General features: G+C 44.4%; 3 protein-coding genes across 4 annotated transcripts in view; 2 read left to right on the top strand and 1 right to left on the bottom strand.

The window, feature by feature from the left end:
• Positions 1-21,391: 21,391 nt before the first annotated feature.
• Positions 21,392-56,333, bottom strand: nnt (nicotinamide nucleotide transhydrogenase). Its single transcript, XM_086152645.1, has 22 exons — positions 56,204-56,333; positions 54,605-54,820; positions 52,337-52,566; positions 51,314-51,531; positions 50,789-50,876; positions 50,621-50,709; positions 50,023-50,210; positions 49,602-49,735; positions 49,308-49,499; positions 48,665-48,818; positions 47,959-48,120; positions 38,803-38,913; positions 36,337-36,482; positions 34,349-34,544; positions 32,882-33,115; positions 31,254-31,414; positions 29,577-29,756; positions 29,224-29,383; positions 26,441-26,522; positions 25,346-25,464; positions 24,349-24,464; positions 21,392-23,617 (listed from the first exon to the last, which is right to left on the bottom strand). Exons 2-22 carry the CDS (start codon positions 54,756-54,758, stop codon positions 23,468-23,470), a joined length of 3,264 nt encoding a protein of 1,087 aa, XP_086008771.1. The 5' UTR covers positions 54,759-54,820; positions 56,204-56,333; the 3' UTR covers positions 21,392-23,467.
• A 2,882-nt stretch (positions 56,334-59,215) lies between these two features.
• ccdc80l2 (coiled-coil domain containing 80 like 2) lies at positions 59,216-64,940 on the top strand. Its single transcript, XM_086152647.1, has 12 exons — positions 59,216-59,699; positions 59,776-59,864; positions 59,945-60,118; positions 60,231-60,382; positions 60,467-60,745; positions 60,848-61,064; positions 61,367-61,523; positions 61,687-61,814; positions 62,012-62,163; positions 62,247-62,350; positions 62,456-62,536; positions 64,181-64,940. The coding sequence occupies exons 1-12, from the start codon at positions 59,414-59,416 to the stop codon at positions 64,507-64,509; spliced, it is 2,148 nt and encodes a 715-aa protein (XP_086008773.1). The 5' UTR covers positions 59,216-59,413; the 3' UTR covers positions 64,510-64,940.
• Positions 64,941-70,649: 5,709 nt separating this feature from the next.
• Positions 70,650-71,756, top strand: part of fyb1b (FYN binding protein 1 b) — an 11,257-nt gene continuing 10,150 nt past the window's right edge. The window contains exon 1 of one of the 2 annotated variants that reach the window (XR_015106648.1): positions 70,650-70,862. Coding sequence is in view for 1 of the 2 variants with exons in the window: in XM_086153115.1 (XP_086009241.1) it covers positions 70,860-70,862 (3 nt within the window). In the remaining variant the exon portion in view is untranslated. The remainder of the gene's footprint in view (positions 70,863-71,756) is intronic. The other variant, XM_086153115.1, reaches the window with a different exon arrangement.

Here is a 71,756-nt window from a genome sequence, read left to right as displayed (position 1 = left end):
CTAGTTCTGAGATAATTACATTGAAGGTGAATTTTTACCTGATTTTGTTGGGTTCCCCGCAGGCGCATTTGACTACATTGTCTCATGGGCCAGTTGGCTCAGCAGGAAGCCCCCCGTATTGAAAGCAGAAACATTCTTAGGGGAAACGCTAACAATACTCTGCCACCGTGCTGCACATCTTTGCTTTGCTTTTGAGACATCAACATAGCAGGGACATCGACATAGCAGGTTTGAATGATGTTAAGGGGCAGACTGTTCCAGTATGCTGATGCAGGAAAAGATAAGGCTCTCTCGTAAACAGTTCTTTCCAGGACCTTGGGGATGCACAGAAGGCTAGAGCATGGGGATTGCAACATATAACCAGACACATATGGCTTCATCAAATCATATTAGATAAGATGGTGTGCTTCCACTGGGGGCAGCGTGGCGCAATAGGTAGAGGTGTCTTTGGAACTGAACATTCCTTGCTCCCTTCTAGTGTGTCGAAGTGTTGTTGAGCAAGGTGCTGAACCCTTAACTGCTCCCCTGGCGCAAATGTCATCCACAGTTACATAGCTCAGAGCAGCTAGCTATGTTTGAATTTCCAAAACAGATCAATCTTCAAGACAAAACAAGCAGTAGACTCTACAAAACAAGTAGAGTCTGTTAAATTAAATTTTCAACTTTTGAGAGATCCAGCCCTGGGATAACAAATCATGCAAAATTAAATGGCCCATTTTATGAGGGTCCTGACTCTGAAAGAAAACAAAAATCCAATCGTGTAAGTGAACAGTGGGTAGGGGTAGGAGTGAGAGGGTGTCTTTGGGGCTCAATGTCCAACAGCATGAAATTTGGCAACCATGACAATTTGCATCCAGCTCTCTAATACATTCATGCATGATCTGCTTTGTGGAGCTTGATATAGCTTCCATCAGAGACAGTCCTCGTCCACTATTCTATCTTTTATATATATATATATTTTATATATATATATATATATATATATATATATATATATTATTTTTTTGTGGATCAAACCAAAGAGCTGCTCCTGAGGAAAAAAAAGCTGCATCGCTTCTGGTCAGACCGCAATATCTGTCCCGAGAGAGCAATGAACGCTTGGCCGAAACGTGGCCCACATCTGTTCCCACTTCGGTCCCCCCACCACCCAAATTTGGCCTTGGATGACACAGGATGAGTGGCTGGGCTGATCTTATAGTCATGTGATGTGAAGGTCAGGGGCCAGCCGGCTTCAGTCAGCCCCTGGCTCGGTATGTTCTGGCCCTGATGGCTTAAAACTGTAAATGCTGCAGCTTGTCAGTCAAGCCCTGGGCCGTTACACTGACGCCAGAGGGTTCACACTGATGGCAGGGTATCAGAGTAGGCTGTCGGGTCACGATTGTGCATGAGTCAGATTCTCTTAGAGCAGTGTGATAGCTGGTGGTAAAAATGAGTATGAGACTCTAAATCCAGTTCCAACTGTTGCTTTAAAATAAGGAATAAATCCCTGAGGAATCATGACGTCTCGGGATTCTCGTCATTTCAAACGAGCCTGCTGAGTGAAGGCGACAGTCCAAGCTGGAGACCCCCTACAAGGGGGCTTGAAGTCTTGCATCCACTGCAGTCTCGATGCTCTCTCAGCCCAGAGAAGCCGATGAATGACCAATTTGTTGGAGAGCACGGGTGTGACATGAGGCTCTTCCCGCTGTGCTCAACAGATGAAACCAAGGCAGGAGTTTGGATGGGATTTGCCCTAGTATGACACTTCAATCAAGATGATGAGTCTTTTTTTTTTTTTGTGATTGTCACAGAGACGCGAGCTACTCTGTGCACCAGAGAGCAGCTGTTGAGTCCCTTTTTCCCCAACCAGTGAAGTAAACCTGCCCAAAAAAGAGCGTTACTGTCAGTGTTATCAATATTGATATAATCTTAAACTAAACAGAGTGAGGAGAGTTTCTTTCAGGCCCTGTCTCCCTTTGTCCCTTTTGAAATGGGCAGGGATTGGGCTGGGGTTGGGCAGTGGGGTGGATGGATTTGAGTTGGGGGGGGGGGCTAGAAGCAGCTTCTTCTTTGAATTCAAGGTGGAGAATGACAGGGCTGAATGTCAGAGCTCCTGTTCTCAAAGAACCCAAACCACCGGGATCCTTTACAGCATCCTCCAACAAGACCCAGATTTCACGTTTCCCCTTACCAGGTTCACGTCTTGGTTTATCCCACCTGCCCCTTCACCCTCTCACCTCTTCATTCATCCCCGTCATCATATCATTCACCTTCCACCCACTCTTCTCTGCATTTCACCACACTCTGTCGGCAACCACATTTTCATCCCTCCTTAAAATTTTATCTCTCTCTCCCTCATTCCCTTCCCTTCATCCTTTTCTCCATCACTCCCACAGACCCATCCCCCCCACCCTCCCGCCTCCTCAGAGTCCTAGCTTGTACATCCATTAGTCAGTGTTATCTTCATGTCAACAGTCCCTCTCAAATATTTACAAAAGTCCACGGCGGGAAGAGATTCAGACAAAGATGTGATGATTCACCCTTTTGTTAGCACAGTCACGCAGAGGCAGTTCTACAGCGTACGGGAACACACAAGTAATGCCCTTCCTCTCTGACACCAGTTACTGAAGCCTGAATTGTAAAGCAGGGGAGACAGCGGAGGAAGTGGACGGCAGCTAAACAGCCAACCAGCAGCCATGAAAGAGTAGCATCTTCCCCCCGGTTCCGTGACATGAGGCTGCTCATCAGCAGGTTGTCTGTTTGACCCCAAGACAACAACGTTCTCCTGAGCAAGTCACTAAGCACCCCAAAAAGGATTTTGTTATCTGAGAGGTACCTCGACCAGTTTGTAGTGCAGCTGCCAAGCAAGAAAAATTAATACAGAGTTTTTGTACATTTTAGCCCTTTGAAGTACTATATAGTACACCATGACGGTATCCAGGCCCACCCCTGTCCAACAGTTCTAGATAAATGTCTCCATAACCTCAAAGTAGCCTAGCATTGTAAAAACCCATTTCAGTTTCCCTGTGTGAGAGAGTTGCTAGTGTGCTACTTTAGCTCACAGGGCAGTGCTATTATTGGCTGCACCTAGCCTTCAAACTTCACAGAAAGATATTGTTTAATGGGCTAATGCTATCAATACTTTTTCACTTGCACATTGCAATGTGGACTTTCTAAGTTACGTTGCTTTTGCCTAGTCCCTGTAGGCAAAAAGACACAAGCCTGCACCTCATCCACCACACATAACCGACCTTAAGAGTTATAGTCGTCTGTGCCGATTAGCGCCCAGCAGCTGTCAGCTGGGGGTCTAAACATGAAGCGATATAGCAGAGGACTGGGATTCAGGTTCAAGCTCTGAGCTAAAACCAGAACCGTGTTTCATCCAGAACTAGAGCCAGAGCAGCTGTTAACGACTTTCACAAAAACAAAGTCAACAGGGCAGATTTTTAGAAAGAAGTTCTGCATCTCAAAGTTTGAGCCCCAAGATTTGTAATAACAAATAGATGCACACAAACGCATGCACACACATACACACACATACACACACATTCCCAGTTGAATATCTTGATTATCTACATTTCTGACCCGTAACATCCCCTGTGCTTCTCCGTCCAATTTGTACTCTATTTACTTTGACTCCTTGGTTATGATTCTGTGATGGAATCTGATTTTGTTTTAATTTTAATTGTGGTGAAAGAATGTCCGGTTTATATGAGCTGTTTGTATGAGGAGTAAATAAAAACATGAACCTCATCAACCAGCAAACATGTTTTGATTTTTCATTTTTGCTTATACTTAAGTTGTGGGAAAATTGTACTCAATTAATTTTGGGAAATGTCAATTAATTACATTATATAAAGCACAAGCTGGCTGTCTAAGGCTCACGGTGGTAAGGCTACAGGTTTCTACGGGTTTACGGGTTGTCTCTGTGCATTTTCTCCCCCTGGTTTTCCTGCTTTTGTTTTCCCCAGGTTCTCCATCTTCCTCCCACAATCCAAAAACAGCTGCCAGGTTCATTAAAGACTCTAAGTTGTCCACTGACAGGATAAATGATTGGATATCTCTATGGATGGATGTGTGAATGACAGGTGACCCGCCCTGATTTAAACCCCCTTTGCACAAGTGGCACTTGTGATTGGCTCCAGTCAGTTTAAATAATGGAGGAATGAATTAATACAAGTTGATTGATTGAAGTGATGTTTGTGGTATAAGAGGGGATAAAATGTCTAAAAACAGAGTGACAAAATAAAACGTTCAAAAATAATAGCCGACAAACTTCAGCAGTCAAAGGTGCATGTTCCCACAATGCATCGCTGACATGTCCATGTGCCACCATAAGCAGAACGGCAGCGGTAGCAAAAACAAAACAAGACAAAAACTAAACATACACTTTGGAGTACATACCAGTGCTAGATAGGCCACCCTGGCTCCTCCACTGCCACGCTGCACATGTCCACGCCATAACACCTCCATACTGGGGAGGGGAGGCACAATACACCCAAGAGTAAAACAAATTACTGCAGATGTACATACAAACGTGCACGTGTCACATCAGGCCAATGTGATGCTGCGCATACACAATAGCACAGGCCAGTGCTAATGTACTCTCATTTCAGCAACACAAACATATTTAGTGTGAGTCACTGGTAAACTGGATGAGATAAACAAGATGTTGGAGGCCACCAGTTTATTTGACAATCTCCTGCTCCCTCTCTCTCTCTCCCTCCCTCCCTCTCTCTTTTCCTCTGCGGTGTCTCTCTTGGCCTTTCAATAAGCGTACCTCCAACTGTATTTGTTTTAAAGTCAGGATGCTGTGGGGCATTTCAGCAGGGAGAAATAATACACACACGTACAGGAAATGAAACACATATACATTGAAACAAAACACACAAACACACACGGGTCTTGCTCAATAGGAGACGGCTTAGTTTGACATTAACTAAACATTTTCCGGTTACTGTTTCATTGTCACACTCTGGGTCATCCTTTATTTACAGAACCAGGGGCTCAGCAGGTCCTAAAATTCTCTTTCTATTTTTTTTAAATGTTGCTTCAGTTCAATTGAAAGACGAACAACAAAAGAAATGAAAAGTCCTGCCACAGGGTAAACCAAAACCTTTTTCAAATCCTCAGGAAACGCAGGCAGACGGCAAGCAGTCACAGCTTACTGGCTCAGGTTGCTGATTCGACTCCCAACTGCTCTTCGTGCTGGGGTTGGAGGCTGGGTTCCTGATAGAGACCACTTTTAGTTTCAGGTCTGGCTTAATCGTTTGCTCCCATCTGTCACTTGTGTTTTCCCTGAGCTGCAATCGACCGTTATAAATCACTCCATCAAGAGAACTTCCAGGAAGGAGGTGGGGTTGTTAAAGTGTTATAGTTTAAACATATATATTTATATACATATACAGATAAAATGTAAAACAAAGTTATATTTCTGGTTCAAGTTGCATGGATAAACTCTGAGAAGATGTCAAGTCAAGCCAGATTTTATTTAGATGCCGCCAAATCACAACACAATTGTCTCAGGATACTTCTACATGTAGAGCAGGTGTGGACCACAATCTTTAAAATGAATGACAGTCCCCAATTAGCAAGCATTTGAATACAGCAGCTGAGAAGAAACCTGGGACAGATCCGGGCTCAATGTGGACAGCCTTCTGTCTAAAACTGGAGTAGAAAGAGAGAGAACAAGAGATGGGTACAGAAAGATAGAAAGCAAGACTGTGATAGAGAAAGGGGCAGTATGAGGGTTGGGAGGGTCAGGCAGCAACAATCTCATATAGCATTGCTAACAGCTACAAAGTTCTGGTGACATTATATTAGAATTGCTTCAATGTCCATGAGAGAAATAATGATGAGGGCGCCTGGCAAGTCATGCCCTATAGGAACCTGCCAAATGAAAGAGGCCAGGGAATTGGAAGAAGACATGAGGTTGCTGTCATGCTTTGATGAGGGAATGTGAGTGCAGACAAAATTTAAAGACTTGCAGTAATGAATAGAGTGCCGCATGGGATATCACTCAGCAGAGGGATATGACAGACAGTCAAACAGATAGATAGACAGATAGATTGATAAATCCTCAACATAATTTGTTGTTGTTCATTGTTCTCTGTTCATTGTTCTCTGTGACCCAAGAATTATAATTTTTTTGTACTTTTGCACCGTGGGTCTTAGAGTAACGCTATTTCAGTACTCATATGTGTGCACATTCAGCAGTATTGACAACAAAGTTGACTTTGACTTTGACTTTGGATTGCTCCACTCCATCCAATGAGAATAGCTTTATGTTGCAGCTCATCCAGTCAACCTTGAGACAGGAAACACCGAAACAGATGAACATGCACGGAGGCTCAAAGCTGGTTTTTTATGTAACCTTCATCATGAAGTCATTGTTTCAGCAATTATAATGAGAAAGGAGGATAATGATGATGCTGCTCCTGATGATGATGCACCACCTTGGGTAGTCTGTCAGTCAGTACAGCACAGGTTGTTAACCTTATACCTCCATAGGCTGAGGGGTAATCAAGGAATATCCATCCATCTCCCTACACACCCACACACACATACAAACACACAAACAAAGTCCTTCTCACAGTCTTGTGATGAGCTGCCATGTGGAGCAGTCGATTTGCAGTGCCGGGGTGTGAGGGATACCGTTTCAAAACAGTTCTGCTTGGGAAACAAAGATGAAGTTCCCTTGCATGGATGCAAGCACACACACACACACACACACACACACACAAACACACACACACACACATCTGTTCTACAAAAAACACGTCAAATTGCAGGTGTGCTGGAACAAACACACGAAACGATGCGAGTGTCATGGAAAAACACAGATAATTGTCCAGTTTTAGCTGCTACACATTGAGCTGTGAGTTTCAAAGGACTGGATTCAGAACAGTCACCAACAGTCTGTGTGGTGTTACTGCTCCATCCGACTCACACACACACACACACTCACTCACACACACACACACACACTCACTTACACACCCTCCCGCTGTGCACCCACATTGGCACGTCAACACCTACGTTAAGATAAAAGCGGATGTCAGAACCCTGATGGTTGACAAAGTGGTTTGCATGCATGAGGGCTGTAAGTCTCCAACATCTGGTTTTATAGATTCAGCAGCTATGATGCGTGTAAATGATTTTCACGCCTGTTTAAATAAAAAAAAGAAAAGCCACAATCAGAGAACAAGTGTAAGCAAAGCTTTGGCCTCCAGGAACATCTCCAAACCAAGAGAACGCGTTGTGGTCTCGCAGTTCAGGCGATCACTGGGACACCAAAGATGGTTCCAGCATTGGGCAAATGTTTGGTCAGGCATGGAAAGGAACCGCAGTCCAAATCAAACTGGGAGGTGCACGCATACACACACACACACACACACACACACACACACACACACACACACACAAACACAAACACAAACACAAACACAAACACAAACACACACACACACACACACACACACACACAGACAAACATGCTTACAGAAACTGGCTGAAGAGACTCCAGGATGATGTGTCTCCTTGTCGAACTGCAATAGAAACCAATTCTTGGGGAAAAAAAAATTATTCATTCATTTTCCATACCACTTGAACTGACCCTTGGGGTTATTGGGGGTGTTGGGGCCAATATCAGCTAGCACTAAAGTAAGATTAGATAAGATAAACTTAATTGATCTCAATAGGGGGAATTCTTTTGTCACAGCAGCGTAAGAGGTAAGTAAGTAAGTATGCAAGTAAGATGCAGGGCTTAACATGGACCAGTTACTTGTCAATCAAAGAGTCACATATAGAAACATCCAGCCCCCGTCTTCATAATAGGAACACCCATAGTTGAACATGCCAGTATTCAATTAACCTGATGACTATTTTTATATTGCAAAAAAAGAGAGACAGGACCCAAGTGAGAGAACATTGAAAGAGAACCGAAGATCAGGAACAAGGAACCTACTTCATGTGAGTGAGAACCACAGCCTTGCCAAACTGCATTTTGGGAAAAATATTTTGCTCTTCTTTTCCTGACATGAAGTGGGGGGATTATGACTAGACTGGGGTGGGAGGGGACAAATTTCCTTCTAGAATTTGTTCATTCCAACATGGACCACCTTCCCATAGCTCCTTCATTACCATGGGTCACCATCACCAGGTGACCCATGAACATTTCTTGAAACCAAACTATCTCTTTGGTACATTTGTGTAGCCATTAATTTATCAATTAATTTCTCTATTTAATTTAAAGTTGATGCTACCCTTGGGGGGAGAGAGGGATGTGAGAAGACTCCCACAACTCTCCAACCAGGAATGTCTGCATCAGATTTCAGATATCCAGGTGGTGATTATTTAGACGTTTGCATTTGGATGTGAGCGAATGCAGTTTATCCATCCTTCAAGCCACGGTCAAATTTTTACACTGTCTAATCAAGGGCAGAACCAGGAAGAGCTGATTTCTGTTTCTACAGAATCCATTTGATTATTTATTTCCCCAAAACTGTGTTTTAACTTGGACTTTTGTGATGAGTCTGTTTGATGACATTTTGTCACTACCTGGAAGCCAATCACAGGGAAGAGAGATGATCTGTCCACATTTTGTGAAGTCTAAATAAAGTTATCATCTTGGTTTTCCTTTTTTTTTAAATTAAAGAATGTGCAATCAGTACATTTTGCAGTCCAGCTTTGTAAAAGAATTACATCAAATTTTTGAACCTCGTTTCGGACATGTATACATTTGTATACATTTTGTCAAATTCCACAATTTAACCACATCTTATATTTGACTTTGCTTTTTATTGAAAAGCTCTGACACCAAGTTCAGTTTGTTTTTTGTTATTTTTCTCCAACTGCTATCTCAAGGCCCTGGTGGGAAGTGCAGCCCAAACCACCTTTTTTTACACATTTCTCTCCCGACACATTTGGTACATTTTGCCCCCTGCATTTGAGCATCCTTGTGGTCTTTGACAGTGACCGAACAAATAGCATGTTTAGCATTTTGGCGGAGGAACGCATGGAATGAACATTTGCCCTGCTAAAGGAAAGTACTAACAGGAGGACAGGATAAGTGTAATTAAATGTAATAAAGGCAGCGAGTACTGTCCTCTCCATGTTTTCCTCATCTTGATTTTGACCTGCACGCTCCATCTCCAGCAGCTGAGGAACATCTCTCAGTGACGCCGTGATGCTTGCAATCACGAGGTGCACACACAAACACACACACACGCAACGGCGGCCGTGGCCTCATGTTATTATTTCCTATTCTGGCGTGTTCTGCTGGCAGCCAGAGCCTCAGCGCTGCAGTGTGTGGCCTCTCTGCGCAAACACAGTTCCCAAAACACTCTTAAATCGAGTTTTATTACTGTTCCAACGGGTGACTCATCGGATGAGGGGTTCCCCTCCTTTAGCTTTTTTCCTCAGTTTACTCACGCATGCTGGTACGCCACTCAGAGCCTTCCTCTCTCAGACTCATCTTCTTCGCCAGCCTGTCAGGCATCTGAGAAGGCATAGCATTTGAATGTCGCCGCAGCAGAGAAATATCCATCAGTCCAGTTTCCACAAAGAGAGCTGGAGCCAATCCCAGTGGGCACCAGGCAGCAGTGGGATGCCCTGGGGATCTGTTCTGGGTCCTCTGTTGTTTACATGCACATTCTGCTTCACTTTATACCTATTATGAATAGGTTCAAGATGTGTTTACTATATGTACTGTGCATAGGCTACAACATGAAAAACCAAGTGTGTTTCTATAATAAAAATGAACAACCATATGATGTAAAAATCTTGAACCTGTTTGTATGATAACTCATTTGTAATATGAAAATCAATCACAATCACCTGAGATGAATAATCATTGAACAATATTTATAGATGTTTTCTGCTTCTTCATCTTTTTCTTCAGGTTACTCCCATGCCTCTGATGAACTTTTTTCCACATCATTTGAATTTTTGCGCAAGTTCTTGGGAAATCACTCCTTTTGACAAACAGTCGGCTGAGTTATACTTAAACAAAAGTAATTGCGTGAATGTTTACAGAGTAGAAAAAACTTAACAAATGCAGCTTGGCTCAGTATGTGTGTGTGTGTGTGTGTGTGTGTGTGTGTGTGTGTGTGTGTGTGTGTGTGTGTGTGTGTGTGTTCGTGTTTGTGTTCACAGCACGGATCTCCTGAGGACAGAATAGAGTTTGCTTCTCATTGCGTGTTTCACAGCGGCTCCTCGCTCCATCCACCGTTCGGTCTTTCTCCTCTTTCTCTGCTGGCACGGCATTTCTATTGTCCATCATACCGAGCACACAAACACCCACACAGTGACTTGTCTGTGCAACAACTCCACCTGACAAATAATGCTTTGGCAATGATGGGGGCATCCCCGGACCTTCAAGGTTCCACCTGTGCCACCATCAACACCCTTACCCCCATCATCATCATCACCACCACAAAGCCACATGACAACAACGCTGTGATGCTTGCCCGGATCAGGATTTTTATTTATTTTAATTGATTGTGCCACAAACTCATCCTGTTGTTTGCCTTTCGACGATGGCCCACTGACCAGGTTCTTCCTTTTTATATTTTTTCCCAACCAAGATCCAGAGGTGTCTTTGTCAGGCAATTTAAAGCCTCTCCTGGCTATTTTGTTAAATAGTTTCCCTTCAAACCGTGTAATGTACCCTATGCACCAGTGTAATAGTTCCTTTTTGAACATGTGCAATAAGAAATGTTCCCCAGTCCAAATTAAAGCTCAATTGAAATGCGTTAATTTTCTGTAATTTATTACACTACAGTCCCAGCCCTAAATTATTCACATCACACTCAGAGCGAATTCTTGAAATTAAACTCTAATTAAACCCTTTTCATTGGCCAATTTCTTTTTATGCACAATAGTTTGATTCTTTTCATGTTCAGTTTTTAGCAATGAGCTTTCGATATTACAGAGAAGCTGCAGTATTGTCTGCAAGGAGACACAAACTGTCTCTCCCTCACGTCCAAATAAATGAGAAGCACATTTGAGAAAAAATATTGCCCTCCCCCAGCATGGGTTTCTCCCTGGCGAGCATGCAGCTTTCATCAGATACCAGTCCCGGCTCCAAGCGGGCGTCTGTATGTGCCACCATACAGCTGCGGTACTTTCAAAGACACGCCAGGCAGGTGTTCTATGCAGGCACTGCTTTTCCTCTCCTGTCTGACAACACAAACAGACCTGCACTCACACCTGTGCCGTGCGCGCACAAACACGCGTGCACCCCCCCCCACACACACACACACACACACACTGACACAAGTGGCACATTCCTTCAGTGACATAAAAAGTGCTCAGGTGTTTCTCCCTTTGTGGTCCCAACCAAACACAGAAAGTGAGTGAGACAGGAGGAGAGGGAGGGATATGTTTTCTTTTTCCCCGCGTCGGCTGTGAAACCCCATCTCGCTTTCATTCCTCCTTTCATTGTGTCACTCACACCATTGTGTGCGGCTGACGGGGCCCTCTCCGTTCTGAGGAGGTCATTCAGCTGATACTCGACTCCTATTGAAGTCGCTCTCAAACACAGTTACATCCTCCGGCCTCTCTCTTTCCTTTTCTTACACACGGGCCTCTGTTTCACTGTTTTTTTCTTCTTTTTTTTCTCTGTCTGTTTCTTCTATGTTCCCAGAGCCTTAGTCATTCCCGGGCCACCCTGACACACACACACAGACACACTGGTCGCTGCTAATAGAAATATCATCCTTCTACATCCTATTTCAGGTGGGCTGCAAAAAGGACTTTGCCATTGCAAAAGCATCCAATGCCAACCTGGTCACAACAGTCACTCTTGACATTTTCTAGTCTCTCTTTAATAAGTATACTTTTATGAGTTTATATAATAAGTATAAACTTTTATGAGTTAAATAAGTAGTAAATCAGCAATTGTAAATGCTTAATGAACCATTAAAAACAAAAAGTTGTCTCTTAACCTTGACATTTTATATTTCATATTATATTATATTTCATTGTATTTCTTATTCTCCCTCCTTCCTACTATTATCTATTACTGTTATGTTTTTGCTTGAAACTCTGGCACAACAATTTCCTTCGGGATAAATAAAGTTGTTCTCATCTCATCTCAACTTAACAGTTGTGTGGTTGCTAACCAAGTTAAGAACTCAGACTTTGGTGACTACCGTGTCCTTGTATAAGGACATGGAGAGTTGACTGTTCTGGACACGGTGCTTCATTCCACTTAACCTTGACTTGAATCATAGGGAAATACAAAGAGTCGGCAGATTTGATGGTTTTAAATGCTTTATAATGGTTTAGAAATATGTATTGGCACAGGTTTGTGTGTTTTGACATTAGGGTGAATCCCTAAACAGACTAATCAATATCTGAGTGACAAGGACAAATAGTGTTTGCACTCCAAGGACAGTGGAGTGAAACCCAAAGGCCTCCATCCCCAATCTGCCCCCTTTGAAGAGCTGAGCTGGGTCATGTGACGGTTCTTCAAAGGCCTCAGGTTTCAGGGTTTGCAGAGACGAGGCACCTTTTTATTCATTTGCATGAGTCACAGGAGCTGCTGGAGGTTTTCACTGAGGGTCCTCTGTCATCCAGGGTGTTACTCACACTGTTTAATGTTGGCATACCAGTTGGATTTGTTCACATTTGATTTTTTGTTTCTTTGAGAGGACAATGATCTAGGTTGAGTGGTGCTAATGTGAGAGTCTTTATGAGCAAGTCATTCATTCATTTTCTATACCATCTGCTCTGCACTCAGGTTCATGTGGGTGCTAAAGCCTATCCCAGCTGTCACTGAGCCAAGGGCAAGGCTCATCCCTTCATTCATTACCTTTATCCTGACCCTATTATTCATGGCGGTTAAGTGAGGAGTAGCTTTAAACCTGTTCATCCCAGGACTACAAACAAACAATTCAACCTCTCATTCAAATCTACAGACAATGTAGTCTCCACTGACCCTGCTAACTGTTTATGGATTGCAGGAGCAAGATGGAGAACCTGTAGAAAACCCAAACAGAGAGAAAACAGGTTTGATTCTGGCATTACTGCAAACCACCGCTTAACAGTCAATTGGCTGCTTTACGGCTACACTGATACTGCTGTTGTTGCCATCCGCTAGCAAGAGTTGTCTTTTGTAAAAAACATAAATACTCATTTCACACTCCACATTAAGTTTGTGCCCATTTACAGTGCCACTTCAGATGACCAGGTTGATTTCACACACAACCATCCAACCCTGCCTTTGAAACTTCCATCCGTTGATCCACTTGTCCACCATCGCACGCATCAACGGAATAGACAAAGAAGTTCCCAAACAGAGAAGGCGTTAAAGGTCTGCATTATCTCTGCATTATCTGTGTTTACAGATGCTTCATGGGGGTGACTGCTGAACAAACATCTGTCCTTCTGCAAAGGTTTCTCCAAGGTTTGCTCCAAGGTGTGTAATTAGGGTCATTATACACGCACGTGCACACACACACACACACACACACACGCACACGCACATGCACACGCACATACACACACACACACTTTCACATATGCACTTTTCAAAACAACACTTCTGTCATTCACCAGATGTGCGCATCAGAGCCAAAGGAGCCTTCACATATATTTATAAAACTATATAACTATACATATAACTCCAGATAATAACAGGTGAAGAGATCAACTCCCAGGTCTTTATCATGTCTTATTCTTGGAGTTTGTAAAAAAATATTTAGTTTTTTATCCAGCCCCTCACAGAGCCTCTGAGCATGGCTGTCCCGGGCTGCCCTGCCTCCTGTTGCCAAGTCCATATTACTAAACCTGTAGGATTAGCATTAATCCTTGGCCCACAACAAGGGCCATAAAAGGCTTGAAAGAAAACACTGCTTGAACCCCGTCTGAGAGCGAGGTCAGCCCAGCACCAGGCGGTGACGCTGTGCTGACAACAAGAACTAGCTTGCTGTGTAACATACGGCTGTATGTTGATGTAACCCACGCCATATTTCCTCGCTGGGTAAATATATGGGGCTGTGTAAGCAGATGTAATTCTGGCTGGCCTCGATGTGGCCCTATACGACCATTTGTTCGCATTACATCACCGTGGGTCATCAAACATGCAAACAATGAGACGACTTGTATAAAAAATATAAATGGCTGATTTTCCATGTTATCTGGGCTCAGAAAGAAGACCGGCTACCCCAAAAACCTGTAAGCTAATGCTAAACTTGGACAATGGTTGAGGGCGCTGGTTGTGATTCTTGCTTGCACAGAGAGTTAGCAAATCATCTCTGGGGCTTAGGTGAGAACACCTGAGAAGAAACATAAGGAAATCACAAAAATAGGATTAGTATCCCAAAACATTGTTTAGAAAATCATCAGCCGCTGAATGGCCTCCATATCTGTTCTGTGACTGGAACCAACACCTAAGACAAAACACCAAATGGACTAAAAAAATTTGTGCCCTTAAACACAGAAGTACTGTTTATGTAACCACGCAAAAGATGAAAAATACAACCTGACATTTTCCTTTAAATCCACATACAATATCCAAATAAAGACAGAGCTTAATTATCTGTGACTACTGAATGATCAGTTGGCAGAACGAAGGACTGGTTTGATTCCGACAAGGGGACCTTTCTGTTTGGGTTTCCCCTCACACTCCAGTAAATAAACATATTGTTTTTAGTGGAGAGCTGTGGGGAGACAGAGTCGTATAGAGAAGCCAGAGTCGTATAGAGAAGCCTCTATATACGATTCCTTCCTCACTTCAGAGAAAAGTCCTGGGAGAAAAAAAAACCCATCGCTTCACTTCTTATCGCTACATTAAACAGCCCCTCACCTCTTTTCATCCCTGCTTCATTTCCCTCCTTCTTCTTATCCCGCCATCCATCCCCCCCAACCCCTCCCCTCCCCCAACAATTTACATCCAGGGGTTGAGAAGCAGCTGGACAATAAAAGCAACTTAAAAGGACACACTCCCGCCATGTTTACGTTAGCCATGTTAGCCCACGTAGCCATGAAATTGCACCCTAAAGGATCTGGTCTTGTTACCATTGCGCTGAGTTAGCCTGCTGGGATTCATCTTCAGCTGTTGCCGACCCAATGATTTCAGGACAGCCCAGAGTCGCCCAGATATTGGGGTTTCTTTGAGTTAAATGAAGAATCCAGTCAAGTCTGAAGTCAAAGAGAGTGAAAACATATTTCATATCTGCAACAATGTGGGATTCTCGTGAGGAGCTGCTATTTTGACCACCGAGGCTGCATAGTGCTGACCATTTGTCCAGAGGAATTCACGGAACCATGGTGGTATGGAAAAAAAAAAAAAAAGGTCGATTCACGGAACTTGACCAATTCACCAAAAATGTGGATTTATTTTAGAAAAATCAAGGGCAGATTTTCTTCCTAAAGTCTATCCAGCATGGTCTTGGCTTGAAGCTCCACTTCCCTGTCAAGGACAGAGTGCTAATCTAATCAAAGCTATAGGAGACCGACCCCTTCTAGCCAAAAAAGCCAACATAATCTAGGATACTGAATCTTGACAACCAGTGACAAAAGCAGATTCAGAGAACAACAGAAAACATATCACCTTTGGAGTTTTTTTAGTCATTCACTCGAAATATACTTGCACGCAATGCAGACAGTGATTAACGCTGCCAGCACAGCACCCAGTGAGGCGAGAAAGACTGCTAATTGGAGCAGCAGCAGCTGAGCCCGTCCATAGAGCCACATCCGTTAGCCCCAATGAGCGTTGCCCTTCCCCATGCACTGAGATCAGCCTGGTACTTGTACCTTGACTATTCACTAACAACAGCAAACCAAGTAGCTAATTATTTTGAGATGGATAACTCTGTGTCTTAAACAAGCCAACAATCCTAGCCTTCTTTCAGTCAGCTGAGACTGCAGGGCTCAGTAAGTGTTTGCCGCTTGTTAGTATGCCATTCTGTTTGGCTATGATACTTTTCTTAGGTGACTAGCTGTGCCTTATCACAGCTATCACAACAGAGTGGTTAGCACTGTTAGCATGACGCCATTGTTACTGATGATACTTAGCTTCATTAGATGTAAGGTGTCCAAAAAACTGTTGTTGATGTAGACACTGTGATATTTTCTGCAGGTTTCCATGACATGGTTAGCAAAGTTACTTAGCTTCATTTTATGAAAGCTGTCTGTTAGCATGAAACTTCTGTTAGGGAAAGCACTCAAATTTACTTTAAGTTAGCTTTGTGTCTGCATCTCATCTCGCACAAATTTTCTCCACAAACTAAATCCTGCCAAAATATCCGGTTTTGACTTGTAGAAATATTAACTCCTAAAACGGAAACACACACACACACACACACACACACACACACACACACACACACACCTCCCTGTTGTTAAAACTATGATGCAGATATTAGACTGCTTTTGTTTGTTTTCACTATTTGGCAAATGTAAATAATCCCTGCGTTCACTTCACAAGTTTAAGGGGTTACTACTAAATGTTTCGGAAACACAAATAGTTGGATACACACTCAGAGCTCAACTGAGTGAGGAATCATGTGGAATGAATGAAGTTAGCAGTGTAATTTATGACCTAACTTGACAGATCCTGCCATGGCTGATTAGGTTGACGTGTCCCATCACACTTTCGGCAGGCAAGAACAGTCATGGAGCAAATTGTTCATGGAGTCCACAGCAAATTTTAAACATTTTTAACTGGTCTGTTCAGCTAAATCCATTAAATCTGTTAGTTTTTTACTAACTTACCCTATTTTTTACTTATTTAAATCACTACAGTATTTCCTTCAGCTGAATTTTGACTTTAATTTGAGAAACACTAAATAAAATAAAGCCAGCTATTATCAGAAACCAGAACAAGTATCTTCTATAAAATGCAACCTAAAATGCAAAATAAGCCTTTCAAGGTTAGATTTAGAAGGGGGAAAAATAAACGGAAGTCAGAAGATCATAAGAATTACTTCATTTTGAGGAAATTACCACATGATTCCTTTTCTAATGAAAATCCCTTGAAATACCAGGCTTCCAAGGAACAGACGCATGCACAAACCATTAATCCCCTGCACACAATCATTTGAGTTTTTTCTTCAAGTGAACCAGGTTTATGTACAGATTTGCTGGATACCCTTTAAGTTTTGTCAGAGTAGATATCTGAACAAGCAATAATTTGTTTTAATGAGGCCACACTGGCAGAGGTAGATACTTATTACTCTACCAGTAGTGGTAGAGTAATGAGTATCTAATAATGGTGGTGGCAGCAAGATTGGGCCCCATCAGAGCTCCTGCAGATACAATATGTTATATAGTTGGTGTTTAGACTCTGCTGAGTCTTTGTCAGGAGACATGTTTAGCAGATGTTGATCTTTGTCTAAAAGCCCGCTGGAGAGGATTCATCTCACCAAGCGGCCACATCCTCTGGCCTGGTTTTGACATACTGAAAACACACCACAGATCTGCCCCGTCTGCGAAGGGAGACCCCCGTCTACAAATCTCTCCAATCACACATAGTTCCGTCTGCACGCCTTTCAACAAGGATTACTTCATGTACACAAGGCAATGCGATCTCTCTCCTGCTCTTGCTCTCAATCACACCCAGACACACATACATAGCTAGGGTCCCTGGGTTTGGAGCCGCCAGGGGCAGCTGAGGTTGGGCTCCTCATACAATCAAAGACAATGCAGAGACTCTAGCCTTTTGCCCCAGAAGCACTGATTCAAAGGGTGCATCTTGAAAAAAAAAGAAGGGGGAGAGCCAGAGGCTAGTAGGTTTCAACGGCACAGCGAAGAAAGCAGACCTTTTCATTTAATACATTTGCTCCGGATATGGAGGGAAGACTGGGTTTAGTGATCCAGCTGAGTTGGAGCAGTGAATTCAATGCAACCTCCCTCAAGGCACCATCAATTCCAATACAAAGCCCCCCTCCCCCCGATCCTCGCCATCATTGAATATACTATCAAGTTACTACTTCTACTAATTATTGTAAGTGTCGTAGGCCTGGTCTTGCTATATAGAGTCATCTCTGTGAATGGAGGCAATCAGCTTTACCAGACTTCACCAGCGACAGTGGCCCTGGGCCAGGTCTTCTGTGTTCTCAAAGTTGATCCCCAGATGTTGTACGTCTTCCTCGATCATGTGTAGCCATCCAAAGCAGGGTTTGCCATACGGCCTGACCTTAGGAGCTGTCCTTGGGTCAAATGAGAGAATGGCAGGTGTGGGGTATTCTAAAGGGGGTCAGAGGATATGGCTGAGCAGAGATGCTGAAGGTTGGTGGGTGTATTCTTTCAAGTCAATGTTGTTGCAGTGGTGTTGGCCATCTGATGTTCTTGAATGAGGGTCCTGAGAGTTCTGTTGTCAAAGCCATCTATTCTTTTTGGGGAGACAGGGTGGTGGCGCTGGTGGGGTATCCAGAGAGACCGCAAGGCTGCAGCTGTAAGGCTATATCTGCGGTCAATCTCTGGCTAGTGGTCGCCATTGCTGGTGATGGTGGAGTCCAGGTAGGTGGAGGAAAAAAATTCCACAGCATCAGATTCAACATGCAGAGGGGAAGGGTCCAGTCCATCACCATGATGAATAGGTTCACTCTTATACATGGGCTGTATCATCAACATACTGTAGGTTGGCTAGATGGCAATAGCAGAATGAAAGGCTTGGAACCATATCGCAAACTTGGATCATGAGATGACCAATGACTCAGTTGAATAGGTCAGGGGCAGCCATGAAACCCATAATGACCTCGCTGAAGTGGGCATAGAGGATGTCGAGGTTGTCCGGCAGGGCGTCTGTAGAGATGTTGATTCTGGTGGAAGACTTGTAGTCCGTGATGTGCTACAAGCCTTGCCAACCACATCAACCAAGGGTCAACAGTCATAGCCATCCAGTTCATCTCTGTACTGCCTCTTGGCTGTTCAGATGGCTTTCTTCAGTCTGTACTTAGCAGATTTTTGCTCTCATTCCTGGACCTAAATGCATGAGAGTGGACACACAGCATGTGGCGTACCTGGCTGTTCAGCCAAGGCTTCTGGTTGCAGAATTTCCTGACTTGTAAGATGATGTCAGCACAAGAACTGACGTACAGTGCCTGGTCACATACTCGGCATACTCCTGTATGCTGACAGAAGAGTCCTCCTGTGTGGCTGCGGTCTTGAACACATCCCAGTCCGTTGTCTGGGGTTCAGAGTTTGATTTCTCTGATTTCTTTACGATGTGGGTCTGTTTAAGTCTCTGTATGCAGGGTACAGAAACAGATAGATGTGGTCTGACAGTCCAAGGTGGGGGCGGGGTGCGGCCCTGTTCGTGACCACAGATGTTGCTGCACATGTGGTCCAGGGTGTTCTTGTTCTAGGTGAGAATATCCACACGTTGGTGGTATGTGGAGAGTGCGGTCCGTGATCTGCATTGATTGAAGTTGCCAGCTGCGATCACAACGGCATCAGGGTGTGCCACCTGTAACACACTGATGATGTCATGGAGCTTGCCCTGCAAGGATAGGCAGGGCTGATGGGGCTGCTATCCTAGCAGTGAGCCAACTTGCCTGTGGGTCTCAAGCAAGAGTAACAGATACACCACACACAGAGACCTAAGGCCTAAAGTTTGAGGATAAAACAAGTTAAAATGCAAAGTTCGACAGCCTCCTGTACTGTATGGTCATATTTGACTTTTATAAGGTGGAGATTGAACGTCTCCAAGAGGCAACCACTATCTGTCAAAAATACATCAATCAAATACCTTATTCCGTCAACTTGCATGCAAGTGAAAAGCAAAACAAGCCGCTTATTTGCTTCCAAGAGGACAAGCTCTTCCCATCGTGAAAGGAAGATGGAGGTGTATTGTGGCGGGAACATGCAGATTGCCCTCCAGTGCTGAGGATAAATACTGGCAGTGTGACAATGGACCTGCTGAAGAGCCTGTCACCTCTGCACTTATCCTGCCCTTCATCTTCTTGGCTTAATCCTCCTTCGCTACACACCATTTAGACACACCTTAAAGACCCTCCGGCTGAGAAAAGGAAAATAAAAATATCTGCAAGAGCCCTGATCCAGGTAGATAAATAAATAGCTTTAATCAAGATGACAATTCAGAAAAATCTGATTGGTCAAACGTGCCTAGCCCCTGACGGTAATGTCACCGTATTATTTTTCTTTTTTTAATCTCTATCTCTGGATCAGAAGTGACAGCTCTCCTTAGATCTCTTCCATCCTCTCGGTAGATAACAGCCTGTCTGAGTGCTACTTGTTACAGGATGAAGACGCCCCCATGGCCCACACATGCAATCTCTCTCCAACACCACCTCTTGATGGAAAAATACACCCTCTATTCAACTCTATCTCCTCCACCACCACCCCACCTGGCCTTGTGAGCACCTCCAGCCTGCTCACCACAGTTGAATGGTAATCAAGTGCTGCTTGAAAGGTGAAAATGTCACAGAAGAGAGATATTTACATTTCATGGCGTTATCAGGAACCTTCATGTGAGACTTCTTGACGCATCTCACACACACATTTTGAGGTTAGGGATTACCTAACCTGGGTGTAACTAGCCAACATCGTCTTCCTCACCAATGCAGAAACTTTGGAATAATTGGTCAGATAACCCAAGCACAGGTTGGCAAATATTACTCACCCTACCGTTTGTTTAATCTGAAACTCTGCATCTAGATGTGTTTAGAAATTATGATGGAACTGAAATTCTTTAATAAGAGATTACAAATTAACAACAAACACAGCAAATCGACAGCAAATCCTGAAAAACAACAAGATAGATAGGTATGTTACACTGGATATTGATCCTGAGTTGGTTCAGCTGTGTTTGTGGTGGAATATATATATGGTGGGCAATTTGCATTTAATCCAAAGGTTTACATCTTAAGACATCTTCACCATCTTCTCAGATGGGATTGTATTTAAAAAAGTCAGTATAAAGACACAAGCTGGAAGACTTATTCTGTTCTTTGTCCGTTTCTGTTATTTTTTTAATGTTTGGCTAGAAACTGTGCAAGTCATGTCGATGAATAAAAATCTAAATGATCCTTGTGTCATTTTCTTTGGTAATTTAAAGAAAAAAAAGCTTGTATTTGTCTTCAATTTTGTTTTTGTTTTTTTCCCTCGACAAGTGGATCTGCAGCTCTCTGTGAAGCCCTGCGACAGACTGAGTGCAGCTTAAAAAAAAAAAAAAAAACCTAGGCAGCGGCGTGTTTACATGATTTTGTCTGCCCGCTTGTAAAACAGCCTTGGATGCAAGTGTGGAAAATCCACCCCCTTCCATTCCTTCATTTAGGTAATTACTGCAAATATTTGAGTTTTTCGAGCCGCTGCTCAAAACTCACCATCAAAGCGGCGGGTCGACCTCGAGGGGGAAACCTTGCAGATCAGTTTGTTTACTATCAGGGAATTCGATTGCACCTTTAGGAGTTTGTCAAGGAAGAAACAACACTTCCATGCGTAGGCTCATGTAAATACAGCTTTATTCGGGATGAAAATGTTCCATGACAAACAAGGAAGAGAGAGAGGGGGTAGGGTGGGGGGAACATTCACAGTACATTTCATCATTTCATATCCCTATGGTGGTGCATTTCAACACTGGGCAACTTCAAGCTCCGCTGTTTTAGCTGCTGCACGAATACGATGCCTTTTTACAAAAAATATTTTCCTTTAGAGGGACGAGGCATTTATTTTTCTATCTTACATCTCCCTTAGTTTGACCAGCATGTGAGGGAAAACCACTGCATACAAACGAAGCCTCACTTTAATTGTGAAGCGACTGACTTTTCTACTTTTCTTTTTGGGTTAGAAACAGAAACAAAACCAAAAAAAAAAAAAACGACCAAGGGGCTTGTAAGGCCACCACGTTGAGCGCCGCCAATGAAGTGGAGGAAGGGCCGAATCAAAACAAAGCAAGCAGTGATTGGTCGGGCTTCTAAACAAGACTGCTTATAAGCTTTCGAATTTAACTCTCCAGAGAAGGAGCGTTGGGTTGAGGCGAGGGGGTGCGGTGGTGAGCCACTGGTCACATTTCATGCAGAGGTAGGATGGTTGTCATGGTCAATGTATCTGGGTCCCGACGGGTGAAGCGGACTACAGATCAGCAGGCCTACAACTCGAATCTGCATCCCGACTTTTTCTTTTTTACAGTACTTGTCCTTCACATAAAGAATGAAATGAGAGCAATGCTTTGTTCCTTGAACCTAGGAAATGTTATGTTGCCTCCACATTATTGTGTAAAATAATGAGTGAGAATGAGTGTTTTTTTTTTTTTTTTTTTTGTAGTTTTTTTTTTTTATGTTGGTCGTTGTATTGAAGCCCGGAGCCTATAAGAAAGTTGGAATCTACCCTGATTTAGCTTAGCAGAAAAGAGGAGGAATAACTGCAACATCTGACAAAACACCAAAACAAAAAACGAAAAAAAAAGGAAAACACCCCCGCAAATGTTGTGGCTTTCCTTCGATGAATCTTCATTGCCCAGGAGAGCAAGGAGGAGGAGAAGAAGATGGGACGAGGGCCCGCATTGGAGGAGGGCAAAACCTCAGTCACGATCGCATCGAATAAAAGCCTCCAGCTGAAAGGCAACGTGAACTGTATATCTGAGACAACCAGGATGATAGCGTAAGTACCAACATGGACGCAAGCAGCCACGTATGGCAGCTTAATATCAGTTTACTTCCCCCCACCCAATTCAGGTACAACGGTAATGGTCAGCATGACAGCACGGCTCATGTCCATGTGGATAAATTAATGAAACTGACTGATAGACGAAATCTGAATGAAGGTTTCAATTGGTGGCGTGCGTGTGTAATGGCTGGATGGGGTGGGACATCAGGAGGCAACATGTGAAAAGAAATAAAAGCAAAAAAGTAAATAAAGAAGGTGGATTTCATGGGTGGCTTCTTTCGTTTCTCGGTTCTCAATCAGACCGCGTACAAAAATCGTTCACTATAAAAACCAGGAACCGAAAGCTTCAACGAAAAAAGTTGAGCCTTTTCTCTATTTACACAAAATTGTTTTTTTTTTGCTTCTTTTTCTTTTCCACTGGCAGGAACAAGGCAGATTTTGGAAAAGTAGAGATGCATTCTCCAACTGTGCCCCTTAAAGAACAATAACAACAATAAAAATATGCTTTTCCTACTTTGTTCCAAATCCTCTAGAACAATCCAGCAGACTGTGGAACCATCTTGAAAAGTATAGTTTAGTATAGAAAATCCTATCACAGCTACGTTGGTTAATTTAATTTTTTTGTGTTTGGCTTGTTTTAAATCTTCATTCAGGCAACAAAGCCCTCCTTTATCACCTAGGAATAAAAGGGGAGGAGGAGTCGGAAGAAGAGGGAGGCAGGAATTGGACCGAACTGTCACCTGTTGTAAATGCTGCTGTTCCTTTTTATCGCAGGAAAAGTTTGACAAGACTACACTACATACATCTAAAACTCCACCTGATTTGTCCTCTACGTTCCTTGCTCTGTTGTGTGCTTGTGGCGTGGAGGGGCCACCCCATCTGCAGAGTGGGAGGGGCCAGAGGCCCACCCTCACTGGCTCTGGACCTCGCGAACCTTTGCATGCAGGGCGTCACATGTCTTCTTTGCGTCGCCGAGCAGCATGGCAGTATTGGTCTTGTAGAAGATCGGGTTGTCAACAGCGGCGTATCCCACACCCAGCGAACGTTTCATCACCACCACCTAGAAACAGAGGGGGAGGGGGCATGCCGTCATTCTTGCGTCGGCAAACACTCATTAGCCCCTGAGCAGACTGTTGGTGCTGACAGTACTTTTAAGAAAAGTTAGAACTGCTAACTTTAATAACCATCCAAATGTTAAGTGAAAGCAGAAACACCCCCCACCCACCCCTACCTCAACAACCTCTGACCACCAGTTAAAGGAGAGTCTCGGGTTTCCTGTCTCCAGGGTTTGATTTACACCTGCAAGGCTCACTTTTGGGACTTGGAGCCTCTGAGCCTTAGGAGGGGACAAGGGGCTGGACGTGGATTTATTCTTTTAATCTAAATGTGATTGAGTGTCACATGACCTTTGCATGCCGATGCCGAGTTGCTTTTATGAAATTTCAAAAAGCATGTCCCAAAGGAGTGTGGCTGACGCGTGGTTATCTGTGCACCTGTACAAGTGCATTTGATTTCCCCTGGGGAGGTTGAAGTTTATGGAACTGTTTTCACCCCCATATGAATCCCAGGTTGGTGAGTAGCGCTGGTGGGATGAGCCGAATGTCATCATTCCAAAGTGACACAGTCACCACAAATGGGATCAGGATGGGACTGCACCTGGAGCGCCTGTGTGTGGGCACCCCTCCATTGTATGCACAAGCGTGAGAGTGCAACAGCACCCATTTACCCTACTCTGGCTTTAGGGCAGATCCCACCGTGACATTCCTCCACATGCACGTCTGGTGTCCTCACCTGCTTGGACTTCCAGACCTCCAGCACAGGCATCCCGGCAATGATGGAGTTGGGATCCTCCTGTGCCGCAGAGTTCACTGTGTCATTGGCCCCTATCACTAGAACCAGGTCTGTCTCTGTTGGGGGGGACAAATATCACTATAAAATACATATAACACAATACTGACATCTTTATCATTATTTTTTTTAAAGAACTAACAAATACATTTCAATGGCGGCCCTGATAAAGACACTATACGATAAAGATCCTTAAGATGCTGAGCTGCAAAGGCTGTATGATTGACTTTTGAGTATAAATGAAATAAAATGCTGTGATAGTAATAAACTTCCCAAAACTAATTCTGTAATAAAGTTCTTTTGTATTTTTTTTATTATTTTGCTTTTTTTCACGCCAATTTTAATCATTTTACTCCTGATCCTATTGAAAATTTGAATACTGTTATAATTGTAATATTTTTTGCAGATTTTCTTTGGAATTTTTTTTTTTTGTTAGTTTTAGCTATCTTAATCCTTTGCACATTTTCATTCCTCTTCTGGAAACATTTAAGGCGACTCAATTCCAGTTCATTCACTGCGTTACTCGGGATGACAAAAAAAAATATCTGGATGGATGCAGTAAAACATGAACAAATAGAACAAATAATAAAATTCCAAGATGGGAAATCACTGTTCGGTGATATTCGATATATACTGATATGTTGCCGAAACACATGCAACTTATTTAGCTTTTTCCATAAAAACAATAGATCTTCTGCACTCCTGGGGTTGAGTGTGTCCACGTCTGGAAAGGCGTACTAGCTGCGATTGGCCGGTGATTTGTTGTGACTCAAACAGATCTGAGACTTTGACTGCTTGTGATCTCACAAGTCTCATGAGTTCATCGGCAAAAGAAAATCAGTCATCTATTTCTTTCTCATTTTTCTCTTTTCTTTTATGGACTAGACTGGCCTGTGTTTATAGGAGACCTGTCGGTGGGCTTGTCAGTGGGTCCACTCACCAGGGAAGTCCTCATTAATCTCTTCCATCTCCAGCACAATGTCGTAGGGGACACCGGCCTCGGCCAGGAGCACGTTGAGCTGCCCTGGCATGCGTCCGGCGACAGGGTGAATACCGAACCTAAAAGGGATGTGGGGGAAAAAAAAATTCTATTTCCTGTTTTACACACACATCATTTCCCAGGTGTTTGCGTACACACACGGTTAGCTGTCACAATATCCATGTTGTGTAACCAGGCAACGAAATTAGCCCCAGCCACCCAATCCTGTATTGCTCTTCACTGCGGGCCACCAGTTTCTTCTTTTTTTCATCTTTAAGTGTTTGGTGACTTTTGGTGGATGCAGAGGGGAATCACACAGGCAGGTATGAACACGAAAAAGAGGAGGGAAAGGAGGGTTCCTGTTTCTTTTTTCTTCTGACCACCCACTTTTCCTCTAATCAAGTACAAATGCTTTAAGTAGCAGCAGCTGTGACAGCGCCTAGGATCAAACAGTGAGGTGGGACGATCGCACGAGCTCCTGCTCCACCTTGTCCCTCTCCTCCTTTCAAGCTGCAGGAGCATCTTGTCATCTTGGCCAGAGAGGTCCTTTTCTTTGCCCCTCATTTAGACTCTGCGATTTCTCCCCTACATGTACTAGAAGGGACTGGCAGTAAGTGCAGGGCTCATACACACAGACACATGCACGCATACACTTTGTTTAGCATTTCTTCTTGAGAAGGGAAATAAGGGACTCTTCTTGTTGGAAAGCTGACTGCCCTCTAGATTTATCTGGATGTACCCTCTTGTCAATGGCGGATTTTAGAAACTGCAGATTCATAACCTGTGCAGGTGCCTTAAAAGTGCACTTGCTGACAGCATGTGTTATTCAGATTCAAGGGTTACTTTTAATTTTTCTTAACTTCCTCCATGACGTCCATGAGGTGATTTCTGTGCCAAAAATTTAGGTGCCTCAGTAATGTGACGCCAGTTTCGGTAGCCACAGCAGCGCCTGAGGCTCAGGGGACAGACAAGACTTGCAAGGATGAAACAGAGCTATAAATACCAGGTAGTGTCTGATCCCACTGATCCTTTCCTGGGCTGAATCCAGAGACTTACCTGACATTTTTGCCTGCGTCTGTCAGGAGCTTCACGAGCTCTGCGATGGGGTACTGAGCCTTTGCAGCACAAAGTCCATAGCCTGCAAGAGATTTCAACAACAGCGAAGAATGAGCCGATAAGTAAATGAAACAGACACTGTGGCAATGTTTTTCCCCTTTATTGAAATAAATAAGTAAGTAAGTAAGTAGGTAAGTAAGCAAGCAAGAAAGCAAGTAAGTAAATAAATCCAACTACAGGGTCTAGAAGAATCAAAACAATACACCTGAATTGTTTCTTTTTTTTTCAGGGGCACGAACAGCCTGACAAGCATGATTCCACACATCCAGGTTGAGACAAGAGACACTGAATGCGGTGGACTCTGTGGCCATGGGTGACGGAAATGGGCCAGGCAGCTGACGCTCCTGGATTGCAAAGCTGCAGTGCTGAGTCGGCCGGCGTATAACCCAACTCGTTTTCAATAATTCAATTATATGTACTTCACAATGGACAAATCGTCCTTCTATCAAAAAAGGTTCAAGTGGTTGCTTTGAAAGTTTTCACTGCCCTGCTGCTGACCCAGCAAAGTGACCCCCCCCCCCCCCCCCCACACACACACACACACACACACTGTGACTGGATTTTACGATTCCCTTGAATGTGCTATAATGTGGGCCGTGGGAGCAGTGCAGCGGGCGCACGTGTGAACAGGTAAAGCTACATATTTAACACACGATCTGGTCGGCTTCAAAAGGATTCCATTAGGGTTGATTGTGTGTCGGGAAATAACTAATAAAGGTCTGTTACCTTGATGTCGGCTCCTCGCCGAGGCCTGCTCTGAGTTTTTTACAGGCAGCGTTTAATTAATCAGGATTCCACCCCCCGAGAGCAAAAGGTCAGACATAAGGGTGAGTAGCCCTGTCTGGCTTGGGAAGCTTAAACTCTGAGATAGATGGGTGGCTTGCTGGAAGGAAGCGGGAAAGGATAAAAACTGTTCTTCTCAAAAATTAAAATACACTAAATAACCCCTTAGCGAAGTTTTATTCAAGTGTTGCAGCTCAGTACAGGGGTTCAGTACAGTCTCTGTGTTGCGGAGTACACATAGTACAAGCTGCCTGGTGCTGCACGTTGCCAAAAATATTTTTCTGTTCACATTGTGGCCAAAAGATGATTTAATTTTTTGCATCATATTTACACAGAAACATTTGAATGGTAATAATTAACAGATAGAATTTAAACAACCAGCGAACGGTCCAGTGGTGTTTATTAGCCTTGTCACAACAACCATTAAGAAACGTGTCTCGTTTTAACACACCAATCAAAATTATGCAGTCTCAAACTCAGAGCTGGAAACAAAAAGAGAAGAAGAGAGAAATATGGCTGGCTGATCGCCTGAAGTCCGTCTCAAAAATCTAATTTTTGCCCTGTTCACCCTTAAACGCCCATTTGGTAAGATTTAAATGGTCTCTCTGGGGTTTCTCTTGGTTTAAGGAAAAAAACCACACACACACACAAACAGAACTACAGCATGACGCATGCAGGGTAAAAGAATGGCAGCAGAGCCAGGAAAACAATTAGCTTTATCAGGTCTAGCCTAAATGGTTTTCAAAGATGTCAATTAGACACATGAATTATTCAATTGGGGAGAGAGAGATCAGCAGAAAGCGAGTGGATAAACAGTGGGACCAGAACCGAATAAACATCAGTATCTGCCAGGCCTTTACGTTTCAGCTATTGTTTTTTTTTTTTCAAAATTAGCATTGTTTTGAAGGGAAATCGTGTCTTCGAATGGGGACAGTGGGCTTTTTCACAGCACAAGTTACACAAAACTGGGATTATTTTCCCCTGCGATTGTGTAAAAGAAAGGTGCTGCACTTCTCTCAACACATAATTTCTTTGGTCTGTTATCTGTGACTAATCCCCGGGTATTATATATATATACATATATATATATATATATGTGTATAAAACAACTTTAAATATATATAAATATATATTTAAAAGAAAAGGTCAAAAGGTCACTCTTTTACAACATTTATTTCACTTCTTGAGCTAAAACTACTTTGAGTTCCAAACCTACTGAAATTGCAGCAGTTTCCCCCAGGGAAGTTTTTTTTTTTATATATATAGGGAGTCCAGCGCATTGCCTGAAATCACCACTTTGCAGACTGTATGCCTGCAGTGTGTGTTTACATGTACCCATGTGAGGACATCAACCACTCCGTCTGGCTTGAGTATTTGGAAGTCACCCGACCAGGAGGGATGGGTAGGTTGACACCACACTCACCACATCACACCACACCACACACGCGACACATGTTTAAACGCCGTCTTAGAATTCTAGGAACTGGGATCTAAGGGTTTGCCCTGTGCTTTAACCCTGAAGATGAAGCTTAAAAGCCAGCTGTGAACGGAGCTATTGAAAACGAAACAAAAAAAAAACAGTCCTGCCATCTAATTTTCCCTTGACCCTTTGTCAATATATCTGCTGCACTGTAAAATGTCTATTTACCAGGAACTGACGACCACACAGAACCTACATTGTGTGTGCGTGTGTGTGTGTGTGTGTGTGTGTGTCGGCGCACGTCTTTGTGAGTGGGGCCACTCATGCGTGTCTTGTCAATTAGCCTAGCAAAACGGTGATGTAACATGGGTTAAGTAAGGGTTAAATAAACAGAACACACACTTTGCTAATGCTGAAGCAGGAGTGGGAGGGAAAGGGGCGGGGACTGGTTAAGTCGGACTTTTTCAATTCACATACAAGACCTGTGAAGTGTGTCTGTTTCTGTGTGTGTATGTCTTACCTGGAGTGATGATTATGTTCTGGGCCTCTTTAATCATCTCGACCGTCTGGTCAATGTTCACCTCGGTGTGCGTCCCTGTGATCTCCATGGGCTTTCCTGTGCCAGTCGAGGAGGTGCCATAGCCTCCCAAGATCACATTGGCCAGCGAACGATTCATGGCCTGGGAAGAGGTCAAAACTTACATTTGCTGTTTTATTTTGAAAATACTCATGTTGTGAAAGATTCTAGAACCCTGGGGTTAGCTTTTGTGCTAACTCGCACGGTACAAGTCCCTCCTGGTGGACAGGAGAGGAACAGCATGGCAATGAGTACCTTTCCTTAAATCCATCCGAAACAGAACATGCACAACTCACCACACACATGATGTAAGACAGAATTGCGCCTGAGGACCCAATGAGAGCACCGACGATGGTCAGCAGGTTGTTATTGAGCAGGAAGCCCTCGGCGCACAGAGCCCAGCCTGAGTAGCTGTTCAGCACTGTGATCACCACTGGCATGTCAGCACCCCCAATGGCCGCCGTCAGGGTGACTCCCTACAGGAACGTGCACACAGAGGGTTGATAAAGTTGATAAATCAGCATTACAGAATTATAGTAAACGTGCCCGAGAGGATACGGAGTCAAGTACTTGCCCAAAAAGTAATAATAAAAGCTATCTGGATACACAATCTTCCGTAGGAGGGGAATCTGCCTTTGGATAATTTTTCTTTCCCGATAAAGAAGACTTATCAATCACCTGCAAGGATTCTGTTTCTGTTTGGGGGCCAGTTGGAGTAAGAACAGGGGTTTGAATCCACAGCTCAAGACCATACATTTTTTATGGACTCACTTGCTCACCACCGCCTGGCTCATGCAGACGTGCAGCAGATGAATCATGAATGATGTGCACGTGGAAAAGAGCGGCGCCACAAATCACAGACAGTGATCTGATTTAAGGTCCGAACATGGCTTATTTATTTCATTCTGATAAAAGTGAAACCCAATCTACGAAAATTTGATTTTGGACAGAAATGTTTTTGGACCCAGATTTATAACCTCTGGGCTTAAAAGTGGAAAATCTGGACTTCAATCACACCCTCGCTGCTCAGTCTCAGAACCACCGGGATGGTGTAAGGAGGCAAATTACGAGAGCTGGGGAAGATGTCCAAACACTGACCCAGCCGAGTGTGGAGGCTTGGCTGAAACTGACAAAAACAACTATCTCTGAAGTATTAAAGGCGCTATTAATTCCACTTTCCTGTCTGCCCCCCCCCCCCCCCCCCCCCCCCCCCCGCCCCCCAACCCCTGACTGATTCCTGCTCATTAGTCCCATGGAAAAAATACGGTCTAGAATGGATTTTGCAGCATCAACGCATCTGTTTTATATCTGATCCTGAACACAATGGAGAAGTGGATGCAAGGCATCTGAGAGCTCCTCTGTTTTCGAGGGCAGGAGCAAATCATCTTAGGGGAGGGGTTTCTATTTAATTAGGGAGTTTAAATAAATGGCTGTGCTTCCTTTTTCTGCAGAGGCGGTGGACAGTAGTGCTGGCCGAAGCACAGGGACACAATCGTAGCAACACCCTCTTACTTGCGCAGCATTGGGTTTCCACATTTCAATTTAATCTTTTCTTGGTCAAGGAAAAGAAAAATCTCCAAGAACAGCAAATGCCAATGTAACAACAGGTGTTTACCTTGGTTCGCGAGACGTTTAGAACTGGAATTTTTAAAATACATCTCGGTTGGGGTTAGTGCCTCGGTTTATTAAACTCTGTCTTTATCTATTATTGTGACAGGACGCCATTGCTCAGGGTGACTCTGTCAGCTGGTTCTGGACATTGACAGAGGAAAAATATTAAAATATTACAACTATTTTCTCTCTTTGTGGTGTACAGTAATGTAGATTGTTCTGCTCAGCGTGCTGTGATGAGACATGCACAATGTGTGACATGTGGAAACAATGCCATATTTGCATTTTGTATCTATTATCATGCTAAAATAGTTCCTCTGTGCAAACGCCAGGCTCTAAATATGTACGCAGCTGGGCCATACCATGACAGCAGAGAGGGCTGAGACTGATCCCAGGCAGGTGATGCCAGTGGTGTAGCTGGGATCCAACATGTAGGGAATCATCCCACCGACGCAGGCTGCCATGAGGCTGGCATTCAGAGCGTGGCGACCCGGCAGCATCAGAGGAGCACTGTTCAGGAGGCCTGTGGGGGGAGAGTCGGATGGAACGATGAGGCAGACAAGGGACTAGAGAAAATGACACCAAACAAAATATCACCACCAGCTGTGCATGAACACGGCATTTATTCGCCACTTTGGCCGCAAACTTGTCATTAAAAAGCATAAATCAACACAAACTGAGTGTCGTGTCAGTGCATAATTTGTCCTTATGAAACACTCGAAGTGAGCAGGGCAGAGCGGCGAGGCAGCCCGGGCCCAGTGCCAGCGCATGAACCTGATGAACTCCACCCCCCCCCCTTTTTTTCTCTTCCCCCCTTTTCCCTTCACAGCGGGGCAGCACTGGGTACGAGGCATTGAGGCCTCTCCTCACTGACAACTACAGCACGACCAGGCCAGCATGTCATATGACCCCGGCAAACATGCCATTAATCTTGCAGCGAGGGGAGTTTGTTCAGATGATTAGCCCGGGTGATAGCCCCCTCTCTCCCCCGGGTGGCATCTTCACATGCATGGAGCAGCTCAGGCATCATTTCCATTGCAATTGACCAAAGCAAAAACGAGAAGAGCTGTTCCAGTCATTGTGCAAAACTAATTTTAATCTTTGTTGTTTATTGATCTTCTTCATCTAAAAAATAAAACTTCTTTCCCTCCCTTGTAGGGGAACTCCAACAAAGTCTGTCATCGGTTGCAGGGAATACTGTTGCATATGTAAAAACTTTGGTGACTCCAGAGGGAGCTGCAGGAAATCTGATAAATTGACTCAAGCGCCGTGACTCGGGGCAACGGGGGAGGAAGTGAACTGCTCATTCCCGCCCAAGGCTACACAATGTAAGCCCCGACCCTGCAAATTAATTGTCTGCAGTCGAGTTGCACTGGCTTGGGGGGGTGACAGACAAAATTTCTGAATGCTCTGTGCGGCCAAAAGGATTCCGGCCCAACATTTCCTTTTTCCGTTTAAGGTCCAATTAGCAATTACAGACACGGGAGGGCTGCAGCTAAGCGAGAACATCCGAGACAGGATTGCTTCACACGTTATGTACGGGAGTAGAGATTGAATTGGAGGTTAAACGGTGTTTGATTCTAGGCAGGGGGACCACAGGAGGACCGCGCTTCAAACCTGACTGATATTACTTCACACAATGCCTCTGGCCCCGAATTCTTGGTCCGCGCCTTCAAGATTCTGCATCCGGTCGCTGAATATGTTTGCAGTCATCAGGGTGAAATAAGAAAGAAGAATGTTCTTATTGAAAACAGATGGTTCCTCACGACTCTGGCTCTTTGTTTTCAAAATAAAATAAATAAAATTATTGGTTAATTGTAAATCTGAATATGTTGAGGGCAATGCTAAAAGTACTGCTGACGGACTAATTCCCATCAAATGGTTCTGAAATGTGTGGAGAGTCGAATAGCAGCCACACGTCTTAGCCCCTGCCTTCAGTAGTAATCCACTAGCTGTGTAGGATCATGTGAGCCTTTGCGGGAAAACACACCTTGCAGTTTGCCGTAGGCCACCAAAGAGCCACTAAATGTGATACCGCCAATGTAGGTGCCCAGGTATGCCACTATCTTGGTCAGGTTGGCAGCAGGATCGGTGGTGAAGTGGGGGTATTCGATCATGTACTCGGCCACGCAGGTGAGCACAGCAGCCAGGCCAACCAAGCTGTGGAAGGCGGCCACCAACTGGGGCAGGTCGGTGATCTGGATCTTCTTGGCAATGGTCAGGCCTGTGAGATAGAGGGGAGAGATCATAAATAGGCCTCAAAATACACGCGCGCGCGCGCACGCACGCACGCACGCACGCACGCACGCACGCACGCACGCACGCACGCACGCACGCACGCACGCACGCACACACACACACACACACACACACACACACACACACACACACACACACACACACACCACTCGCTGCTGCTGGGAAGTCGGTCCATTTCAGGAACCAGGTGTTGCTTATGAGGCCTGTCTGGGGAAATTCCATGTATGTTGTGTGTGTGTGTGTGTGTGTGTGTGTGTGTGTGTGTGTGTGTGTGTGTGTGCATGCACGTGCGCATAAAGGAAGCCCAGGAGCAATACTGTATCTGGAAGTGGGCATCGTTGTCTGTCTGGATAGTTTAGTCTGGGTTTTAGCTTTGTTACTAGAGCAATTACCATTTGAAATGACCAAACCTCAGAGAGAGAGAGAGAAACTCCCGACACTGACAGTCTGGACAGACCCCTCAAGACTAGCAGGGATTAAGTCATGTTGTGTTTGATGTAAACATCAGTCCTTGTGCTCCACTTACCTTGCTCCATAATCTGTCAAAGATTGTACTACCAGCACGCACTCACGCATTGCAAACCAATTGAAGAATTTATTTATTTATTTACTCATTTACTTCCTTACTTACATACTTATTTATAAATAATTTGGTGCAACGTAAATCAGCACCTTCTGCCTGCAACGTCAGCCTCTTTCTGGTTCCACCGGCAGAACCAATGCTCGTCCATACCTGACAGACTGCCAGGCAGCAGCAGGCCTCGTGGCTGCATGCGGCAGTAGGGCTGTTTACCAGGAAACGCTTTGCTGAATAATGTTTTAAACAGGATTGCAAACATTTTCTCCGGCATCCACACTCCAACCAGCGGTTGGCTGATGATGGCTCACGGGCTTCAGAGGCAGTGGGGAAACAGAAAACAGCAGGCCGAAGACTGATCCTTCGAGATTCAATCTGAGGATAAGTCTGTTTGAGCAGTGTCAAACAGAAGCTCGGGATTTTCTCCCAACAAGCAGCTCTTCTGATCACTGACAGGGATGGAAATTTATTTGATTTTCAGAATGTGCTAACAAACACATAAGCCCCTCCAACCGCCCAACAAGCTCACAGACCCAGACCCTCTTTGGACCAAATTAGACCAGTCACGCAGAACTGCTGTGGAAGAGTATGTCAGACTAACTTTAGGCCACCCAGACTCACCAGCGGTACCGCCCACAGCCATGGCTGCACTCATCTGTGCCAGGAGTTCAGGGTTTGGTTTCAGTGCGCCAAGAGTGGCGACAATCCCCCCGGCAACACCCATCATACCGAGGGCATTCCCCAGGCGCGCTGTTGACTGGTTGGATAGGCCAGCGAGGGCGCCAACGCAGCACAGACCAGAACCCAGGTACATCATCTGGGGAGAAACAGGCAAAAAGAAGGGGTTATGGACAGATGGGTTCTGAATGTAAAGGTAGTCCAGGTCAAAAGCTGATTTTCAAATTCTCACAATGACAATAGTCTGCACTCAACAAATGACCAAAAGGCACTTCTGCATCCAGCATATGAATAAGGAAGCTCAAAAAAAAAAAATTTCAGAGGAGTTTATGTGACATTGCCCCCTGATGGATGCAAGACTCATGACATCCTGAAGAGGTTGTTTGAGGCTGCCATGAGCACAGATACAAGGGCGTCAGTCATGGACGATGAGAGATAAAAGATTGTTTTTTAGTAAGAGGATAGTTGTATCTGTTGTATCTTACTCATGTATTACTAATGAAAAACAAAGTGGAAAAAAAGTTCTAAAAGCAGATTTGTTTACAGTTAGTCATAAGGTGATAGTTCAACTTGTTGAGTCTCAAGGGAGTTAAATCGTCTGGAACACTGGCTGATGACTGATTTTGAAGCAGATGTTATAAGACCACTGACTTTCACAGCCAGGGATGTGAATTTTACCTTGTAGGGACATCCTCAAATGTCATGAACACAGAGGCAGAGGTGGATACCTGCGCGGAGAGATTATTTAGAGTGCTGCTGGGGGTGTGCATGTCCTAGCACCACTTCTTCACTGCAGGAGAGCGTAATCTGATGGAAAGGAGGGCCCAAGACAACCAGCACTCTCTAGGGGTAGCAGGGGGCTGCTAGAGCTCCAGTTTTCTGGAGTACCGCCTATCATGTGCCACCAGCGCAATGCTTTTCTGTCAGGGTGTGCTCCCTTCGCCTTTTGTCCTCCCAGACTCAACCACAAGGCAGTGGGGCAGAGGATGACAAGTGCCAGGTCGTATCCACTACGGTGGTCCTGCATACTATATCTATGGGGCCCACTGCTACTCCCAGATCTCCTGCCAAGTTAGTCTGGGGCTGCAAGGCCCCAGTTACCATGTGTGCCAAGAGGAGGCCTGGCAGGAGTCTTGTTGATGGAGAGGCTTTGTACTGGCAGAAGAAGACTGATACATGAGTTGCTTCTTCATTTACCACAAGGGCTAGCCAGTGGCAGCTCTGAAAGTGAAAGGTAGCAAGCAGATAGAGAGTAAGCTTCCCTCTAACTACTGAACTACACACATCACAACAACCTGAGTTTTGAGAACACACACACCAACACACAAACATACAACTTGATCATTCCAAATATTGGAGCCTTGTTCGCGATTGAGGGAAGGGTGGCGTGTGGGATCGATAGGTGGATCGGTGTGGCATCCACAGTGTTGCAGACTCTGTGCCAAGTCAATCTCGGTGAAGGAAGAGCTGAGCCAAAAGGCGAAATTCTCCTTTGTCTATCGAGTTGTGACCAAAAGAAAAAGGTTGCAGATTCAAACGGATTCAAAATTACTTTTCTGCACAGGGTGTCCGGCCTATCCCTTAAGACTGTTATCTCTAAGGCTTAGAGATAGGGTGGTGTTCGACCATCTAGGAGGGGCTCAGAGTAGAACTGCTGCTACTCCACCTGGAAAGGAGGCAGATGAAGTGGCTTGGGCACCTGAATGCCTCACTGGTGTTTCAGACATGTCCAGCCGTGAGGAGCCCCGGTAAAGATCAAAGACATACTGAAGAAACTATGTCTCTAGGCGAGCCTGGGAACGCCTCTTGATCCCCCAGAAGAGCTGGACCCAGTGGCCAGGGAGACGGAAGTCTGGGCCCTCTCTGCTTCGGTTGCTGCCCCTGATCCCAGATAAGCGGTAGGAGGTGGATGAATGGCTGGAAATCCAAACCTGTTCAATGTTGTACCCCGAGTGCAGGGCGAAAGCGTATCCGCCCACAAAAACGCCACCAGGGAGCAGGTAGAGTTGGTTGTACTCTGGGGGATCAGTGGGGCGCTTGAACATGTCCAGCATCTTCTGGGTCACCAGGAAACCACCTTGATGACAAGACCAAAAAAAGATGGCATTAAATATCAGGTATGAGAGAGAGCAAATGTCGAATGAATCTAATTCTCTAAAGAAAAAAAGGGGAACACGAGGAAGGGATGTGGAGGCCAAAAGTCAAGTTGCATCAATTTCTTTAAAAATGACTATTTTTAGCAAGGCAGGTGTTTGATAGCTATTGACTGGAAAACCACTGCCAAGGCCAATAAGCAGCACAAGGAATGTAATGAGTCTACTTTATGTCAGTGTAAATATTTCAAGTAGAAAACCTCAAAAGTATCAAACTGGCACCAGACAGTGTCTCATTGCTTTGTGGAAGGATATCACATTACCATGGGCAAGTTTCCCCTTCTCCCTCTGGTGAGAGCATAATGGTGTGTGCACATGAACCTTGCGGAACCCGGGTGAAGCCGGGGCTCGCCCCCGCCACCCTCTTCCCCCTGGGTCATCTAAACTTTAGTCCTTTGACTGTCGAACTTGAAGCATGCAATAATAATCCAACCGCTATTACTGCAGGGCCAATCTGAGTCAATATATTAATATGGAAGAATGTCGATGTATTTTAACTGCCTGCTTCTTCTGAGCACCCCCACCCCTTAAAATGGGTCTGCTGGCAACACATCCAGAAAGATTGCAGGAATCCAAACGTCACCCATCTCTGCCGTCAAAACTAATTTGATTTTGAAATCTGCTGGGGTCGCTGCATTTGTTTTTGCTGGGCCGAACAGGAACGATCGGAGATGTCTGAGAGGCCCCATCCGATCTGAGACAGACTTTTTAGTCTGCCATGAGACAGCCGAGGTTTTAAAAAAAAATTATTCAGACATTGAGGAGCATCGTTGAGGAATAATATCCCTTTTGTTAAGAGGGAAGATGGTTCTGCACTGTTAATCTTCTGTCCTAGGATGTCACTTTTCACTTTAACGAGTGACGCCTCTCCTGCGCTGTCAATTGATTAGCTCCTAACAGGTGTGGCGACCACAAAGATGATGGCGGGGTGAACTGTCCATCCGCAGAGAATAATGTCATGAAACGATCAACAACGAGGCATCTATCAGAAATATTGCTACATCTGCTGCCTTTTGGAGCCTGTACTTATAATTTGACATCTTCAACTAAGGCAACAAAACATACATAATCACCCTGAGAAAAATTATCATAAGCATCCACTCTGGAGACAAGGGAGGTCCATGGCTGCTCAAGCTGCACTTACTTTAATGAGAAAAAAAGTGAACAATAGTTTTGGCTTCATTGGGGGTTTCAATGTCAGGAGCAGCAGGTGTTTAAACAGCATCAATAATCCATGGAGACGACCGTGTCCTTTTGGTTTGCTGTCACCATCTCCCTCAGTATTGACAAGCAGCGGAAAATCACGCGTGTGTGTGTGTGCGCACACACGCTGAAAACCACATTGGTTTCTTCCCCCATAACCAAACCCGAAACAGCAGAAGCAGGTGGTTTCAACGCTGCCCACATTTCATACCTTCTGTGGGATGCTCAGAGGTGGGGGGAACCTACAGAGGAATTTGTTTCTTCTTTTTCAAAAAAAGGGCAAACCAGTCAAAAGAAATAAATATATATTCCAGACTCAGTTTTTATTACAGCTAAATTTTACCATTGTGCTTCATCGTTTTCCATGGAATTATTATTTCTTAGTCCCTGGGGATTTATGGGTAATGCGGTGAACCACTCAGAAATGCGTGTGTGGAACCCAAAACCATGAGGAACATCAAAAAATGAAGCCAGACAAGGAGTAAGAAACAAGTTTTTTTTTTTTTTTTGTTTTTTTTTTTTTTGGTAACAGAGGCTGTGGTGTTTTAGACAGCCTTTGCTAGAGATTGGGGATTTAGCCTCAACACTACAAGGTGATTTGAAATGGTGATGAGAAGGGGGAGATGCATATGCACACACAGACGCTGAAGTTGGAGGTGCGTGTTAAGAAACAAGCGGAGCCCAGGTGTTCCGCCGCCAGCCAACAGGCGGTATTAAGGCCATTCCGAGACTCGGAACAATATTCCCAGGATCTTTGGAGTGGGATGAGTAGTACAGGGACTCCTTGAAAACTCTGTCGTAATTAGAATGGAAAATAATCGCTGGGAGGGTGGTGTGTGTGTGTGTGTGTGTGTGTGTGTGTGTGTGTGTGTGTGTGTGTGTGTGTATGTGTGTGGTCCGATCCAGATGCAACGGAACCACAGGTGGGTCGGCACTGATGGCTGTGAAACTTGGTCCTCGTGGTGTTTTTCTACAATCAATATAAAACACTTTTTTTTGCTGGCGTACAGTTGCTGTAACTGGCAGGGATAGGTAACTCACCGGCAATGTTGACTGAGGAGATGAAGGCAGCGAGCACGGCCAGTGTTTCGGCAGCCGTCGTTGGGGTGTAACTGCCTCCCATCAGGGACAGACCACCCACAGCTGTCAGACCTGCAGAACAGGGAAGGAGGGCATAACTATTTGTGGATCCTGCACTCTCACAAGAAAACCAGTTCATTCATTTTTTTGTTTAAAGCAACTGTTACACGGAAGCATCCGCAAGACATTTTCTATCCCACCCCACTCTCCTCAGCAAAGAGACTGGTAAAGAGGAAAGATGTGGAGATAGAGAGAAAGAGGGTTGAGTGTTTACCAAAAAAAAAGAAAGAAAAAAGAGGCTCAGGAAACCTTGATAACATCAGCCCCATAATGACTTACAGGCAGTAGGATGCAACACACGGCATCCAACATGGTGTGTGTGTGTGCACACCATTTGGGTTGACTGGCTAGTTGGAAAGGAGTGCATATGCGTATGAGGAAAAGTATGAGTGCGTGCATGCCCGCACTTGAAAGTCAGCAGTCTTTGATTGGGCTCTAAAGCAAAGCGAAAGTCAAGTTGAACTTTTGCTCAATTAGACTTCTATTCTTCTCCGACATTTGTATTTACCTTGTGTGTGTGTGTGTGTGGGGGGGGGGGGGGGGGGTGGGGGTGGGGGTGGGGGGGGGAGGGGCTTGCATCGGGTCCTTGATGGACACCATCCCAACACACACCGAATACGACCTAATTATAATTCCCCGCTTCAAGACATCAGGATACCTTCAGACCCAAAAAGGACATGATTCTAAGAATTGGTTAACCACCAAAAATAGAGGTGGATTAGTGACTGGTGGCAAAATGGATGCATCCGCTTGGTCCTCTGCCTGAACAAAGCATATGATCCTGTGCCGTGTGTGCAAGCATTGGCAGAATCAGCAGTGATGTAGCCACCTATAGGGGTAAATAGGGTCTATCTACATCGTACATCTACATCACAGTGTCTCCCTGTGCCGCTCCCAAGCCCGGATAAATGCAGAGGGTTGCGTCAGGAAGGGCATCCGGTGTAAAACTTTTGCCAAAACTAAACATGCGAGTCAACCAAAACTATACCATACCGGATCGGTCGCGGACCGATTACTACGACCACCACTGGTACTGATGACCTACAGGGTACTAATGGAAATTGGGCTACTGTGGGTCGAAGAACAAGAACAAGAAGAGGAGTGCGTGTTCGGAAGCTGAGAGAGACGAGGAAAGGAAAGCGCCTGGGACTCTTAGTTGTACTATTATGGTACTGACAAGAAGAGAAATGAAGTAGGAGTTATCTTGAAGGAGGAGTTTGTTAGGAACGTCCTAGAGGTGAAAAGAATGTCTGATAGACTTATGAGTCTGAAATTGGAAATTGAAGGTGTGATGCTCAATGTTGTTAGTGGCTATGCCCCGCAGGTGGGATGTGAATCTGACGAGAAGGAGAAGTTCTGGAATGAGTTAGATGAAGTGATGCAGAATATTCCCAGAAATGAGAGAGTGGTCATTGGTGCAGACTTCAATGGACATGTTGGTGAAGGCAATAGAGGGGATGAAGAAGTGATGGGCAGATTTGGTATCCAGGATAGGAATGCAGAGGGACAGATGGTAGTAGATTTTGCAAAAAGGATGGAAATGGCTGTAGTGAATACCTTTTTCCAGAAAAAACAGGAACATAGGATAACTTATAAGAGCGGAGGTAGGAGCACGCAGGTAGACTACATCTTGTGTAGATGAGGTAACCTGAAAGAGATCAGTGACTGCAAAGTAGTTGTAGGTGAGAGTGTAGCCAGACAGCATAGGATGCTGGTTTGTAGGATGACTCTGGTGACAAGGAAGATGAAGAGGACAAAGGCAGAGCAGAGGAAAAAGTGGTGGAAGCTGAAAAGGAAGGAGTGTTGTATGGTTTTCAGGGAGGAGTTGAAAAAAGGGTCTGGGTGGTCAGGGTGAGGTTCCAGATGATTGGACAACTACAGCTACTGTTATCAGGGAGACAGGTAGAAGAGTACTTGGTGTGTCATCTGGAAGGAAAGTAGATAAGGAGACTTGCTGGTGGAATGAGGAAGTGCAGGAGTATATACAGAGAAAGTGGTTAGCAAAGAAGAAGTGGGATACTGAGAGGTCTGAAGAGAACAGATAGGAGTTCAGGGAGATGCGGCGAAAGGTAAAGATAGAGGTAGCAAAGGCAAAACAAAGGGCGTACGATGACTTGTATGCTCGGTTGGATAGTAAGGGGGGTGAGAATGATCTATACAGGTTGGCGAAACAGAGGGATAAAGATGGAAAGGATGTACAACAGGTCAGGGTGATTAAGGATAGAGAGGGAAATGTATTGACAGATGCTAGAAGAGTGATGGGAAGATGGAAAGAGTACTTTGAAGAGCTGATGAATGTGGAAAATGAAAGAGAGGCAAAGGTAGAAGAGGTGACTATTGTAGATCACAAGGTAGCACAAATTAGTAAAAGTGAAGTGAGGAAGGCATTGAAGAGGATGAAGAGTGGAAAAGCAGTTGGTCCTGATGATATACCTGTGGAGGTGTGGAAGTGTCTTGGAGAGGCAGCGGTAGATTTTCTGACTAGATTATTCAACAGGATCTTAGAGTGAGAAGGTGCCTGAAGAATGGGGACAAAGTGTGATGGTGCCTATTTATAAGAATAAAGGGGATGTGCAGAATTGTGGCGATTATAGAGGGATAAAGTTGATGAGCCATACAATGAAGTTATGGGAAAGAGAAGTGGAAACTAGACTGAGACCAGAAGTCAGCATTTGTGAACAGCAGTATGGCTTCATGCCTAGGAAGAGTACTACAGATGCAGTATTTGCGTTGAGAATGCTAATAGAAAAGTACAGAGGAGGCCAGAGGGAGCTGCATTGTGGTTTGTAGACCTAGAAAAAGCCTATGACAGGATGCCAAGAGAGGAGCTCTGGTATTGTATGAGGAAGTCTGGAGTGGCAGAGAAGTATGTTAGACTGGTGCAGGACATGTATGCTAGCTGTGAGACACTGGTACGGTGTGCTGTAGGGGTAACAGAGAAGTTCAAGGTGGAGGTGGGACTCCATCAGGGATCAGCTCTGAGCCCCTTCTTGTTCGCAATGGTGATGGATAGGCTGACAGATGAGGTCAGACAGGAATCCCCATGGACCATGATGTTTGCGGATGACATCGTGATCTGTAGCGAGAGCAGACAACAGGTAGAGGAAAATCTAGAGAGCTGGAGGTATGCTCTGGAAAGGAGAGGAATGAAAGTTAGCCACAGCAAGACAGAATATATGTCTGTGAATGAGAGGAACTCGGGTGGAACGGTGAGGCTACAGGGAGTGGAGATCAAGAAGGTTGAGGATTTCAGGTACTTAAGGTCAACAGTCCAGAGCAACGGAGAGTGTGGAAAAGAGGTGAAGAGACGGGTCCAAGCAGGTTGGAATGGGTGGAGAAAAGTGTCAGGGGTACTATGTGATTGAAGACTTTCAGCCAGAATAAAAGGAAAGTTGTAAAAGACAGTGGTGAGACCAGCGGTGATGTGTGGACTAGAAACTGTTACAATGACCAAAAGACAGCAGGCAGAACTAGAGGTTGCAGAGATGAAGATGTTGAGGTTCTCTTTGGGAGTGACCAGGATGGATAGGATCAGGAATGAGTCTATCAGAGAAAGAGCATATGTTAGATGTTTTGGAGAGAAGGTCAGAGAAGCCAGACTGAGATGGCTAGGTCATATACAGAGGAGGGATAGAGTATATATTGGTAGACGGATGCTGGAATTGGAGGTGCCAGGCAAGAGGTCTTGAGGAAGACCAAAGAGAGGATTTATGGATGTGGTAAGAGAGGATATGAAGGTCGTTGGTGTGAGAGAGGATGATACAGAGAATAGGGTTAGATGGAGAAAGTTGACTCGCTGTGGCGACCCCTGAAGGGAAAAGCTGAAAGAAGAGGAGGAAAAGAGTAAATCTCCATCCCCACCCTTGGCTGGGGGTCGCAAGCTGTGTGTGGGTTGTGACTCAAAGAACGAGATTGAGGATGCAAGCGGAGGGACAAACTGGAGGGACACTAACTGCTTTCGGACAGAGCAGCTCCAAGAATTGTCCAACTTGAATTTTGTTCCAGGAACTACTCTCCCCCTGTGGGATCTTTTTAGCTTTGCTTTCACAGCAGAAACCGGTGTGACCACAGTATCGTCAATGTGTATCATAAGCGCAACACAAAAAAAAACACCATGAAGAGAACAACGACCCTGTCAACCTGGGAAAGCAAAGGTTGCACAGCACTCATCTTTTGCATGACAGGAGTATTAACCATGAACCTCGCTGTGAGAAAAACTCCACCATTACTTAACTCCCTAATTATTTTGGCGAAAATGTTTATGTGCCGCTGTGAGCCCTGGAGATCCATCTGTGGCATAGGTCAAAAAGCTTGACCATCTTCTTTGTCCCTTTTCTCACTGGTTACTGTCGCAAGAACAGACAACCAGCGACTGCAATAGTGATTAAAAATCTGGCAATAGCCATGACTTATGAGCTCCCAACCCAACCCTAGTTGAGCGGTAGAAGATGGCATTGAATCTAAAACATTTTCTCCAAATCCAACTGATGTGTGCTTTAGCTCTACAAATGTCTCTAATTCCCATTATTTCTATATCAATCAGCTGACTGGCTCTGCTTTAGCCCTGACTCAAAACCTATCAATATTTTTAAAATAAATCCAAGCAGGGCCAAGTGGCTGCCAAGCAACAAAATGTGTCACTTCAGATGAGAACAATTATTTAAACGTATGCGCACCTATTTCTTATAGAGATAGATGAAAGAAAAACATAAGAGCCGGGACATCTACTGAATTCATTTCTCCTTCTCGTACAAAATTCATTTTCAAGAGCAATGTTACGCAAGGATTTATTAATATGAATGGTCTTTGGAAAACAACCTGGTCCTCATATCATTTTTAAGATGGACACTGCTGATTCTCCGGGTTCTTTTTATGGCTGAACACTTTGATTGGGAAGAAGTTCGAGCCTGATGACAAGATATAAAAAAATAAATAAACAAATAAAATATTATAAAAGCCCATCAAACAGATGGCCTTGTAGGCCTTTGACTGTCAGATTTGATTTGTTTAAACAATGAAAATGAAAAAAAGGCTGGGTCTTTTGAGGTGGAGATCGGAGTCACGGCTTGTCAAACCTTTAATGATGAGCCAGGAAATAAGCTAATAGGGCCCGACACACACAAATACTGTAGGCCTACAACCTGAGAGCATGTCTTTGTGACACATGTTGGCCACCAAGCTGAAAGCAGCATGACAGTGACTCATTAATCACTTCCAAATTAAAAGGCTTGGCATTGAACGCCAGATGCGAACGCCGGGACTGTGCCTGGATTTGGTGGCGGCAGCGTCTTCTTGAAGAATCCAAGACGACAACACACCAGCCAGAGGCGACTGTAACAATGATCTCCCGGGAACAGAACTGTCCCTCCATCAAACCCCCAAATTCCAATAACATTCCCTCACGTCTGTGACTTATTGTGTACATGAGTTAGTGTGTGTGTGTGTATGTGTTTTTGTGATTGATGCCTGGCACCACAACAACGGAGTTCTGCTGGTCTCAGTTTTTCCAAAACTGCAGTCAGTCAGACTTCAGAAAGAAAAAAAGAAGGTAACAGAAGTGTGCCAAAAATAAAGGGAAAAATACCTAGGGGAAAGGGAGACGGAGGGCAAGTGGAGGGCATAAAGAGGGGGAGCAAACAACTAAGCCAGAGGAATAAAAATAAATAATGAACCTGTAAATACCGCAATTATTAAATACCAGTCATTTAAAAAAATAAAAATAGGGAAATAATTTGTGCACCAAAAATAATCTACTCTAAATAAGTGTATTTCCAAGCGATTTTATTCAAGTAGGCATGCATCATATACTTGGATATAAATATACTCTTCTTTACTCCAAAGGTAGATTTATATAGGATAACAGACATTGAGATACTGCCTAGCGCTACTATTGATCATGCACCTGTATTATTGAAATGGGATATAGGAAAAAGACCAACCGCTAAAAAATTAAAGGCTTAATTCATCTATTCTTAATGATAAAGGATTCATCATTCAATTTCATTCATCATAGAGGAATTTACAAAGTATTTAGATACCAATACCTCACGAGAAACCAATCCCTTGGTACTGTGGGACTGTGCTAAAGCATATATAAGAGGCTGCATCATTTCATTTACAACTGCAAGGAAAAGAGAGAGGGAGGCCACACAGTGAGATTTGGAAAATAAGAGTTAGAACACAGACAAACTGCAACAATTAAGGTTTCAAATGACAAACATACAACTTGTAGAAAAACTAAACAGCCTAGTATTGGCCACAATTGAGGAAAGCTTAATTTTACTTACCAAAAATATTATGAATATGGAAAAAGGGCAAGCAGACTGTTAGCATTCAAACTGAGACAGCAACAACCCTCCAACATAGTAAAGAAAATAAAATCACATGTAAATATTGCCACAAAACCAAACGAAATAGTAGAGGTGTTTTCGGGGTTTTAAAAATCATTGTACAGGAATGCAGACACATGTAGTGCTGAGGCAGAATTTGCACTTAAAAAGCATAAAACTAACTGAGCTGACAGACTCAACATCTAAGGAGTTAGATAAGCAAATTGGGGAACAAGAAATTAAGCAAGTTATTTCATCACCCGAGAATATTAGGTTTGGGTCAAGGAAGGAGAGGAGGAAGGCGTGTTCGGAAGCAGAGAGAGCAAAGAAAAGGTAAGAGTCTGGGACTGAGAGCGGGAATTTGAATATCGGGACTGTGACAGGAAAAGGTAGAGAGTTGGTCGACATGATGCAGAGAAGAGCCAGTGGAAATATTACCCTTTCTTGACGTCCCTGTAAAAGAAATGGCAGCCTGGATAAAAACAATGTTAAAAATTTTGAATTAGCTACAGTCAGCCTATCAACCAAGAAAACTACTCTCATCATTGACAATTATTGGGCTGATGAAGACCTTTGCCCCTTACAACTTAAGATACTGGTTTTAAAAAATTGTCAGAATATAGTCTAAACTATTTGCATAAACTGATCAAGGAGTACAATCTTAAAACATCTGAACAGCTGATAAAGGAATTTCATCTCCCGAAGACAGACTTTTTTTTAGATATTTACAGTTAATATCTTTCCTGACCCCACACACGGAGTGGGAAAAACTTAGAAGACCTACTTCCATAGAAAGGTTCCTAATAACACAAATAAGCAATAGGGAAAAGAAAATAATCAGCAAGCTGTCTAATGTATTTTTATCTACAAATACACATAACTCCAGATAAAAACAGATAAGACAGAGATGGGAGGCAGAAATGAACATTGACATATCAATGAACACCTTGGAGGAGATATGCATTGAGGCACACCGGACTACAAATTCAAACTCCTGGAGGGGAGTCAAACAAAAAGTAATTATTAGGTTTTTCAGAACACCAGAAATAATATCTGAGAAGGGGCCGACACATTGTAGTTCTTGCTGGAGGAATTGTGGTAAAGGTATTGCCAACCACACACATGGGCTTTGCCCTAAACCAGGGGTAGGCAACTTTTTGGCTCAGGGGGCGCACGGACTTTTAAAATTTGACAGACTGGATACGATATATGTAAAAAAAATAAAAAAAAACACATTTGTTAACAGTACATATCAGATTCGTCTGACATTTGCTTTGAAAGTAAAACCAGCTTAGTTTTGAAGGCTCTGACGTTTGCTTGCATTTCACGCACAAACTGTTTTTTTCCCTTGTAGCTTCACGTCCAGCTCATTCATGTGTATGTCCACAGTAAAGGCTAAATCACAAAGCTAATCTGTGTCATTCAGCTCAGGAAAATTCTCAAATGTTATCAAGTAGCTCCACAAATGAAATGATCTCCTGTTTGAGCTCCCACATTCATTGCTCCAATCATTCAATTATTCACATCGGGTATGAATTCTGTACCAATCTCTGGCGGGCCGGATTAAAAAGACGAACAGGCCGGATGTGGCCCACAGGCCATAGTGTGCCAACCCCTGCCCTAAACTCATTTAATTTTCTTCAAATGGGACATTCCACAAAGCCCTACAACTGCATTATTAGGAGCAACCCCTATTGGTAGACAGAAAGGATGAAAAATACCTCCTAAATTGCTCACAGCAGCATTAAAAGCCATAAATATCAGGTGGTCAAAAGCGTATCTCCCTACATAGAATATAAGGATCCAAAAAGTATGGGGCATTCACCAGATGGAGCTAATTACATATTAATTGATTTCAGAAGCCTATTTTTACTAAATGACGGGCACCCAACTATCATGTCTTTACTAAGGTTGGACTCAAAGAGTTTGGACTGGACATAAGCATCACATCCTTTAAGATTACCTATGTGGAGTGAATATCCCCCCACCCCACCCCATTACTATTTCATGCCATGACATGTTCATGTCATCTCTTTATATGTGGTATATGCACCTGTCAAATTGATGTTGAGAAAAACAAAATAAAGATTAAGTTAAAAAATAAATAAAACTTGTAAAACCAAGGACATTCCAATGAGCCAGATTTAAAATGAGAACTGCAAAATGGACTGGGGGAGGGAGGTTAGCAAAGAGGTTGAGTAAAGACGGGAACGTGAAGCTGACACAGACTTGTCACTCATAAAAGTTTTAAAAGAGAGAGGAAAGCGTGGCTTCGGTCCCAACTGGGAAGTCTGTCTGTGTGAAGGCAAGAAAAAAAAGAGAGACCACCCGACCTCCTAAGATCACCAGTGGTGTGTTACTTCCTGCCCCTGGCGTGGCTCTCCAGAGGGATCAAAGCTCTCAGAATAGACACACACACATGCAAGCACACAGACATGCCACCTTTCAGATTTTTATTTTTGAAGAAGAAATGCTGCCATACCTATTGTATTGTCGTACAGAACATACTGTGATACATCGAAACACATAACAATATTTACTTCTTTTTTTTTTCAAAATGACACTTGCATTGTAAAGGATTTTTTTAACAATAATGTCAGACAAAATTGTTGGTAACTAGTTAAAAAACAAAAAAGAAAACAAAAAAAAAGCATAAAACCTCAGATCAGGTGTATAAAGCAAGTTCCGTAAATATTGTCATGTGTGTGTGTTTATGGAATGCACTCACCTGAGATGGCGTTGGTGACGGACATGAGTGGTGAGTGTAGAGCAGGGGTAACGCCCCACACGGTGTGGTATCCCACAATGCCTGCCAGGCCGAAGGTGGTGACCATCTGGGTGAAGGCAGCATTGGGGGCCGCTATTCCAAGACCCAGCAGGGTGGTGATGCCTAGCGACAAGCAATGCAGATGGTGACCAGGGAATTATGTCGAAACATCATGCGGTTTATGGGGTGGCATGGCACTGGAGGTAGAGCAAATGTCCTTGGCACCGAAAGTTTGTGTTTAGATTGTTGTTGTTGAGCAAGACACTGAACACCTAACTGCTCCCCTGGCGCTGATACATGGCAGCCAACTGCTCATGGTTCATCAATGATGGGTTAAATACAGAGAGGGTATTTCCCCACAAGGGATTAATAAGGTATAGATTATTAACATTAATATTATTATTATTATTATTATTATTATTATTATTTTCATTATCATCAACAGTGACAAGGTGAACAGGATTATACTTTCACACAGTTCAAGAGAGACTAATGGCAAAACACCGGGATAAGGTGACTCTCAACAATCCCTGAGCCAGGTGGTACGGTCTGAGGCCCATGGACGCCACTCCTCTTCCAACAGACACTCAGCATGGTAATCATCTTTATATAGGAACATTTCCTAAAAAATGTGTGTATGTGGAGGCCCTGGTGCATGGCAGCTAACCTCCAGTGTAAACACCCGCGGTGGTGAGGGTGGCCCTGAAGGGGGAGATCTGCGATGCCTTCTCCGCTTCTAGCTCTTTGACAGACTTGGGCTTGGGTGGAAGAGCAACGGGCATGTTGTTTGGCTGGGGAGGGGGGAACAGGTTCTTTCCCTCCTATGAAATAAACACGAGACAGGGCAAGAGAAAAAATAATTGGCAATCGAGTAGAATTTGTTTGTGGTGTTTTATCGAGGATGTGTGTACTGTATGTGTGTGTGTATGTATGTGTGTATCAATTTCAGTCCAGCTCGCCTATATCCACTGAAAGATCCATTCTGGGGGCTTGAAATCAGTTGTAATTCCCAGGATTTCTCAGGAAAAGAAGTTGGGATTCTTTTAAATACTTATCATTCCCATGAGGAGACACAGTAATGAGGATAAATTGCTGTCAATTTTTTTTAGAACCAAACTACTGATGGGGAGGTGTGTTACACCATCCACATTAACGAAACGCAGCAGAAGGAAAGAAACTTGTAATGAGGGTAACATCTAGTGGTCAGAGGAGGGAAATACATGGCATTTTCATCTATCCCCTTCCAGTGTGGTCCCCCATTTCCCCCTCTGCATTAGGACAAGAGTTCAGGAGATCCTTTTGCATTGTACCTGCATGACAACAGATCCTCGGACAACGTGGTCCATGGTGCCATAGTCAAACTGCTCCTTGACATCCAGGAAGAAGTTGTCTTTGTTGGGGCTGACGGCCCGCAGCAACTTGGTGATGTTGTTAGAGTAGAGGGTGCTGGACTGCGTTGGCAGGCGGCTGGGAAGGTCCGTGTATCCAATGTGAGTTACCCCCTTGGACAAGAAAAAGAAACGTTAAAAAGATTTGATATTAAAACCTGAGAGGGGCAACCCTTAATGGGACCATTTATGGTCTGGTTCTTGGTTCCTGGCCACCTTATGCACTGACAGCTCCCCAGGCACAGTGGTCTCGATGTTTCCTCCAGCCTCAGCAGCCATGTCCACCAGCACCGAGCCGTCTTTCATGCTCTCCACCATCGGCGTGGTGATCAGGATGGGCGCCCGCCTGCCTGCAAGGTTAAGAGAGAAAGAAAATAAAATGGGGGAACTATTGGTCCTGACAAATGGGAGAGCTGATTTACTACTAAAATCCAAAACAAATAAAGGCAGGGGAACAAAAACTGATTGTAAAATCTGTTCTGGTACATTCCCATAAAAGTTATTTATGTGTTCAATATTCTGTGACTATTCTGAGCTCAGTTTCGAAATTCTTTGACCTCCTGCCCAGAAGACAAATCATAGATTAGTGATGCTGCGGTCCAGGGAAACAAGGGTGGGTGTGCTTGTGACTACATACCGGGGATGAGAGCGGTGCTGATGATAATATCCACATCCAAACACTGTTTGGCAAAGAGCTTCATCTCGGCCTCAATGAACTCCTTGGACATCTCTTTAGCGTAGCCTCCCTGGCCTTCGCCTGACTCCTTCACATCCACCTCCAACGGCTCAGCACCCAGAGACTTGAACTGCTCCAAAGCTGCGGCCCTGCAGATGAAGAGCGGTGCTGTTAGAGACAGTATTTTCCATCATAATCCACTGAGAATCCTTTCAACTCACTCAACTGTACATGTTACTTTATCTGTCCATGCGGGGGGGAGGGGGAGGGCAGGCCAACAATTGCTGCTCACATGTCTAATACGAAAGCATATGAAATGCACCTCAACTGTTTAAGACTGCCACTGCCACCAGCACTGATGTGTGACACTCCTCAGTCACTAAGTCACTACCTCAGGAGAGATTCTGATCGATAATCTTTAATTTGAAAAGCACATCTGATTTATCTCAATTAGTAGGTAAATAAAAATCCTAGATGTTACATGACATTTTCTGTGTTTGCAGTACACACACACACACACACACACACACACACACACACACACACACAAGGAACAGACCTGGTGTCGAACCCTCGGACTATTGCTCCCATGGCCCGAGCAGTGCCAGCCGCCGCCAGTCCGGCCACGCCACCTCCAATGATCAGCACCTTTGAGGAAACAGAATGGGATGGTCATCATGACGCCCAGAGGTAGTTTTGTAGCCCAGTGTGCATTTGATCTCCATACCTTCGCGGGAGGCACCTTCCCGGCCGCTGTGATCTGTCCAGTGAAAAAGCGTCCAAAGCTGTTGGCTGCTAGCACCACAGCCTTGTAGCTGCAGAGACAGAGAGATGACAGAACTTCATTATAAGTGGCAGGAATATAGTTTTAGATCTTCAGGACAAATAAGTCTGAAGTTGCATAAAGATTTTCGTAGTGATTGGAGTAATAGATGGAAATTTATCATCAATTACCCCCCAAAAATAGACATTTACCGGTCAAATCTGGAACTGATCTCAGCATCTAGCTAAAATTAGCATCCTTAAAATAAATAAATTACTACAAACCATTCAATTACAGATGTGAAAAAAATAATTACAAGAATCCAAACTTGGAGCAAAAATTACAACATTTTAGTTTCTAAAACGTCCAGTTCAGTGGTGCTGTGACCGACTCGGTTTTATGGTTTTATTTTCATGGATGACAATGATTTAAAAAAAAAAAAATCATCCCAGAACCCTCCAGCCCTTTGTGGTGGTGCCATGCACCCACCCAGCGATGTTGGCCATGGAGCTGAGTGCGTCATAGCCCTGGGCGATTGTTACACGGGGCACCTGGTCCATAGCCAGGATGGTGGCTCTCTTCTGGGACAGCATGGCCATTAGCTCAGGGTTCTGGGCCGGGTAGATGAAGCTGACCAGCGTGGCCGCCTCCTTCATCAGGTCCACCTCGTGGACGCCCAGAGTGGGGTTGAACATGGGAGCACGGACCTGGAGGGGTACACAAAATGTTATAGAAACTGTAAAAATAAATATTTAAGAGCCTGACTGGCATAAAACCTTCAAAAATGGCATTTTTTAAATTCATGTCCCTCCGTTTCCTGCCAAATACCTGCACCTTTAACCTCAGAACACATCTATCTCTTTTTTTCTCTTTTCCGATTTGTTTTCATTCCCTCCCGACGCTACTAAAATCACCACATGCCCTCCCAATTCTGCTCCCTGATCTGAAACTTCTGCCTGCGCTCTCCCAGAGGAAGGTTTGTGCTTCCTCTATTCATTCCTCCAGGTCTAACTATTCCTCCTCTGTCAAATTTTGTGTTTCTTTGTTTTCTTCCAGCCAACATCTGCCTAAGTCCTGCCCCTAAATATTCTTCGTTCATCTCCTAATTCCCATTTTTTCCCCCTCCATCAGTGAGGGGAACGGCCTTTTTAACATTGACTTAAGAGATAATCTTGAAAAAAAAACTGAATTATATGAAAAAATATAGCAAATATGTCACTGGGCAAGATGGTATGTTCCTGACCAGCACCCCTTAGGGTTACCCTTCACGGTTGGGGTATTTCAAACCCAAGGAAATGCAGTCCGTTTTGAATAACAACACAAGCTTGTGTACAAATAAAATGCATTTGTATCAATATACCCTGAGTAAGGTTTCATGACTCTCTGCTGCTCTCTGGTGATAAGATCAAAAAGACAAATGCAGCTCTGCCCTTCACCTCTTCTGAGGTGTTTTCACCCTCCCAACAGTGGTTATTGGTATTGTTTAATCATCGGCATCCTGATCGCACCTACCTTCACCACCACATCGGACGACAGGACGTCCTTGATATCCTTGATGGTTGCTCCAGCCTGGGCATACTGTTCATCAGGGAATTTGGAATGCTCCCCAGCACCGGACTCCACCACCACATTGAAGCCCTGCTTGATGAGTGCTTGGACGCCAGTGGGGGAGAGTGCCACACGCCGCTCGTTCTGGAAGATCTCTTTGGGGACGCCGATGGTCAGCTGCTTGTACGGAACCCCTGAGATGGCAAGGAAGAAGGGAAGATTTGAGGGCAGACGTCTGAGTAGCACAGTTGATGGAAACCTCAAACCTCATTAGTCTTATGTAATGACAGTTAGTTTTCAACCAGTGTTTTCTTAAAAAAAAACACACAAAAAAAAAAGTTCAACAAGCACATCAGATCAGTCTCAAGAGCCAATAGCACCAGTCAGTGGGCAAAAGGCATTGTTTAAACTGGACAGGTCACCTGTCAATCACATGGGTCACATAAAGGATATCCAGCAATTCACTCTCACTTTATGGTGATTTATAGACTCCATTTTTAGTTTTGGACTGTGAGGAGAAGCAGGGGATCAACTCCAATAATTCCCCTAGGACTTTGGGCATGTTTATAGCTCATTTTGTTCCAAAGTTATATTTGATTGATACCGCCACGTTGTTGGGGTTTATGTTTCTCAATTCTGCTCCACCAGTACTTCTTAAGGCAACACAGGTAGTCTTAGTTGATTTTTGTCGCCTCGGTTACCCGTAAAGTTAATGCAGGTCATTCTATGCGCACAGCATCCCAGATTCTGTGTGTGCAGAGTTGTGGTTTGAGAAGAAACAGTTGGTTGGTCAATATGAATATATGCTGTGTAAATAACAGTTGGGTTTTCAGAAATAAGAGTTGAAAATGGCACAGATGGAAAAAAAAATGCCACAGCTTCACTGGAAACCATGGCCTGTTTCAAGCATATGTGAACTGTTTACTATAAAACACGCACGCACGCACGCACAGTGTCTTGTGGCAGCACAGCAGCTCTGGGGACGAACTTTTGCAAAATAAGGACATTAGCAAAAGATAAGTTCCACCAGGGGAAAGTAGCAAGCACTCTGATATGTCCGCAGTTCTGAGGAAAGACGTTCATTCTGTAGACAAGCTGATAGTTCGTCCAGGAGATGACAGTTTATGACTCGCCATCCCCCAACCCCCATGGAAAAATTCCACAGCAGTTATTTCTCCCTGGCCCTCCAGTCTATAAGGAAAGAACACATGAGACACATCCTTCCTCTCAGCTGGCCAGGGAAGCTCATCTTTTTTCCCCCACTTTTTTGACTTTTGCCAACTATCACACAGGAGGTTTCACCAGTTGAACATCTGACTCTGCAACAAAGCAGCTGATTCTCTCCATCCCGACATGCTCTTTGGCAATTTGCTTTTCAGGATAATAGGCCCCTGTTTTAAAGGAGCAAATAAAGAGATTTAATTGTCTTCACAGCAGCCTGTTGAGTCCACTTTGGGGTTCTGTAGGCGATAAGTCCTATGTAACACAACACCCGTCGCCTGAGAATAGAGGAGAAGCGGCCAGCTGTTACTGTGGGGAACAGTGGCCTCTGCCTTTCCCGGAGTTGCTCCCCTGTCCAGACCCAGGGACCTCAACACACATGGACCTTCACAGATGTTGTTCAACACATATCAAGGAAAGTCAAACTGCAGTTGCCACTTACACTACTTTCTGAATGAATGGACTTTAATACTATCTTGACACAACCGGTGATTCAGCACTCTTCAGAAAGATTCAAGATCCAGACTCATCACATCACATTTAAAGAGGGAACACTATCGTGCACTGAGGCAGAGCAAATCAGTCAAGAATCAGGAACAATAAGCTGCTCTCCTTCAACATAAAGCAGCCATTACAAAAGAAAGTTGGACTTTGCTGAGAAACATGTTTTACTTTAAGGCAGCTTAGAAAACGCCACCAATATTTTTGTTTTGTTTTGTACCTTGCAGCTTGTCCATGTGAACACACGCTGACATTTGAGCCAATGTTTAACGCTTGAGCCAACATACTGTGCTGGACTTTTCAAGTATCTGGGACACTTTATCATAATGACCCTCATGTTTCCAGCATATGTGACTCACACAGACATGGGTGTGATTGTTTTTGGTCATGTGACCTCAGCTCAGGCGAAACATCTGATGGTGCATGGCAACTTTGCTGAGTTTGTTGTTTTAAGAATTTCCAAAACTGCTGAAAGGAAAATAAAATTAAAACTAGTGTGTGTGTTAGTACCTGGACTGGCACATCTACTGAGGGCCTGATGGGTCCTGAAGAAGCGTATGCACGGCGTGCTGATGGTGCGGCCATTCTGCAGGTTAATGCAGGAAAACCCGCTGAACACAGGGGCCACGCAGCTGCTTGCAACAGCACGTAGAAGGTTTGCCATGGTGCGCGCGTTAACACACACACACACAGCAGGAGATCAATGGAAAAAAATTGGTGATCTTCCTGGGGAAGAGAGGTGGGAAAGCGCAGAGAGTTTAGGGTCAGCTGGAGGAAGGAGCAGGGGAGGAAGAGGTATTAAGGACATGTCAGATCTCAGACTTGGAAAACCATCAAAGTCCACTTCTGCCCCCCCACCTGTTAAGTCTTTAGTCTTTTGCGCTTCAACCGGCCCCACCCTTGCCCGCCCCACCCCCTAAACTTCATGCAAAAGTGAAGCAAGACAGAGCTGCCTGTGAATACTCTGGTCTAGGGAGAGGCAATGTATCAGTCTGGCCTAATGGGGCTTAAACCAGAACTGAATGAAAATAACTAACCGCTGTTTGCACTGAGGTGCAGCCAAAATGAACTACAAATAAAACATCACCACATCTTGTCTCATTGCAAAATAGAGCCAATGCAGAGATTAAGGCTCCAGCACTGAAACCTTTAGATAGTTTTTGAAAATTAACAAATTGTCTTCTTTTAAGGATATTTGATGATTCTGGCACCTAGAAATGGTGGATCTGCTGCTGTCTGTACTTGAAATTTCCAGTTTTCACAAAGTCTCAGCATCTCAAAGACTTCAACATCTGTTTCCTTTTTGCATATTAATTATAATAGCTGACAGGGGAGGTATAATGTAAAACGCTTGTTTTTTCATGTGCCCTGCAAAACTCCTTGGTAGTGAAATGACCTTCACTGCAAGACTTCTGAAGTGCCAGTGTACAGGGAATATAAATAAGATTATCATATAAAATGACTGATTTGATTTGTAGGGTTTTTCATTTTCTTTTTCCTTAAATCACTGACAATTAAATACGATTTGTTGCTTCAATGGCAGGCAGCCCAGAGACGATTGACTTTGGTTCTTTAGGAAACAGATAAATCTGGAGCCAAACGTCACCATAAACTCTAAACCCTCGCAATGGATTCGTTTCTGATGTGTTTTATTTTTAATTTTATTTTTTTAATTGAGTTTAGCTGTGTGAGACAGCAGCGGCGAAGATCTCAGGCTGGGTTTGGAATATCTGTGGCGTGTAATTCAATGAACGCAGATCCTCCGCCGCCAGTCGGAGGATAAACATTTTTAAAGCCCTCGTCATTGCAGTTGTTTGTCCACAACTACCCAGTACCCCTGCAAGATAATTACATTATCTGTTCTGACACGTTTGTTCATTTTGTTTAGTTTTTTGTCAGTGAGAGTCTGGTCGGGGGCAGCTAACGGGTAGCTTGAGCTAACGCGCTAGCAGCAGCCGAAGTCAATCTGATATGAATCCGCGCCGTCGGATTTTTTTTTTTAATGCGAAATTTAGAAAGAAAGAAAACGACAAACAAGTATATATGCACATCGAACTAAACGCCTGGAGAGGGTTGATCAACGAGGAGGGGGTGTACAACTCGACTGACCTTTGTGGGTAATGCAGGATTGGGATGCAGGACTGTCGAACTGTGCTTCGACCCGGAAGGTGTCCGGCGGAGCGACTCCGGCCGGCGAATATTGGATCATAAGCGAAGCATCTGAGGATATCCGATGACTTCTGACATGCTGCCACGGATTTTGATTTATCCCCCCTCCCCCCCAAAAAATACACACACAAATGTCTTTAAAATCTGTGTTTTGATCCTGGGGTAGACTTTATCAACTTGCGCTGACGTGGGTATTTATGATCGTTATTTAATGACAAATTAATCCGATTTGCGTCGCCGAGTTAATTGGCGAAATGTTTTCCGGATCCAAACCTGCGAGCGAGTTTAGCATTACTCCATTTTCTGTGCAGAATGAAAAAAACATTTATATTTGTATTTAAAAAAAATGGCTAGAAGTGGGTAAATCGCTTATATGAGTACAGAAGAAATGGCGTCTTAAAATGAATGAAAGTGATGTTCCACTATGTATCCATTAGGTGGCAGTGTTTTAGCGTTTTCTTTACATCCAGCAATATATATTTCTTTCTCTCTCGCAAACTCACAGTGGCACAATTCTAGTATCTGATCGTATAGAAAAAAATATGTCTAATTTAGATCATGTAATTTTTTTATACTTAGAAAAAACATGTGTGTGAGAAACACATTTCAATAGATTTTCAGCATTTTCTCTCCAGTTTGGAATATTTTTAAGAGAATCTGCACCATCTCACGAGGGTTTGAAAGACTTTCATGCAGCTTTGTATTGAAATAGGTGTGAACAATGCATAGTATTTGTCTAAACAGACAGAAGTGTTAAGTTTGACCTTAGTAAGTATCCACTGTGCTGCGACCGGCACACACGTTGGCGTAGGCACGCAGCCCAGGGTAGCGCGCACACTCCCTCCCGTCACACAGCGGTCATCTGGTTCTGTTTACCAGGATCAGAGAGTGGAATGTATCGCCTGTTTCTCATTTTTACCGATTTCATTCGGCATACATTCAAAGTTGTTGTTCCTTTTCTTTCGATTAAATGTTTTTTCCATCGATTTCTTTTTCGTTATTGATGATGAAAGGGTCAGTTTGGCATGATACTCTGAGCTTTGCCATCAAGTGAATGACAGGTTGGATGTTTCTGACTTTGCAGATAACTGCTATGAGAGCAGCTAATTACCATTGCAAGCTGCGTCATTGCTACTTTCAAACTATTTAATTTTACATTGAAAAAATTGTAATCAGGCAGGTCTGGTGGTGCAGTGGTTCTCACACTTGCTCACTGCATGAAGGTTTCAGGTTCCAATCCAGCATTCTCTCTGTAGGTGGGTTTTCCCCAGGTTCTCCATCTGCCCTCCTGTAGCAGGTTAACTGAAGACTCCATTGTCTGTAGATGTGAATAAGAGGGTGGATGATTGGATGTCTCTGTTTGTGGCCCTGTGATTGACAGGTTAACCCTGTTTCTCATCTAGCGGCAGCTTCAGGATAAGCATCAGGATAGCGAATGAAATATATTATGTACTTCAGTAATCTCCAAATCGCAGATCATCTCATCCTTGTCAGCTCCTTATCCAAACACACACGCGTGTAGCAGGCAGTGTTGCCAGAATTGTCCAGTTTCCACCCAAATGGGCTTCTTTTGATTAAGTTAGGCATGGAAAAAAAAAAATTGGGCAGGAGGAAAATTGGGCTGCTTTTGTGTACATTTAGTGTTTTTTGAAAATATTCTGAGAGCAATCTATTTAAATAAGTGGTTGCATTCTGGTCAAAATATAAAACTATTTGATAGTCACGAGTGCTATCCAGTGTTGTTACTGATAAGAGAGGGCTTGATGTGGCAGGTCTTGACTATTGGTGAAGTCCCATTGCTGCAAGTTTGAATTAAAATGTTATTAAATGTATCAACAATAACCGTGGAGCCTGTATTTGTACATTTGATCTATTATCTACATTCAGTTTGTTGTGCAATTTATAGGAATTTGAATTCATCTACTGAATTATTTCACTTTTACTTATTTGTATTTGTGGAACTTTTGATGGTTGTTTATGAAAAATGCTTGACTGGTGTTTTTCTGTGTCTATGGATGTAATCTCTACACTAACTAAACTTAAGACCTTTCACTGACGGGTTCACCTCATTAAACTTCGAGCAGCAGCTGCAGTACTTTAAGCTTTGGCTTCAGAGTCGGCTTCAGAGATTTTTTTTCAATCGCCAGCGTTGAGACTTGGATCTGTATTTCGCTCATCACTCTAACTGTGAGAGTAAATCACTGCATATCGCAGGCGTTGATCTAGTTGATGCATTCGAGAGCTCCCGATAAGCACAACTGTGAGCTATGAGGTTTGGAAACAAGATTTGTTTGATTTTTAGAAGTTGGTTCAATTTTGAGGGTTGTGATTGATTGGACAAGTTGCTCATGTGTGCACAATCACAAGTCTGAACCAGAGTGACTTGAGGCTTTTATTTATGATCCCTGTCAGTTCCCCCACCAACACCACCCCCTCTTTAGGTGCTTCAACTTCACCAACAAATGGTGTGGAAAAGGAAAAGCTAAAGGTTAAGAGGCAAACCTTGCTGCTTTATTCCAAACAACTGCTGGGGAAACTCTTGGAGGAATGGTGACTGATGTTAATGTGAAAATTGACCCACTTTAGGAGGTTCAACCTTCCAGCCCCTGAATGTCTCATGAATTCACCCTTGGGTCGCCACCTGTCCCACTAATCTTTTCCAACAAGGAGAGTTTTTACATTTTTGGGTTGACACTGAGAGAGAATAGTGCGTGTGTGTGTATTGTGTCTACAAGAGAAAGGGAGAGGGGGGCCCTTCTGCAAGACAACGCTTTGATCCTCGAGAAAATTCCAAGAGTTTCTTGTTAACAATCCTAGGGTATAATATAAACCAGAAGTGTGTATGTGAGTGTGTGAGAGAGAGAGACAGAGAGAGAGAGAAAGAGGAGAGAGAACAAAGTCCCTGGTCAGTTTCCCACAGCTGGAGTGAAGGGTTAACATCTCCACTGCCGTTTTTACATCCAGATTCTTCTAACATTGAGGATTTGTATTATTCGGGTGATTTGATGGAGACTCGGAAGTGTCCCTACTGAGAAGTTTTTTTTATTTCATATAATTATCGCTGCTGAATCTCGAGAGCAGGTTAATTCGGAGGCGAGTGAGCGCTTGCCGGCGAAGGCAGATGAATAGTTTGAACCCCTTACATCCAGGATGCCTCGTTGCTTCAACACATGGCAGCCTCTGCTGCTGCTCACTGCTCTGTGGGGCTTCCTCAACAGCGCGAGCCCGCTTGCCGGCCCCCTGGCGATTCCTCAGGGCAAATCCAAAGATCACATCGATCCGAATGTCCGGGACTGGGGGGATTATTCAGACCTCCCCCCTGGGACGGAGCTGGCCCCGGGGCTGAAAGAAGGTCAAGGACATGGGGATGGCCGAGAGTCCGGGGACTCGACACCCGGCCTGGCCCCTGAACTTGACTTCCTGGCCGAATTTGCAGGCAAGATATCAGACCTCAACACCGGGACTTGTCTATTTTCATTCTCTAAAAACGTCCGTCTCTCCTTCCCCTCCAGGGAAGAAGCGGCTGTGGGTGATCACAGCCCCCTCGCACAATGACCACTACCTGCGCATGATGGAGAAACAGCTGGAGGACACAGACCAGGTAGTTTGGCTGGTCAAAAAACGAGTGTCTTGGTGTTTGAGAAATTGAATAATTCTCTTGTCGCTGTTGCTGTCTTGCAGCAGGGGCTCAACTGCCGTCTGGCCGAGAGGGACACCTTCATCATCACCATAATCCAGAACGCCATGATGGAAGGGAGAATCCAAAAGACCACTTTTCAAGGAGACACCATGATAGAGAGCCTGGACCCGGAGATGGTCACCAGACTTCTGCACTTCCTGGAGCTCACCAGCCAGGTAACCCATCTGACTCACTTTAAAATAAAATAAATGGAAATATATCACAGTTGGGCTTTTTTTTTCTTTTGTGGGTTGCACTGGCTTGGCATCCGACTCCAATGGCTGTCAGGACCAAGCGTTCAACATGCTGATTCTAAAGAAAAACCTTCGGGTCAGCGAGCGGTTCCCCTACCCAGTGCGAGTAGAGGCCATCCTGGAGCTCATCGACCAGTTCCCTGTCAGGAAGCTGGAGAAGATAACCAGAAAAGGATCCGGCTTGAGGTTCCCTTGGAACACTTAACTGAAGAAATGTAGCGAAGTACCAACTTTATCTGCCTTAATTCGACCTTTTGTCTTTTAAACCAGGTGCAAGACCGCCACAAAGAAAGTGTTGGTGAAGAGGAGAAGGCAGATGAAGAAGGTGGTACTCAGCTCTCAGCGGAAGGGGAATGTCACGTCCCTGGAGGCATCACCACGGAGACCTCCCCCAAACAAAAAAGCCGCCCTGAGGAGCAAAATCCAGGCCATCCTGAATGGACGCTCACGCTTTGTTATCAAAAAGGTGCCGGCCGGGAGGCATACCAATGGGAGGGACATGAGCAGAGGGGGGAACGAAAGTCCTGCGGAGAAAGTGAAAAAAGACAGGTGCTGCCTTTCATAGCATGAAGAGAAGCAACTGTTTCAATCAAATGTATGATAAAAATAAGTTATGGTACTGTTTTGTTTTTTTCTGGATTGTATTTTAAGGCCTGTGCCTGCTGTGAGTCTGAAGACCAAAAACCAAGGGGGCAAGAACAATGAGGATGATGGTGCGGTGAAACAAAGCTACCGGAAGAAAGGTAAAGGAAAGAAGGGGAAGAAAGGGAAAGGAAGAGGAAGGAAGTCCGATTCGGAGCTGAGTGAGAAGGACAAAGCAGCCCTGAGGGAGTTTCTGGACAAATTGAAAGGGACAAGGAGGCTGATGGTAAGTATCTTAGATCTTTTCCTGATCATCTTCCTGGAGCTAACCCTCTTTTCTACATACACTTCTTTCACACAAACCAACTTCAAGTCTTCTTTCACTCCATTCATTGATCTCCTCTCTGGTCTTTCTCTAGACCACCTGCCTGGCATTTCCAATCTCATCATCCTGCAACCCAGATCTTTAACATCCTTCCTCTGATCATATCCAAACCTTCTTAGCCTGGTCTCTCTGATAATCCACTTTAACCCAGCAGGTGCCACATCAGGTTATTTCTAGTATTTCAGGGTTTTTTTCCCTTCTAGGTGATCTCGACACCCACCCGAGAGATGCCGCTGTACATCCAGCAGAGCCAGGAGAATGAAAAGATGAACTGCGACCTTGCCGTCAGGAGGGTCACTGTGGCAACTGTTGTGGGTGCCGGTGACAGGGCCACTCTGGCACTCCAGCACCATCAGCTGGGTACGTGTGTCGCCACGGTCCTTGACACATGTTAGACGCATAGGGAAGTCACATGATGATGACACTTGACAAGACCGCCCATCATCGATTTGTTATGGAGAGTCCACTTCCTGCTTCGGTGCGAAGAAAGTAACGGATATTCTATAAATGTGTGTGTTTGAAGAGTTGGAGCCTCCTCTCACCGAGCCGCTGACAGATCCAGGCCTGATCCCTATGTTGAGGTCCGAGCTGGGTCTGTCTTCCCCAGACCTATTCTCCATGACTGTCACTGACTACGACCTCAAGCCTAGCGTGAGAGACCATACACGTACACACGCCCACATACACCCACCCACACACAAAGGCTGACTTAATCACAGAGGATTTTCAATGTGGCCATCTTTTACGTTGTTGTTGTTGTTGTTGTAGTGCCTGGTGGCAAAGGCTAATAGGAACCCGTGAAACAGATGTCATTGCTGGTTTTACGGGGCTTTGGTTCTTCCTTCCAGCGGGTATTTGAAGCCCCACCGTCGAGCATCGCTCTTCTTGAGTACATTGACAACTTCAGCTCAAGGCGTCCGGAGAAGGAAAAGGAAAGGAAAAGCCCACCGGCATGCTCTAGGGACACACTGCAGGCCGGCGCCCAGAACTCACTGCTCAGGTAGATAAATCAGGAAGTGGGAAAGTGGGAAAGGAAGGATATGAGTTTCTTATCTCAAAGTTTTCTTCCTGACTGTCCTCCAGGTTCATGTCCCAGAGGAGACTCCTGATCATCTCTGCTCCCTCCCAGGACGACTACTCCTTCCAGCAGCAGCTCACAGCTCTCAGAGGACAGGACTGTCACCTGGGTTGGTGACAGGACACGCTGGCATCCCCTCCTCTTGACTCGCCTCTTCTGCTGACATGCTGTATTCCTATGGATGAAACCCCCGCTCTCCTTCTCTCTTTTGCAGGTGTTCGTCACTTTGCCCTGCTGAAGCTGACTGGGGACGGAGACAGAGCCTCAGGAACCGTCCAGCTCTTTCCCCTGAATGGTGAGTGGGCGCTTAGGTGCTTAGGTGGAGGAGGGCCGTCACCCAGAGTGTAAAGCTCTGTAGAATCATGCCTCGGTGTGTATGTGTATATGTGTATATGTGTGTGTGTGTGTGTGTGTGTGTGTGTGTGTGTTACTCTGTATCATATCAGGAAATTGACACACATATGGTATACTCTAGATGTCTCATTAGGAGTAAAACCCCTGGACATTGAATACATAGAGCAGGACCACCCGCACATTTTAGGCTCGCAAGCTACTTAAAGTCAAGATTGAATACATAGAGCAGGACCACCCGCACATTTTAGACTTGCAAGCTACTTTTAAAAGTCAAGATGATCTACCAACAATAAAAATGCTAAACATATATCTATCTATATTTATACCATGTACACTTAGGGTGGCGGGGATGTCATTGCGGGATAGGAATCACCCCGGTCGCCAGTAGAGCACGGCCACATATTGAGACAAACAATGATTCAGTCTCATTCACACATCTGGGCAATTTTAGATTTTTTCCAATTTCTGTACGTTTTTTGGATTGTCAGAGGAAACGAGAGAACCGAGGGAAACCCCAGCGAAACCCCAGCAGACACGGGGACAACATGCAAACTCGAACAGAAAGGCCCCCTGTGGGGCTAAAAACTAGGGTCCTTCTTTCTGTGAGGCAGGAGCACTAACCACTGCGTCGCCTTGCCGCCTTGCCAAGTACACTGTATATTTAAAATATATATTGTTTACCTTGCATAACAGCATTTTGGCTTCTTGCTTCATCCAGCTCCCCCACTCATGGACTTTTGCAGTGACTGGCTCGTTGGACTTAGCCTGTGCAGTGACCCTTGCCCTGACCTGTGTTACAAAAGACGAGACTAGGAGTACTGTATGACGATCAAGTACCAAATGCTACAGTGTGGAAGGATGATGGGCTTTTAATGACATCCGATCCACCCTCACTACCTGTTCCACTTCCACTACTGCTGCTATGTCTAATACTACTACTCCTACTACTACTACTACTACTACTACTACTACTACTACTACTGCTGCTACTACTACTACTACTAATACTAATGATAATAATAATAATAATAATAGTGACCATGATAATAATAATGGCATGTTTCCACCTGACAGCAAGAAGGTTCCTGGTTCAATTCCGACAGGGGGCCTTTCTGTTGGGAGTTTGCATGTTCTGTCCGTGTCTGCATGGGTTTCCTCCATGCTCAGGTTAACTGGAGACCCTAAAAGCCCCGACCCCCGAGTGCACGATAAGACACATATATATTGAATGAATCAATGGATAAATTATAATAATAAATGACTTCTAAAGAAACTACAAAGACAGAATAAGGACACGGAGTCTGACAAATCAGCATTTAAATCACTTGCAGGTTATTTTCCATGGCCCTCTCTGGCGGCCTGCAGACAAAAACTAGGGTAGGGTGGGGGGGCCACATTTAAACCACATGTTCTATAAATACTGATAAAAAATGAAAAAATAAAAATGGAGCACATGTGTTTCTCTGCACAGTGTTTATACATCTGGCCCCTGGAAGTTATTATGTTTTTTTGTTTTTAATTTTGTTCCTGTGGTTCATAAGAAATTCACTTTTGTTTTTTTGTTGTTTTTTTTTTAACCTCCCAGGTCGCAGCCACAGTGAGACTGAGCCGCTGTCCCGTGATGTGGTCAACAATCTGAGAGAGCAGCTGAAGATCAGCAAGGACTACTTCAGCGTGCTGGTAGTGGGGAAGGATGGCAGTGTCAAGGCCTGGTTCCCCTCACCCTTGTGGTTGCTGGACAACGTTTATGACCTGGTAGACTCCTTGGAGCTCCGCCTCCAGGAGGAGAAGTTGCAGAGGACGCTCGGGATCCACTGCCCTGAGGAGAGAGGGAGAGGAGGTGGTGAGGGCACCAGTTACCACGACGAAGATGGAGTCGAGGAGGCGTACTTGTATCACAGGCCAGAGGAATAGAAGAAGAACCCGGACTTAAAATAAGATGAAAGATAACCAAACATCTGGAGGATACAGCTCATCATCCCCACAATGTTTTGCCTTAAAGTCACAACTATAGATGACAATAGTGTCAGGGTTTGATCCCAGGAAGATTTTGCTTATGGCATCTGCAACTTTGTCTCAATTTTTGCAGCACAGATTGTAGCTCCTGGCAGCACTTGAGTTGCTGTGGTTCGAACACAAAGAAAATTTAAGTGAAACTGATGCTGGAAAAGAGAACAGGATTTCAAAACTTTTCCTTTTGTTTTGTTTAGTTTGTTTTGTCGATGTAACTCTTACCGTCTGCTGGAAAGAAAGCTGCAAACACCTCAGGGTGTAGTCATTGAGCTCTGTTCAATCATTTCACAACTGTAGTTTAAGAAACTGAGACGGAAATGTATTGAGACTGTTCAGTCAGAAAAATATAATAAAAAAAACAATTATAATAACACATTTACTACACTAAACATTTCTCAAGAAACACCCATTAAAACATTCATCATTCTGCGGTCAGGTGAATGGTTCGGAAATCAAAATCCAGGAAATAGCCTGATAGTATACCGGTTAAACCATGCATTAAATCCCTATACTGCTGATCCTGCACTCAGTATTGTGAGGCGTTGAGGAGCTGTCATTGGGCAAGAGGCAGGGTACAATTTGAGCTGGTCGCCATCTGCTAGCACGTTCACATGCAGGGATGTACAATCATTCACTCTCATCTGCACACCTGGGCACTTTAGGGTGTCCAATGAACCTTCCGCATCTTTTTGGACTTTGGGGGGAAAGCCTTGCAGACACAGGAGAACATGCAAACTCTGCACAGAGAAAGGCCCCCGGTCAGAATTAAACCAGGGACCTTGGTGCTGTTAGGCATAACCCTACCCCTCCCTACCTACCAATATAACCCCCTACACACAAAAATGTAAAGGGCTCAGTTAGCTGTTGATTCTGGACTTCTATCTTATATGATCACGCAATGCTAACCCACAGGTCAAAAGCTAACTTTATAGTTTTTACCTCAAATACATTATTTCAATCCCTGTTGGGATTTCTCAGTTAACAACATCCTTCACAAAATGATTGGGTTTTCATGATCATCAAGTGGTTCCTTTTTTTTCTATTAGTCATTTAAAACAAAGCCAAACCACTGTTCATAGCACACGTGAGTCTTTCATGGTGGACAATGTTGTCCCAGCTGTTTTTTAGAATTCCAACATGGCGTCTCAGCCCCTGTTTGTTTAAGAAACCCGATTGCTTAAGAATCTTGCTGCAGGGCTGAATGCAAACGGCAAGTGACCAAATTTCCGCTGTCACCTTGAAAGGCTGCTGGGAAAGAAATCTAAAGTTTAAAGTAAAAAATAAATAAATATGTGTATATATATACATATATATATACATATATATATGTATATATATGAAGAGAGAGAAAGAGAGAGAGAGAGAGAGAGAGAGAGAGAGAGGGATGAAGAGGGAGCGAGAGAACAAGAGAGAAGATACAAATTACACTTTAATGCGTTATTGGTGTTTTTTTTATTTTTTTGTTAATTTGTTCGATAAACATAGCGATGCGGTCTAGATAGTTCCCAGAAACCTGTCCCGCGGTTGATCTGTTTTTAATTACTTCTGCATCATTGCTGAACTTCCCCTTGAGACAAAGGTGTCAGGCAGATATGTGATGACATGATCAGCTCATGGGGATGGGGCATAGAGTGTGGCCAGTGACATTGCTTTATTTGAGCAGGGAAAAAAAAGCTAAACATGTGGCATTACTGCAGGTGTGGATGCAGACAATGATGTGATTTGGGAGTTTAATTTTGTTTTGTCTCTTTTGGCCCTTTCTCACTTCCTGTTTTCATTTGGAGTGCCCCAAGGGTCAGTCCTTGGTCCTCTGCCAGTCACTATTTATGTTACTTTCAGTTGTCAATTTCTTTTAAAGTACAACATTGGCTTCTTGTTCTGTGCCAAACATTATTTTTACAATTATTTTATTTTCTCCTTGATGAAACGGCACAGCTAGTGCACACTTTTTTTTATGGAATTGGGGATCTACCTCTGGAATCTCTTTTCTTTTTGTTTTTTGGAAAATTCAAGATAATTATAACATGGGAATTTCTCCAGTTATATTAAACCCCAGTCTAAAGGTTCGGTATCATTTTTGAGAAACCATTCTTTCTGAACAGCAGAGACCATCTTTGACAGCAGGTTTGGGGCCGGCCCTCAAAATGGGATCTGTTTTTTTCAAGGTCGAAATGTTTTAATATTTGATTAAATATGTATATCAGTCATTTGCGTCTCATAGCATAGCATCTTATTATTCTGATTTCACCTTGTATTTCACAATTGCTCCTTTACAGAATTTTTACTTTAAAAGTGCAATGTAGATAAACTTATTGTTAGGATCTTGGGCTTGGGCTCTGGGTGCAACCCTTGTCACCAGTAAGCCTGATGGACCAGACGAATGATTCCAGCCGGGGGCTGCCAGCACACCTTTGGCTGATCAGGCCTTGTCAAGTAGAGGATAAAGAGGAGCCTGCTACCAGCCCCTTGGTGACAGATTGTAGGGTACTCCTCGCTAGTTCATTGTCCTCTGCATGCATTGTCTTGTACTTCTTCACCAGCTTCTAATTCCTATAACTGCCTGACGCCTCTCCTTGCCAGCTCCTAGTTCCTGTGACCCCCAGTGAAATTCCCCTGGAAACAACCCTGCCCCATCACAGCTCCCCATTACCTACCTCCTGAGTGTCCTTGCATTTCATCGTCCTTAGCTTCAACTGGCTCCAGCACCACAACCCGCACTTTAACTGGTCTGAGCTCAGATTCGAATCATGGTCATCTACCTGCCTATCTGATTGCCTGCAGAATGCCTTCCTGCCAAGTCTACCTCCCTCTAATCCCGAAGAAGCTGTCCTGATTGACTTGTCCCTTGTCCCTGAAGAATATCATGAGTTCAGCTAAGTCTTTAGCAAAGTTAAGGCTCTCTCTCTTCCCCCTCACCACCCTATGATTGCATACTAATCTTCTCCCTGGGGCACCGCTACCTTCCAGTTGGCTCTATGATATTTCCTGAAAGGGAGGTCCTGGTGAGGTACATCAACAAATCTCTCGCTGTGGGCATTATCTGCCACTCATGTCACCTCGGGGCATGGTTTTTCTTTGTTGGTAAGGACGGCTTGCTCTGGTCTTCTATCGAATACAGAGCCCTGAATCTGATCACCATCAAGAATAATTATCCCTTGCCCCTCCTGTCATCAGCTTTCGAACCCACTCAAGGTGCAACCCTTTTTTCCAAGCTCAATCTCCGCAACAGCTACCATCTTGTTTGGATCCACCAGGGATCCAAACAGAAAGATGAATGGAAGACTGCCTTTAAGACCCCCATTGGGCACTTTGAATACCTGGTCATGCCCTTTGGCCTTTGCAATGCCCCAGCTGTGTTACAAGCCCAGATGTACTCCGTGACTTTCTGAACATTTTTGTGTTTGTCTATCTGGATGACATTCTCATCTTTTCAAAGTCTTTCTCGGACCTCTCTTGGTCAAGAGGTGACTGCCAGAGAACCACCTCTACATCAAGGCTAAGAAATGTGAGTTTCAGGTTCCTTCAATTGCATTTCTTGGTTACATCTTGTTGGGTGGGCTTCATACAGGCCCAGCGAAAATGAAAGCAGCCCTGGACTGGCCAATTCCACAAACATGCAAACAACTCCAGAGGTTCCCAGGGTTTGCTAATTTCTACCGCCTCTTCATACGGCATTACAGCTTTTCCACTGACCGCCCTTCCTCCTCCAAGATCACTTTCTCATGGACTTCTGAAGCCAATTCAGCCTTCCTGGACCCAAAGCGGCGGTTTTCCCAAGCACCTGTCCTCATCCAGCCCGATCCCCACAAACAAATTTGTGCTCGATGTATCTGAAACAGGGGTTAGTGCAGTCCGTTCCCAACGCTCAGAAACTATGATGTGGGAAAATCGGGAACTTCTTGCCGTCATGTTTGCTTTGGAGGAGTGGCGGCATTGGTTGGATGGTGCTGAATATCTGGTGCTAATCGGTACTGATCACAAAAACCTAGCTTGCCTACAGCCAGGCATCTTAACTCTTGTCAATTCCGTTGGTCTCTTTTCTTTTCCCTGTTCAACCTTTCATATCGTCTAGGTGCCCAAAACACAAAGCCTGATGCTCTTTCCCGTCAGTTCTCCTCAGATGATACCAGCTTCCATCCTGCCACACAACTGCATCGCTGGGGCTCTTTTGGGCTGTTGAAGATGTTGTCAACCAGGTGCTTCAGACAGACCCTGGCACTAGTCCATCCGGCAAGACATACTGTATGTCCCCACCTCAGTCTGCCCTCATCTCATCCACTCTGGAAGGGCCCACTCTTCCAGGTTTTCTGCCCATCCAGGTATCAGCCAAACCATTGCCCTAATAAACTGCCGTCTCCGGTGGCTGTCAATCCAGAAGGATGTTGAGAACTAAATTTTTGCATATCCGGTCTGTGCATGCAACAAGTCCGCCCACCGACCACCCGCAGGACTCCTTCAACCTCTGACCGTTCTGAAGGGACCCTGGTCAAATATCGCCATCTACTTCATAACTGGTCTTCCCCTCTAAGGATGGTGGGGATGCTGAGGATGGTGGGGGTCACCACCATCCTTACCATGGTGGACCGGTTCTCCAAGGCATGTCACCTCTGTCCCCTCAGAAAGCTCCCCTCAGCCCTTCAGACAGCTCAACTGCTAGTCAAACATGTTTTCCGCCTCCACAACATTCCTCAAGAAATTATACCCGACTGTGGACCTGAGTTCACCTCCCAGGTGTGGAGGCAGTTTTGCCTCATACTCGACCCCAGGGTCTCTCTCACCCCAGGTGTTCACCCCCAGTCCAATGGTCCAACGGAGCAGATGAATTAAGAACTTGAGGCCACCCTTAGATGCCTCACTTCCACCAAACCCCCTAATGGAGTCAATTTCTCCCCTGGGTTGAATATGCCCACAATTCGCACATCTCTGCTGCCACTGGTCTGCCCCCTTTCACCGATACCCTGGGTTACCAACTACCACTCATCCCCACGGATGAGCGAGAAATCACCGCCACTTCTGTCCAACACCACATCTGTCGCTGCAGACATGTCCCGTCCGCCACGCTGCAGTGCGCCTCAGAACAAAACGCCTGCTTTGCTGACCAGAGGCTGACGCTTCCGTCTTTTCCCAGGTCAAGCCTGTTAGTGCTGGTACCTTGTGCCCTCCTTCCAAGCCCCCTCAGCCCGGCTGGGACATTAGGGGGCACCTTGCATACTCCATCTGAAGGATTGTTGATTCCCGTTGTGGAGCTTGGGGTGGAAGTACCTGGTAGATTAGGAGGGCTATGGCCCTGAGGATCCAGTGCCTCGCTCCATCTTGGATCCATCCCTCCTACCGCTCTTCCCTTCTGTCTTGTTCCTCTTGGCCGTTTGGGGGTGGGGCAATCCTTGCCAGCTCCTAGTTCCTGTGATACCTGTGACATTCCCCAGGAGACAACCCTGCCCCATCACAGCTTCCCATTCTCCACCTTCGTCAATTAAACCCCTTGAGACGCCCTACCTCCCTTGTGTTCTTGAGTTTGGGTCAGGCTCACCTTCCTTAAACATGACAATTATTGCAAGTGTTGCAACGTGCACTTTCATCTGTCTGTCTCACACACAAAACATTTAGCATATTAATCCTCTCAGGCTCAAATTAAGTTGTAGTTGCAGGAAAAATCTGATATTTGGCTGTCGCAAATCTGCAACATCTGCCTGGAGAAGGTTAAAATCAAAGCAGCGAGCTACCTCTCCATCAGTTAAGGGTTTCAAAACTTCTCACCCAAATGCTCAATGCGAACATTTTAAATTTATCAGAAAGTGCAAGCCTCATAAATTAATCGTGTCAGGGTTTTTTTTTTTTTTTTAACTTTAGAGCCCGTCGTCCTGATATCCGTAAAATTTGAGTATTCCTTCAAAGTGAGACCAAGAAGCTGTTTGTCAAGGCCTTCGCTTTTCACAGGCTCCTTCTTTCGAATGCGTTAGGCAAATCCTCCAGATTGAAAGCGATTGATAATAGAAAACCAGACTTACACAGAGAGAGAGGAAGTGGTGGACAGAGGCTGTGCCGTGTGTGTGTGTGTGTGTGTGTGTGTGTGTGTGTGTGTGTGTGTGTGTGTGTGTGTGCGCGCACATTTTCAACACTTTGTCAAACTCTTTGACATACACTGTCTGTCCGCTCTCAGTCTCTGCAGCAGGGAGAGACACATACACCGGTCGAGCCGATTCAGCACCACTGGGTCCAAACGCCCACTTGGACAGCCGAGGCTCTCCAAAATGGTGAGTAAATCTTTTAAACAAAACTGACCGCCAAAGTGATAGAATGAAAATAACAATGTAATTACAGCTGTGTCAATCTCACTTTTCATACTGGACAAGTTTTTCTTTTGTTTTTGTGTTTTTTTTCCAAACTTTTGTTTTTCGTCAACTTACATTATGCTGAATTACACAACGTAAGTTTAACTGCTGGAGGTTCCTCTTCTGCAGTTGTTCTTTGTAGGGTGAATGTGTTTTCATATTTTCAAAGTGTTAACAGGAAAACAATAACACCTCTGCATTTAGATAAAATTGCATGGTGGTTAACTGAATGCATCAACTGGCATGATGTTAAGAGGAGCGGTTATTGGTTTTATCTTTTTAAAATGTATTTACTGGCACCATTAATGTTACTCATCTCAATGCATAATAATTGCACTTAACTTAATAACCTGACCCAGAACATAATTACACCAATGTTCTGCTGGCATGTCACCATAGTGATACTGTTATAACAAATTGGCTATAATATCATAATATCATTAACGTAACTGTACTGCTCCCTTGTTCACCCACACCCACTTATCTTATCTTTACTTCCTGGTGTTGATTCTCTGAGTCCAGGCAAACTAGACTCATTAAAAATCAGGTGTGGCTCCAACTCACCATTTTCCCTCGGTGACTCAGACTCCCCATACAAACCGGGCTCTTACGGACTTGGCACGGCTGAAGTTCTGGGCAGTTCTGTGGCAGGTGATATTACAGGATGACCTTAATGGCCAAATCAGGCTTGTCTTGAAAATTTGGAATTCAATACAGTCTAGAGGGGTTTCCTTTTGAGAAAATAAAGGGCCTACATTTTTGTTCATCATAGTTGTAATGATTGTTATAATCCCACTTGAGGAATTCTCAATTTCA

The sequence above is a fragment of the Fistularia commersonii genome, chromosome 9 (assembly GCF_037954325.1).
Source record: "Fistularia commersonii isolate RoL2024-O1a breed Wild chromosome 9, RoL_Fcom_v1.0, whole genome shotgun sequence".
Classification (NCBI taxonomy): domain Eukaryota; kingdom Metazoa; phylum Chordata; class Actinopteri; order Syngnathiformes; family Fistulariidae; genus Fistularia; species Fistularia commersonii.
Note: the sequence above shows the minus strand (reverse complement) of the source record. Positions and strands in the feature narration are given on the sequence as shown.

Excerpts from the sequence above, each read along its gene's own strand:
- nnt (XM_086152645.1), bottom strand. The coding sequence starts at position 54,758 with ATGGCAAACCTTCTACGTGCTGTTGCAAGCAGCTGCGTGGCCCCTGTG. Across the intron at positions 36,483-38,802 it reads CTCCTCAGTCAACATTGCCG|GTGGTTTCCTGGTGACCCAG; the intron begins GTGAGTTACCTA and ends CTTGTCATCAAG. Across the intron at positions 29,384-29,576 it reads TGTCTTACATCATGTGTGTG|GCCATGAATCGTTCGCTGGC; the intron begins GTGAGTTGTGCA and ends ACCTCTTCCCAG.
- ccdc80l2 (XM_086152647.1), top strand. The coding sequence starts at position 59,414 with ATGCCTCGTTGCTTCAACACATGGCAGCCTCTGCTGCTGCTCACTGCT. Across the intron at positions 60,746-60,847 it reads GAGAAAGTGAAAAAAGACAG|GCCTGTGCCTGCTGTGAGTC; the intron begins GTGCTGCCTTTC and ends TTGTATTTTAAG. Across the intron at positions 62,351-62,455 it reads AGGACAGGACTGTCACCTGG|GTGTTCGTCACTTTGCCCTG; the intron begins GTTGGTGACAGG and ends TCTCTTTTGCAG.